This window comes from Lampetra fluviatilis, chromosome 7 (genome assembly GCF_964198595.1).
Source record: "Lampetra fluviatilis chromosome 7, kcLamFluv1.1, whole genome shotgun sequence".
NCBI lineage: Eukaryota > Metazoa > Chordata > Hyperoartia > Petromyzontiformes > Petromyzontidae > Lampetra > Lampetra fluviatilis.
Window position 1 is genome coordinate 17804548 of NC_136281.1, and position 72089 is coordinate 17876636.

The 72089-nt window shown below is 51.1% G+C and overlaps 2 long non-coding RNA genes across 2 annotated transcripts; both read left to right on the plus strand.

The window, feature by feature from the left end:
* Positions 1–2960: 2960 nt before the first annotated feature.
* LOC144933320 (uncharacterized) lies at positions 2961–35450 on the plus strand. The gene is made up of 3 exons (XR_013637014.1): positions 2961–3005; positions 34898–35080; positions 35299–35450. It is a non-coding gene; the product is annotated as an uncharacterized LOC144933320 (long non-coding RNA).
* Positions 35451–37055: 1605 nt separating this feature from the next.
* Positions 37056–43139, plus strand: LOC144933321 (uncharacterized). Its single transcript, XR_013637015.1, has 3 exons — positions 37056–37084; positions 42645–42722; positions 42927–43139. It is a non-coding gene; the product is annotated as an uncharacterized LOC144933321 (long non-coding RNA).
* Positions 43140–72089: the final 28950 nt, after the last annotated feature.

A 72089-nucleotide genomic window follows, 5' to 3' on the forward strand; every position in this document is an offset into this window, starting at 1 on the left:
ACGACATCATGGGACCTCCTTTGCCAATACCAAAACATGAGAATAGGGTTTTCCCCTTTTTTCTGGCAACAAAACAGGTGTTAAGATGTTAAAACACCAAAATTGTGGTTAATGCAGACACAATTCCTTGTAAAAGGTTTCAGTTTGGTGTATTAACATCTTAACACCTGTTTTGTTGCCAGAAAAAAAGAACCTATATTTTTTTTTTTAAACTAGTTTACAGCTCAATATCCTGCTAGATGAAGTTTTACCCACACCATTTCAATCATGGAGGTTGTTTAACCATACTTCACCACATTGGTCAATGCAGGTTGGTGAAGGGTTAGGGGCTCTTGGATGGGTTCATACATCACCTGCCACTGGCCAGGAATTGAACTCGGGTGTGTGGGTTCATAGCGTCGTGCGCGACATCCTCAGCACCATGGCTTCCTCCTCCGTCGTTTATACGATCGTCTCCGAAATCGTTTCTTTCGATGCTTCATTGCAAAACACTAGCTTGCACAAACATCTCGCAAGATTGGTGTCCACAGCGCAAGGGACAGCCACGTGCCTCCGCCAGGTCCCGTGAGGGGACGGCTGCGTAGGGATTCCATAGAGTCTGTGGACGTGCAAGCGACGTGAGCGAACTGGCGTCGGTTCCAGATTGTGTCCCCCCCCCCCAACGCTAAATCCACACCGCTCGACGCGTCTCGGCTTTCTCCTTCCTGCTCAAATGGGGATTCCCAGCCGACGTTCACTGACCGAGCCACGATGTTTGCGAGGATTTGGCTACAATTATTGTTTGGACGCAAAGTTGCGATGTTGGCGCCTGCTCTATTTTGGATTTTTTTTCGCGGAGCGTTTCGCCATTGTATATATTTATATTGCATAGAAAGAAAATCACGACAGATTCATAGCTGTACACTTCACCACGGACGTACACACGCTGGCAAGCCGCCGCAAAGGAGCCTTCGCTTTGCCCCTATAAATCCGTGAATGAATCAATCAATTAATAGCGGCGCGCGGCGGTGCCAGGGCCTCTTCGAAGCCGGGAGAGGAACAAAAGGAGTTAGCGATTGAGCTCGCCGTGCTTGATGGCGCCGGAACAGCTGGTAATAACCCGTGCGTCAGCGCGGTGTCGCGTGCTACGTGGCACGCCACACCGCGCCAACCGTCGCCCCCGCGCGCCGTCCTCCTGCGGCGGCGGCAGGGAGTGTGCTCCCCATCTGTCCGGAGCGCGCTCGCGGCCGCGACGCCGCGCGCTGCCTGCTCGATGGCGCCTGCCAGCGACGCCGCGCGCGGGAGCTGGGGGGATACCCGGCAGAGGTAGATCCCACAGGCAGCAATGTGCCCGGAGGATATGGGGCGGGGGGCTTGTAGGGCGGATGGGAGGTGTGGGGACGCGAGTTTGTGCCGAGTGTGGGAGGGCCTGACTGGAATTGAGCCGAGGATTGCCATCTTCATCTTATTAGATTGTCGTTACCTACTATATATATACTCGACGAGGTTGGATAAATGAGATTGCGGGGAGATGGAGTGGGATGCAGAGTTAGTGCGAATGTTTAATTGGAGGAAAAGAATTTGATTAGGGATTTTGGAAACATTTCAACATAATTCTCAAGTATTGCTCCTGATATCCTTAACGAAAAAAAAAATTAGGCAAGTTGGCAACAGCGTGCATTGGACCCAGGCCGTCTGCCGCGGTGGGCACGCGTGTGCCCTTTTGAGTTGGCAACCAAGCGAGCGCTCGGAAGATGATTGTACCACTTGAGCCAGGCGTGAGGTTCCATCCCCGGTTACTCGGTACCGAGAGAGCTCGGACACACAAACGCTGCGCTCGGCACGAGTTGTGCGGTGGACTCACTCAAGAGTCGCTTCAAGTCCATCACTGATCGTGGCAGCGCTCCGAAGATCTGCAGGTCCACATTGTGCAGCTTGAACAACGGAGCCGCGCTCCGGTTAGCACAGTTGGCTACGTACGGTGCGAAATAAGTTCAAAACACGTACATACATACGCGTATTTCAGAAGAAATATGGTATCGCATGGCCTTTGCAAATCATTATCTCTGAAATTACAGTGACATGGGCAAACATTTTGTGCAAATTATTTTCCAGACAAGTGTTCCTACTCGTGGCATTGGGGCGGCTGCTATATAGTTATTTTCTCATTTGCTAACACATTATTATTATTGATGCCGTGTTGCTAATTCTTAATTAAAACTCGTATCTGATGTAGATGCCTTTGCCTGGTCTCCTGAGTACTTTGATAACAACAATAATAATACTTTTAAACCACTTGCATTCATAAGGATTCTTTTGACAATGACCCTAATCTCATGGCGTGGCTCAAGGACATATTGGGATGTGCATCTACAAAGAGCCGTCACCAAATGGCTGTGAATTATCACGAACTTCACCTGGCTTGTGGCCACCTGCTTTACACACCTGCTTTACACACCTGGTTTACACGTCTGGCGATGGATGCAAGTTTACATTCAAAGTCAGTTGGCGTAGAACATGGAATGCCATTCTCATCGCTAGTTTCCATTTTATGGAAACAAGTTGTGTGTGCATGATAGTACATAATGATCAAGTTTTACATTCATGTTAATGAGCAAACGATCAATTAATGGGGCAAGTGAAAGCTGAATTAATGATCTAATTATTCCGTTTTAATTTGGTTGTGTAAGATGTAGCACAGGCCCTATGCACAAAGTAGCAGACTGTAGCCAAACTACAGCGATCAGCTCTCGACAGGAAGTGTGCGCTCAATCTGTGTGTGTTACTCCTCCAGATAAATGCACATTATGGCTGTAAAAATGCTTCGAGTCTTTCAGCAATATCGATTCTTCAGCTCAAGCAAAATGTTACATGGCACACGCACGAACGCGTGTTTCCCCCCCACCCGTACACGTCGTAGGGAATGGGTTCGCGTCCTGGAAGGAGCCCGCGTGACACGGAGCAGGGGAGCTCGGGGCGCGCACACCGCTGGCTGGAACATTGCCCCGTCGGTGCCCAGACCAGAGGTGACAGTGGCCCGGGGAGGGAGGCCGGCGTCCTGCAGTGGATGGACCATGGCTGCTGGTTGCTGATGGTGGTGGCGGTGGTGACGATGATGCCGTGGTCACGCCGATAAAGAGGGAAGTGACGGTCACCGCTTTGCATGAGAAAATAATCATTGTTGAATGGAATTTTGCAAACCCTGCATCGCGACAATAGTGTACTTGAAACCAAAAGAGACAGGGGATTAATTTCTACATCCCGAACGCTTGGTATAACGATCCCATTAATATATAACGCAGTCTATATATACGAAATTACAAATCAAACATACACTCAAAATATAGCAACATATTCGCGGCGGCTTGCTAAGATAACAACAAGAAATTACAGCGCCGCAAGGGGTGTTTATCTACAAGGAGCTCCGGTTCTTAACACAGTGGACAATGTCAAAATTGACACTTCAGCTATGAATGGCATTCAACAATTCACCACTATAGGGATACAGTCATCATATTTACATTGTATTAATAGGGTTTAGAAGCTATTTGCAACTTTTTGAGATTTAAATCCCAACTAACTGATCCGAGCCAATAACCCCCATGGCTGAAACATCATGCGGTGACGCCCCCCCCTCCCCCACTGCGTGCGGCACAGGCGTGGGTGATTAAGGCCGTTACCGACACGTTACCGACACGTGTGTGTGTGCTGCTGTCTCTCCGTGGCACAATTTCCTCCGTCCAAAATACGAACACAGGGCTGTCGAGAGGAGGGCCGTGAGTCTCCGTGAGACCCTTCTTTGATAAGTTCATAACTGGTTTTCAATTTTTGTTTCAATAATTAGTTTGCCATCATTGATTTTAGATGTTACATAAAAAATACAACACGATACAAAATAAGCCACAATTGTTTTTTTCATTAATGTATTAAACAAAATCACCTCTCACCATTTCCACCACACCTCTCGCTTACCTTATACATTGAAAGCTAAATTAAATGTTTAGTTTGTTGTCCTTCCCCCGCACCTCCGTTTAGCACGGTTGGCTACGTATGCTGCAAAAGAAGTTCAAGCGCCACACCACCTGCACCACCATCACTTCACCACACCACCTCATCCAGGTCCACCTACCTCCCCACCTCCGCCTTCCCACAGCCAAGGCACCCACACATTTACGTCTGACAAATGCGGCAGCAGAGTCAATATTCGCCGAATATATTTTACCGTCACCATCGTAATGGATTCTGGCGGACACACCTGCTCGTACTCCGGCTCGGGAGATCCTGCGATTCCCTGGGACGGAACGCACCATACCCGAGCCCAGTCCGGATCCATAATCAGCGAGAGAGGAAATCGGAATCTCTCTCCTCCGCGCGAGCTCGGCGGAGTCGGAAGGAATCGTTGACACAGCTGCGTGGGCAGGTGCTTGCTGTTTACTCGGGAGCTTTAGAATCGGTGTAGGGGAGCCGCCTGTAGGATTTGAACCTCTCTCCCTGGAAGTCGCCTGTTGGTTACCAACCGTAAACACTTGATTTTCACTCGCTCGCGAAACAGGCAGGATTTCTATGGAGCGGGGCCCGCGTGGATAGACTCAGGATATGTATTTATATAAAACACACACACAGACGTAAATATACAGAGTAAGTATTTAAATTAGCCGAGAACACTGAGATATGGACACTTTTTGGCCAGGATGACCAGGGCTCCGATGAACAGGAAAATAATTAACGAATGGAGGAGTGCGGCAAAATAACGCCAATACCGGCCGAATATAAAAATAGAGAATATGTCAACACGTGCGGTCTAATTAACTTAGGAAATATACACAGCTTGTACGTGGAAATATGCGAGTGTTATGAATACGCGGGTTTAACGCGAAGAATCCCTCCGCCCCGAACAGAGTCTCGCTTGTTCTGCTCCGTTCACCAATTTCTAAAGCGCATTGTCCGCATGCGCGGCCAGGTGCTCACGGTCATGGCGGGGCCTGCGGGTGCCGCTCTGAGGCTGCGGCCGCCCGGATCCTGTGGTCTGCACCCCTGGCCAGAGACCGGAGGAGGTGATGGGTGCCTGGTGATGGGTGCCTGGTGATGGGTGGACGAGCTGATGGGTAGAGTCACAGGAATATTGATGAATTGATGAGTTGATGGATGGATGAATGTATGGAACAGATGTGTGGCTGAATGGATGATGAATGGAAGGATGGCAATGTTAGATTTATGGATGAACCGATGAGCTCACGGAAAGATGCGAAGTGCATGATGTCGCGTGTTTTAAAGATGTCTCATGGGTGTTTGGATGGATGTGTTGATGGAGATATGTTGGATGGATATGTTGGATGGATGGAAGGATGTTTTGTGTGAGGTAATGGTTAATGAAGTTGATGCTCGAGATGTGTTTGTGTGCATGCGTGGCTTCACACGTGTGCAGTGACATAGAGTCGGTCACGTAGCAGCAAAGCGCTGGCTGCTGGTAGGGAAGGGGATCTGCAGCTCACAGCAGCCCTGACTGACAGCAGATCACGTGATAGACCCGGGATGGGTGTAGGGGAAAGGTTACGGAAGGGGCACATCGAGAACCCGCTAGTAGGTTCCAGAAGGGGGGCGTGGCCGGGGGCGGAGCCAGGCCGCGCTGACAGTAAAAGAGGGGCCCCGGGAGGGGACCTCGGGGCTGTCGTGTGGAGTGGGGGGGGGGGGTCCCCGGGGGGGATCCCCGTCGTGCTGCTGGAGTCTTCTTCACCATCTCGGCGTCACCAGTCAGGCGGTCTGCCAGCTGTGCTGACTGGGAGCCGTAGCTACCAAGTGTGTCGCCTCCTACTCGTGGTGTCTTTCAGTCAGTCACTACACATGGCCATTGTTCTAGACACGTTGATGGCAGAGAGGAGGAGTAGGTTATTTATAGAGAATTTATGGAAAGATAAAATGAAACTCTGTGGTAGTCGTCATTACGCATGCAAACATCCAAATTTAAAAGGCTATAAACAGAACAGTGTGTAACTATACAGGATGTGAATAAAATATTAATTTCACTTTAAATAAACACAATGAAATCGAATACCTCTGACTCTTTAGGAACAAAAATGCAATGACTGCGATATTATTTGCGCAGTTGTTTGCATTCGTAGAGCACCAACGTTAGATTGGTCATGACGTCTCACAGTCCAAGTAGCGTCACGCCTGGTACGGGCATTGTACTTGTACTGCCCGATATGGGCATTGTACTTGTACTGCCCGATATGGGCATTGTACTTGTACTGCCCGATACGGGTATTTTTATTGCACCGCCCCTTTGCGTCGGGCGCACACGACATCCAACGAGGTGTCAGCTCTCCACTTCTAGCGAAATCTGGCAAAACAAGCCTCCATGACAGCAGCTTCATGTTGCACTCAGAATCTCGGAATAAATTCCTCTCGTATCTCAACGCCGCGGGCGAGTGTCGTGCTAGCGAGCGCAGGGCATTGCCTTTGCGCCGCACCAAAGTGCCGCCTCCCCGATTGCCACTCTGCGCGATGCGTTGGGACGATTCCCGTTGTTGTTGTCGTCACTGACTGAACAGTTACAACAGGTCGAGGAGTTCTAGCGGTGTGCTTATTCCTTCGCTTACAAACTGGTCCCCTCTGCTACCTCCAGCTTCCAAACTTAATGGGAACCTGTGTGACTATGAACGCGTGTGACTATGTTAACTTACAAGGTACGGTTGATCTGTCAGAAATAGTAAGGAATTCGAATATTTTTCTAAATTGATTGCATTTAGCCAGATGAACGAGATAAGACCGACTGAGAAATACTCTCTGCCTGTGCGGGAAGGAGTGGTGGTGCCGTGATTGGCGCCCCGCACTTTAATTCTTGGCAACCACGGTTGGAGTCTCTGCTATCGCCGCGTCAGTGGCGAGTGACTTCCTGAACCGGTTCTGAGATTGCCCTTTGCCAACCCGCACTGGCCGGCGTGGTGAAGTATGGTCACGCAATCCATCATCGAGTCGCCAGCTGGCCAGGGTTGGGCAAAACGTAGTACACTTTTCACCAAGGCAGCGAGAGAAAACAGACTAAGTGTCTCTTTAAGAATCACGGTTAAAAGACAAACAACATGTATATTGTGAAAATAAGAAAAACATTTTTAAACGTATACGTCACGTGCGACCATACTTCATCACTCTGGTCAGCGTGGTCGAGTGAAGGGTGTCGCGCTTCGGGTTAACGTGTCCGGCTTGTGAGACGGGGTCGACGACGATGATGATGATTGTGGGGGGGGGGGGGGGTCGCCCGAAACCGGTTCTGGCATCGCTCGCGGCCTTCAGCGTGACCAGGCATCAAACTCGGGTTGCCATCCTCGTGCGCTAACCATTGTACCACCACTCCACTAGCGGTGCTTCATCTGACCCAAAATGTTTTCACGCATCTGATCACAATCGGGTTTGTAGACACGTCGTTACATAAAGGTACAAAACAACCCACGGAAATTGAAAAGAGGTACATTTAAGAGAAGTTTTTTTTGTCATTCTCATGCCCAAAAAGCTCGACTTTGGTGAGAGTAAAGCCACATCACGTGGGCCGCGTCCGAGGGCGCGAGGCCACATCAATGGGCGGCTGTTTGCGTGCATTCCTGTGCGATGTAAATAGATAGCCCGGCACGGTACCTTTTCTGCTCATGCGAGGCAGGCAAAGATAACTGAGATCACTCTCAGGAGATTTTACAACCGGGAGCTCCTTCTGCAATAACAGAAGGCAGTGGCGTGCACCTTACTGCCCCCACCATTGGAACCCAGGCCGTCCCTGGGAGAGACCCTGTCTGTCTGTAAGCCTGCTGAGCCGTAGCGCCTCGCCACCACCGCTCTTATGTTGTATCGACTTATATAACGCCTTAATCCAAGACCGCTTTACAACAATTGTACAATTGTACGTAAGACGATAGTGGTAAAAATAAAGAATGGGGTTATTCAAAATGGTGGTGTAGTTATGGTGACAGGAGGGCAGGTGGGAGTGGTTAAGGAGGAGTTGGGGTAGTGATGGGGGTTGGGGTAGTGATAGGGGTTGGGGTAGTGATGGGGGTTGGGGTAGTGATGGGGGTTGGGGTAGTGATGGGGGTTGGGGTAGTGATAGGGGTTGGGGTAGTGATGGGGGTTGGGGTAGTGATGGGGGTTGGAATAGTGATGGGGGTTGGGATAGTGATGGGGGTTGGGATAGTGACGGGGGTTGGGGTAGTGGTGGGGGTTGGGGTAGTGGTGGGGGTTGGAGTCGTGATGGGGGTTGGGATAGTGACGGGGGTTGGGGTAGTGATGGGGGTTGGGATAGTGATGGGGGTTGGGGTAGTGATGGGGGTTGGGGTAGTGATGGGGGTTGGGGTAGTGATGGGGGTTGGGGTAGTGATGGGGGTTGGGGTAGTGATGGGGGTTGGGGTAGTGATGGGGGTTGGGGTAGTGATGGGGGTTGGGGTGTGATGGGGGTTGGGGTAGTGATGGGGGTTGGAGTAGTGATGGGGGTTGGGGTAGTGATGGGGGTTGGGATAGTGACGGGGGTTGGGGTAGTGATGGGGGTTGGGATAGTGATGGGGGTTGGGGTAGTGATGGGGGTTGGAATAGTGATGGGGGTTGGGATAGTGATGGGGGTTGGGATAGTGACGGGGGTTGGGGTAGTGATGGGGGTTGGGGTAGTGGTGGGGGTTGGGGTAGTGGTGGGGGTTGGGGTAGTGGTGGGGGTTGGAGTCGTGATGGGGGTTGGGATAGTGACGGGGGTTGGGGTAGTGATGGGGGTTGGGATAGTGATGGGGGTTGGGGTAGTGATGGGGGTTGGGGTAGTGATGGGGGTTGGGGTAGTGATGGGGGTTGGGGTAGTGATGGGGGTTGGGGTAGTGATGGGGGTTGGGGTAGTGATGGGGGTTGGGGTAGTGATGGGGGTTGGGGTGTGATGGGGGTTGGGGTAGTGATGGGGGTTGGAGTAGTGATGGGGGTTGGGGTAGTGATGGGGGTTGGGATAGTGACGGGGGTTGGGGTAGTGATGGGGGTTGGGATAGTGATGGGGGTTGGGGTAGTGATGGGGGTTGGGGTAGTGGTGGGGGTTGGAGTAGTGATGGGGGTTGGGATAGTGATGGGGGTTGGGATAGTGACGGGGGTTGGGGTAGTGATGGGGGTTGGGATAGTGATGGGGGTTGGGGAAGTGATGGGGGTTGGGGTAGTGATGGGGGTTGGGGTAGTGATGGGGGTTGGGATAGTGACGGGGGTTGGGGTAGTGATGGGGGTTGGGATAGTGATGGGGGTTGGGGTAGTGATGGGGGTTGGGGTAGTGATGGGGGTTGGGGTAGTGATGGGGGTTGGGGTAGTGATGGGGGTTGGGGTAGTGATGGGGGTTGGGGTAGTGATGGGGGTTGGGGTGTGATGGGGGTTGGGGTAGTGATGGGGGTTGGAGTAGTGATGGGGGTTGGGGTAGTGATGGGGGTTGGGATAGTGACGGGGGTTGGGGTAGTGATGGGGGTTGGGGTAGTGATAGGGGTTGGGGTAGTGATAGGGGTTGGGGTAGTGATGGGGGTTGGGGTAGTGATGGGGGTTGGGGTAGTGATGGGGGTTGGGGTAGTGATGGGGGTTGGGGTAGTGATGGGGGTTAGGGTAGTGATGGGGGTTAGGGTAGTGATGGGGGTTGGGGTAGTGATGGGGGTTGGGGTAGTGATCGGGGTTGGGGTAGTGATGGGGGTTGGGGTAGTGATGGGGGTTGGGGTAGTGATGGGGGTTAGGGTAGTGATGGGGGTTAGGGTAGTGATGGGGGTTGGTGTAGTGATGGGGGTTGGGGTAGTGATGGGGGTTGGGGTAGTGATGGGGGTTGGGGTAGTGATGGGGGTTAGGGTAGTGATGGGGGTTGGGGTAGTGATGGGGGTTGGGGTAGTGATGGGGGTTAGGGTAGTGATGGGGGTTGGGGTAGTGATGGGGGTTGGGGTAGTGATGGGGGTTGGGGTAGTGATGGGGGTTGGGGTAGTGATGGGGGTTGGGGGTAGTGATGGGGGTTGGGGTAGTGATGGGGGTTGGGGTAGTGATGGGGGTTAGGGTAGTGATGGGGGTTGGGGTAGTGATGGGGGTTGGGGTAGTGATGGGGGTTGGGGTAGTGATGGGGGTTGGGGTAGTGATGGGGGTTAGGGTAGTGATGGGGGTTGGGGTAGTGATGGGGGTTGGGGTAGTGATGGGGGTTGGGGTAGTGATGGGGGTTGGGGTAGTGATGGGGGTTGGGGGTAGTGATGGGGGTTGGGGTAGTGATGGGGGTTGGGGTAGTGATGGGGGTTAGGGTAGTGATGGGGGTTGGGGTAGTGATGGGGGTTGGGGTAGTGATGGGGGTTGGGGTAGTGATGGGGGTTGGGGTAGTGATGGGGGTTAGGGTAGTGATGGGGGTTGGGGTAGTGATGGGGGTTGGGGTAGTGATGGGGGTTGGGGTAGTGATGGGGGTTGGGGTAGTGATGGGGGTTGGGGGTAGTGATGGGGGTTGGGGTAGTGATGGGGGTTGGGGTAGTGATGGGGGTTAGGGTAGTGATGGGGGTTGGGGTAGTGATGGGGGTTGGGGTAGTGATGGGGGTTGGGGTAGTGATGGGGGTTGGGGTAGTGATGGGGGTTGGGGTAGTGATGGGGGTTGGGGTAGTGATGGGGGTTGGGGTAGGCATGGTCGCTGTTGGGGAGTGGGGGCAAGGAGTAGCAGGAGCTGGGAGAAGAGATTGGGGTTGTTTGAGGGAGGAAATTGATGCAGCAGGTTAGTGAAGGTTAGTGAAGGTTCGCGAAGGTTAGTGAAGGTCAGTGAAGGTTAGTGAAGGTTCGTGAAGGTGATTATTTCACTGGTGGAGGTAGCGCCTGGCTTTTCCCAGCAACGGAAATGACCGAAGTGCACGAAAATGAGCGTGGCTCCCGCTCCGTTCTTTCGGTCAACATTTCTGAGACGTTGTTGAGTGCTCCTTTATTCTCGTCCCTCGTGTTGTTTTTGTCACGTGGTCTTGCTATTGTCACGTGGTCTTGTTATTGTCGTGTCGTTCTTGTCACGTGGGCTCGTCGCTTTGTCGGGCCGCCCTCTCCACGTGCAGACCGCCGCACCGAGTCGCGCTGCCACGTGTTCGCCGCCGAACGTCGAGCGGAGTAAATTAAAGCCACGTGACCGTCGCTGTGTTCCCACGATTGCTTTCAATTTGCACTGGCAACATAGCTCGATTGTACTTGGCTTTTAGAATACACGGTTAGGAATAATCCAGATATTATGTCAGTGCTGAACGTATAATTAGGTTTTATTATACTTTGTCCGCTGAATTTAATAGCGTTCATAATTTACTTTGATTTACGTTTTACTCTTGGAGTTTTCACAATCCTCTTCCGGAACATGGATGGCAACGTGTGGATTTGTGGCGTTACAGAATACCGCAGTAGATAGACCATGGTTACTGCTGATGAGAATGAGTTCAGGTGGAATTCAGTGATAATGCTGGTTAAGTAAATGCACAACAACCTCGACAAAAAGAGGTTTGGACAATGTTTGAATTATACATAGAGGGTGCAAAAAGTCAAAGTCAAGATGATATCTTGCTCCAGCGAGCAAAGAGACGGTGGTCGGCTCCTATTTACAACCTTAAGCCAGTCGTGTAAATTCCTCATTCTCATGATGAGGGCGAATATATCCATAGGACAACCACTGTTGACTTCCCCCGAAGAGTGGTATTATTATATCGACCCTGGGGGGATGATGGGCCGAGTCAACCCAACCAGGACATGAATAGGATTTGAACTCACAACCTTGATACTGCGATCCGCTCGCTCTACCACAGACCCACCCTCAAATACAAAGGGGACACCAAGGGATGCCATCGACAGCTGACGGTGGCGATAGAACGGAACGTGCCTCCCGTGTGCTGTGCGCGCCGCTGCAGAGAAGGAAAGGGAACAGCCGCTGAAGTGAAACACTGCCACGTCTCGTGCTTTTGGCAGTGACGATCATGAAAGCCAACATCGGCGTTTCAAATGAAGCCTGCTGCGCTGCCGCTTGAGGATGGCACACTTTGTTGTGGACACGATTGGGATTGTGGGGGCTTGCTGTGCGCTGCTGGGCCGATGCGTGCCCACCTGCCCGAGGCCAATGCGTGTCCGCCTGTGCAGGGCTGTGCTGGGCTTGGCTGAACGAGCTGCAGTATTTTGGGGCCCTTCATCGCTAACGAGGTGCCAGAAAGGACAGACGATGACGGTAATGGTGACGATGCTGTGCTGGCCCGTGCTTTGCTGGACCTGAGCTGAGGCTGAAGGGGTTAGTTAAGTCAGGGCCAGGCTATGCTAGTGTAATAAAGGACTCTTCCACTGTGTCTATCTCCGTTGTCCTTTATTCGGGTTCTTACAACTTGTCCCACACGGCCCTCGCTCAGAGCCTCCCCGCTTAGCAGCTCGACAGCTGCCGTCGCTCCCGTAGCCTTTCTCCACTCCGATGCAGCTCCGCTGCAGGTTCCCTTGTGCAGTCCTTCAGCTGCTCTCACTGCAGCTCCACCGCTGCTCCCCGTTCCTCCCGTGCCCGGTCACCCTGGCCGACGGTGCCGAGTCTCACCGCGTGGCGATCTCGCCACTCTCCACTCTCCACCCTGCGTGGCCTCACCCTGTCTCTATTCCCATACTCTCCTCTCGTCTCTTCCGGTTCTCTCCCTTATGAGCTTACCCCTCTCTCTCACGTGACCTAACCCCTCCCCCCGTGACGTCATATCCGCGAGGCCGTTTACGCCCGCATTACACTAGGGTGAGCTGTGTTGAACTGGGCTATGCTGGGTTAGACTATGCTAGTTTTAGCTGTGTTGGGCTGGGCTATGCTGGGTTAGACTATGCTAGTTTTAGTTGTGTTGGGCTGGGCTCTGCTGGGTTAGACTATGATAGTTTTAGCTGTGTCAGGCTGGGCTCTGCTGGGTTAGACTATGATAGTTTTAGCTGTGTTGGGCTGGGTTCTGCTGGGTTAGACTATGATAGTTTTAGCTGTGTTGAGCTGGGCTATGCTGGGTTAGACTATGCTAGTTTTAGCTGTGTTGAGCTGGGCTATGCTGGGTTAGACTATGATAGTTTTAGCTGTGTTGGGCTGGGCTATGCTGGGTTAGACTATGCTAGTTTTAGCTTTGTCGTGCTGGGCTATCCTGAGTTAGACTATGCTAGTTTTAGCTGTGTTGAACTGGGCTATGCTGGGTTAGACTATGGTAGTTTGAGCTGTGTTGAACTGCGCTATGCTGGGTTAGACTATGCTGGTTTTAGCTGTGTTGGGCTGGGCTATGCTGGGTTAGACTATGCTAGTTTTAGCTGTGTCGGGCTGGGTTCTGCTGGGTTAGACTATGCTAGTTTTAGCTGTGTCGGGCTGGGTTCTGCTGGGTTAGACTATGCTAGTTTTAGCTGTGTTGGGCTGGGCTATGCTGGGTTAGACTATGATAGTTTATGCTCTGTTGGGCTGGGCTATGCTGGGTTAGACTATGCTAGTTTTAGCTGTGTTGGGCTGGGCTACGCTGGGTTAGACTATGCGAGTTTTAGCTGTGTTGGGCTGGGCTATGCTGGGTTAGACTATGCTAGTTTTAGCTGTGTTGGGCTGGGCTATGCTGGGTTAGACTATGCTAGTTTTAGCTGTGTTGGGCTGGGCTACGCTGGGTTAGACTATGCGAGTTTTAGCTGTGTTGGGCTGGACTATGCTGGGTTAGACTATGCTAGTTTTAGCTGTGTTGGGCTGGGCTCTGCTGGGTTAGATTATGCTAGTTTTAGCTGTGTTGGGCTGGGCTATGCTGGGTTAGACTATGCTAGTTTTAGCTGTGTTGGGCTGGGCTCTGCTGGGTTAGATTATGCTAGTTTTAGCTGTGTTGAGCTGGGCTACGCTGGGTTAGACTATGCTAGTTTTAGCTGTGTTGGGCTGGGCTATGCTGGGTTAGACTATGGTAGTTTTAGCTTTGTTGGGCTGGGCTATACTGGGTTAGACTATGCTAGTTTTAGCTGTGTTGGGCTGGGCTACGCTGGGTTAGACTATGCTAGTTTTAGCTGTGTGGGGCTGGGCTATGCTGGGTTAGACTATGCTAGTTTTAGCTGTGTTGGGCTGGGCTATCCTGGGTTAGACTATGATAGTTTTAGCTGTGTTGGGCTGGGCTCTGATAGTTTTAGCTGTGTTGGGCTGGGCTCTGCTAGTTTTAGCCATGTTGGGCTGGGCTCTGCTGGGCTGAGCGGTGTCGCGAGCGGGGAAGGGGGGCTGGGTTTGGCGACCAGCGATGGGGCGGCGTGGGAGAGGCTGCAGGTTTTGATTAAATTAACGCAGTGGCGAGGCTGACAAATCTAATCGGCGCGGGCGACGCGCCGGAGTGAGGCGCGACATACGGGCGTCCCTCCCCGGGTCCCTCCCGGCTCAGCGCGGAGCGGGGCCCGTGCCTCGTCTCCCCGCGCCGGGAGCCTCATCAATCCTGCCTTAGCCGCGCGTGACAGCGCTCGCCACCGCGCCTAATAAGCAGAGCGCGCGTCTGCTGGCGCAGCCCGCTCCGCCAGCCCACGTCGCCAGCGTGCGCAACTCGTCGCGAATTTGGGGGAGGGAAATTTCAATGGTTTTTGTTGTTGTGTGTAATGTTTATTTCACGTTTTCTGACTGATTTTTTTACAAATGGCAACAACGTACTGATTGTCGCAGTCCTCGGCTATCTGGGTGGAGGCCTCGGCGTCTCAACGGCGTCCCCTCGGGGTCCCCACGGCCCCTCGGGGTCCCCTCGGCGTCCCCACGGGGTCCCCTCGGCGTCCCCTCGGCGTCCCCTCGGCGTCCCCTCGGGGTCCCCTCGGGGTCCCCTCGGCGTCCCCACGGGGTCCCCTCGGGTTCCCCTCGGGGTCCCCTCGCCAGGCACCGCCTTCCTCAGTGGGCCTCGTCGTCCTTTTAATTCCACTGAATTTATAGGAATTATTTGACTTGTTTCAAGAAAAGTTGTTTATGAAAATTGTACACAATTCACCGCGTACTAATTTTTATTGGTTAATGTTTTATTAATTATATTTCTCTTTCTATGTTCACTTTATTCTGTATCGTGTAAATAATATTAAATTACAGATGTTCACATCAGATTAATTTTAATTTAGCATTTTTATTATCTGTTGCATATTTTATTACTCAAATACTTTTTTGTGTAAGTTTTGATAAAGCCTACAGTTTAGTGTTTGTGTACAGTATTAGTGTTTGTTATACTTACCTATTTTAATTATATATTAATATTGCTATGGTTTTTCTCAATATTTTACCATATTACGCAAGACTGCCGCCATGTACCCTACTTTGGCACATTCACTCTCACTCGAACTCATGTCGCCTTGTGTAGCCACACAGAAATGTAAGTCACAGATCTCCCATTCAGTATGATAGATGGTAGGGACGAGTGCTGTTAGCGAGCACCTATCAAGGATGAAACGGCACACAGTGGTTTGACTGTGACCAAATCCACCCTTAGTCTCTGATTTGGTCTTACACTACTCCAGGTATTAATGTTTACAATTTATGCACCGATAATGCAGCATGCATGTGCAACAATGACATCACACTCATCGTCGCTTATCTGTAAATGCATTCATTGTAGGAGTGTGCAATATCCACTCATGTCCTGGTCAAACATCAAAATGTCTGGGCGGTGCTCATCTCCATCAGTGGCTCAGAGCCAGCAGTGGAAATTCCACATTGTCATGGCGGGCGTCATTCTCCTGCGTTTTGCGAGTGCTTGGTTACCGAGCGTAGTCTCGCGCCTGGTGAAGAGCCGACGCGTTTGGTGACACGACGGATCTGTGTATGATCCTGTACCGTACTCCATGTAGGTTCCGTGCTAGATGTGTTGAGCAGGGGCACAGCTGCCGAGGGTGCAGGAGGTGCCACTGCACCGAGGCCCACAGCCAGGGACGAGGCGTGGTGCACGCGCGTGACAAGCAGCCTGGGCCGGCACCACCACAGGTTGATCAGCCACCGCCGCCGCCGCTGCTGTTGCAGCGCTCGTGTCTCTCGCTGGGGAGACTCGCATGTAGCCAACTTGTCGGTCCGCGGAGGCAAAAAACGACACAAGTTGCAGCGCTCGAGGGGCCGTCTCTACGATCAGCCAGAGCCGCGGCCACACGGGGCGTCTTGAGTGACACCCTGGGCCGCATTAGCGCAGTTAAATTGCCGGCTATGCAGGACCCACGATGTGGCCATGAAGCCCTCTCCCTGCCTCTGGGAGTGCCACACGTATTATTTTCTTGTCATTGTTGTTGTTTATGGCTGCTCGACCGATTGCACTGTCCTTAACCACATCTAGTTATATCGTAACAGTTTGCATGTTGGATACCTATTTAGACCATTTTACAACAGAGAGGTGGCTGTGGGTGGATGTGGTGGCCACAATGCTGAGCCAGCGCTGCTGAGAACCTGGGTTCCAGTCCAGGTTAAAGCCACATGTGATTAAACCAGGTTCTCAAGTGTCGCGAGTTGATGGGCTCAGCCCCATCAACAATGACTGCTGAGATAAAAACGCCATCGTATTCAAATTTGACTTTTACTTAATTTGACTCAATACCAGCTTCGAGAATAAACACGTTATTATTGCGACTGTCACTGACAGACAGCGATTTCATAGCAGGGTGTGTTTGGGCACGTGCGAGACCTATTGCATAGAGATAAATATGATGTCTATGTAGAGATAAACATTCAATCTTGCATAGGCCATCTCCGAGAATGGCTACGCAAGAGATCTCTGTACAGATACGTTATGAAAACCCCTTTGTGGCCTTTTTAGCTCTTGGCGTGGCTTTAAAAAGCCAACGTTTTTGGAAAAAATGCACAGCCTACTTGCTGTACCGCTTCGCGCAGGACACTTAAGAGCCCAGGTTGGACATGTGATGCGTACAATGATCTATTGCCGTCCGCCAACCCAACCTTCTCAAATGCTCGGGAGTGCCATAACCACCACACTGACAAAAAAACGAATAACAAATCCTGTGATACGCAAATGAAATGAAGTGCAAATTACAATGTTCAAACCGTTGGTTAAACGCTCTGGTTTTCTACGTTTGGCACTGGCTCTGTAACAATTCATCGATGAATACGATAGAGTGTTGTGCTCTCGAAACACGCATGCACGTGTGCGCGTTAGAGTCGATTTTGTTCGAGTAAGGCAACTCAAAACTTTAAGCTCATGGAACAGATGACACAGAACAAATGAGACAGACGGTCCAAATGAGATCGTTTCAACGCGACAAGAATGAATTTAACGTTTACCTAGAATCGTGACAGTTCACAAAGCAATGGGTGAGTGCATATATTGTGCTATGGGCCCCAGGACCTGAGTTCGATTCCCAACCACGTCCAACATATCAGTGGTGAGTAATATATCATCTGGTCTCAGACCTCCATATATTGACTCAGCCTGAAATATGAGTACCAGAGTGCCCAGGGGTCAACATTACCACGTGGGAAACAAATGCAGCCAGGCGTGGTTAAAGCCACATCAACATCTCGTGCACCATTCCCCCCTTAATAGGTGCTCGCTAACATCAATGCCTAAGGAGAGATGGTGGGAGACTGTCAGGACAGACGTTGGGGTCGCGTGACGATTGCGCAGCAGCGGGACCCTGGCGCAAAGCGGAACGCGTTGGCGGCAGCAGTAGCAGCAGCAGCAGCAGTGGCGGCGGCTTTGGCCACGATGACGTCGCGATCTTGAACACCACTTGCCCCAACAGTCTGTGAGACTACACGGCACGGCGGGTGTTTGTCTTTGTGTGCGCGCTGGGTGGGCGAGTGGGGAGTGTGACGCGCGAGCGATGCGTGCGGGGGTGGATTCAAACCAGCGAACCGCCGCCGCCACTCGTGAACATCCTCGAACACCGCCAGCGCACCCCCCACCGACTGGGAATGAGTTCTCAACTTGAGCTTACAGCTGCTGCTGCTGCTGCCGCTGCATCGTGCGGGGCCGCCACAGCCGCAGCCGGCGCGGTGTCGCAGCGCCGCGGCTTAAGTCGCCGGCTCTAATTAGCGCACGCAGCACCCATTTATTGGGGTACTTTGTTGATGCGCTCGGAATTAATGTGTCCGATGATGCAGAGTGGCGACCGCCGCCTCCGCTCCACGTTCGGCGCAACGACGACGACATTAGCATTCCGCCTGTGGCCAGTCAGATCATCCAGGTACTAATATCTTAATCCTTCCTCGCCCCAGTTTAATATTAATAAGCCGCTGCCTACAGACCGTGTGCCGGTGTCATGTTGAAGGATTTGAAGAAACAACACTAATTTATTAACGACAGCCTCGAAAAATACTGTCATTAACTGGGCTCGACAGACCATCGAAAACCAGACAGCGCACGAGTGCGCAGGCCTGGCTGATAATTTTTCACGCGCGCCGGCCGCTTGCATCGCTTCTATGTAAATTCCACACCACGCTCACACACACACAGACACACATACATACATACACACTGGTGCCATGCGTATCTCCGCACACGTACGCCTGACAGAGCTGCCGCTACCACCGCCGCCTTTTTTTTCATCAGAGATCGCTCACGAAATCCGACAGAAGCCCGGAATGGTTCCGCCGCGTCTCGGGTAGCGATGAATCACTCCGCGCTGCTGCCTGGTACGGGGCCCGTGCCCAGAGCCACGAGTGCTCTCTGCGCCACCGGCGCGCGCTCGCGTCGTAGCAGCGGGGTCGGCCACGAACACAAAACAAAGGGGAGCGCCTGGCTTTCCAAGGCCTCGCGTACCCGCAGAAGAGCGCGTGGCTCGCAGCGCACGCCAATTGCGGGGACGCACAATGGGCGGCGAGAGCGTCTCCCGTGCCCATCGCGTTATTTACCAGAATCGCATTGTCTGAGGACGGCGTGAGGAATTTAACCCCCCCCCCACCACCACCACCCCGCCGTTCGGTGGAAGATCACTGCGCAGCCTCAAGTGGAGCCGAGCGGCTCTCGGCTCGGGCGCATTTCATTTGTCGAGTGCGTGGGCGAAGGGACGACGGAGGAGTGGGGCCCAGGGTGACGCACGCGCGGCGCGACGGTTATGGCGAAAGCAGCGGCAGCGTGGGCGAGGCTGGAAGAGCTGGGGGGGAGCCGTGCCGGGGAAGATGCGCGACAGATCGGCCAACGGTGTGTGGCTCAGATTGTTTTTTTACGCATTTGCCGAGCATGAGGCCCAGAGGCCCAATATGCCAAGCGGTCAGGAACAAACAGCAGAAGCATCAAAGATGTAGCAGATATGAGTATAACATATATCTTGAATTGATCAAGGCTATTATGTCGAGATTGGAAAGAGAGACGATCATGATGATTATGATGATTATGATAATAGGAAGGAATTCCAAAGTGGAGCAGTGGAAGGGAAGAATCAGAACGAGAAGTGAGGTGACCTGCAGTGTGGTGGTTGTTGCTGAACAAAGCGTGGAAGAGGCAGCCAGAGTCAGCCTAAGGACATGAACACATTTGGTGACTGCTGAGTTTTTTCAATATTCACCGGGTAGCCTTGAAGATACTGTTGTAGCCTGACATCGTGTGGCCCGCACCGCACCCGTCCACTTTTGTCTCTACACTGCACGAGGTAATCACTTAAAGCTGAGTCGACATAGAGGATGCACGGGGCCGTTCATACATTCGCCGCTGATGTTGGTCACGAGTTAACTCTGGTTGACCCTTACTGGCACACGAGCACACACACAACACCCGTTGTGCTTTACGAGCATGCAGCATTCATCAGCGCAACGCCGATTACGGTGACTGCCGCTCCCAGTGAAGGTAACCGACGGGCGCAGGCTCGGTGCCCTGTAAGTTACGGCTCTCTCTGCGCAACGTAGCCCGCACACCTGGGGAACGAAGCCCGCACACCTGGGGAACGAAGCCCGCACATCTGGGAAACGAAGCCCGTACACCTAGACAACGTAGTCTGCACACCTGGGGAATGAAGCCCGCACACCTGGGGAACGTCGCCTGCACACCTGGGGAACGAAGCCCGTACACATGTGCGGCGTTCGACGCTACAGAGCAGGAGTCTCCAATCGTCCTGACGATTCGAGCCACGTGCCAATATCTTCGCGCGGCCCAGGGCCGCAAGATCCACACACGTTCTGTGGGGTACTCGAATGGCCCCAGCCGGTCCACGCCACGCTCCCTGCCTCGGCTGTGGTGGCGATTTCAATTCCGAAATCTGCGGCAGCGCCCCGGGGGAACTCGCGTCTGGATGCGCTGCTCGTGGCGAGGGTCCTCGGCCCGCCCACGCTTCCGCAGATCGTTGCTGCTGTTTCAAATGAATTTTACTCTGAGAAGTGATTCCCTGCACAAATGGACATCGAGGTATTGGTGCTCATCTAATTTATTTTCATAAATCCGAGCAAGTGGTGGCAATTCAACATTCCTATGGTAGGGGCAGGATTATCCGCAGGACAACCACTGTAGACTTCCCCAACAAGTTGCACAACTGTTATTCACCCCAGAGGGATGATGGGTTGGGTCGACCCGGGGTATGCCCCCATGGACCCGCTGCGCCTACTCCCCCAATAGCCACATTCGTGGTGGGCTGTAGTACGGTGCATGCAGCAGCTCCACGTTTGAATGCACACGCCCAACACTCCAAACAATAGTCCACGTATCCACAAGCAGCACCCTCCCAATAACGAGCCATGAGACTCGCGTCGAAGCGCTGCGAGGTAGCTAAAGGCACGATGTTTACGATTCGCGTGCCCCCGTTCGCACGTGGCGCGCTCGCGAGCCTCTCACGGCCACGCTTTTATTTTGGGAAGCCCTCCTGCTGCCTGCGAGACACGGTGTGCGTGAGGTGTCGCGGAATGGGAGGAACCGCCATCCTCCATCTCCCCCTTCTCACCATCCCAGAGTTTTCACTTTCCAGGCCCAAACTGTGAGGGCGATGATGCTGGGAGCGTTGGGAACCCGCGTGTCAATTGACACTGGCACCGCAGCCATAAAACTGTCAAAACGCGGACCTTTCATTCAGCAAGATGCGCGCCGCGCACAGAGGAAGGGGGTGCACTTACCCGATTGAAGACGGCTCGGCTCAAGACTCCTCTTCTTATTATTATTATTATTATTCAGGGGAGACAGGTGTATACGCGCACACCGCGCACTCGCTTAGGCACACGCACGGTCGCGACATTGCGTTTACACTATCCGCGTGTGAGGGTGCGGAGTACAGCATGTGTCGGGCGAGTGAATATCGTGGTATCACACGGCGCCGAGCGCAATGCGAGACCACGAGAATGTCAAATATCCTCACCGTGCAGGACACCCGGCTACAACGTGGTGGCTGCTGCTGCTGCTGCTGGTGTCACTGCCCGCAGCAGCAGCAGCGAGGGTCGCCACCCAGGGGAGGGTCCCTCAGCGGCAGGGCCCAGGAGGCAGCGGTGGGCTGCAGCGATTGAGAAGGCCGCGGCTAGGAGCTGGCCACTGAGGGGGGGGGCCCAGCGGGGCACTAGGAGCGCTCTCTCGCATGGATGTTGTCGACTGGGAGGGCGCCCAGGCAGAGGAGGGCCTCGGAGAGGCCCAAAGGAGGCCGCAAGCACCTCGAGAGGTCGTGCCGCGTCTGGGAGGTACAATGCCGAGCTTCGTTCTCGACGCAGCTCCACTCGGGTTAAACGATGGTGCCCATAGCTCTACCAGTGGGGGTCACCAGGGAAAGACGTGACGGGTGCATTCCATGGGCAAAGCGCTAAAGAGCGCTTTTTATTGAATGGCCTGTTAGCCCAGAGTGCATCGTGATCCAGAGTACTCGCGGTTTGAGAAGCTGCCTCGCTGAGCATGTTGTGGGCATAGTCCCAGATCATTTTAAGATTTGATCTGTAGCGAATGTCCGCCACCTACCGCTCAACGAGCTGTGCGATTTTATCCGCCATTTTAGAAAGCGCTCTCCTAACGCATCGTTCAATAAGAGCCAACTTCCACCTTGGCGTGCCACGGCAGAGCGCTCTGCCCGTTTCAAGGATACCGGGGAACATGTTGAACGTCGAGTGGTGGCTGAACGGAGGTTGTGGCTGCTGATTTGAGGCAGGAGGGAGGTAACAGACAAGGGGGAGCGCAAGAAGGTTGATCGCTTGAGGGCAGGGATGGGTGGGATGGGGGATGGTGCTTTGAGGCTATTCTGAGCGATCTTTAGGCCCCCGTGGCAGCCACGGTGGTGGTGGTCCCATGAGCCCAGCTGTGACACACACAAACACACACACACACACCTACGTGAGTGTGTGTCCTGTGGACTGGACACACGCACACACATCTACGTGAGTGTGTGTGTCCTGTGGACTGGACCTCGAGTGGGTCGCTACGGATTGATTCGCTCTGGGTTTTGAGGAGGTCACACTGGGCTACTGATAGCTCCTCGTGTGACTAATGGAGTCATTTGTAATAGTGGAGATCATCCACTGTGATTTCTACATCAGCTGGGCATTAACGATGCACGGTGACGGCCAACGTCCACTCGCCCAGTTTTACATATGCATGAGGCGCATGCACGCACGCGCGCGCACAGGCACGCACGCACGCACGGGGTAATGCTTCTAATGCATCAAACTCCGCTCCTGCGTAAATACACCAAACGTTGCCTTCGCCGCGGCTCGGTTTAATTCCGTCGCTAAGCCAAGCAGCCCCTTATCCTGCGCTCGCTGGAGCCCTGTGACATTCATTGATGGCCAGGCTGTGCAAATTGTACAGGTGTGCGAGTCGTTTGTGAGACCGTCACTCGCTTGATGGCCTCATGCAAATGTCGTTACAATTGCGGCGTGTTCCGGCCATTTAGCCACAAGCCGCAATTTTAAACTTGATTTCCTAAAATGCAGCTCCTATTATGTGCTTTGGGTTAAGCGGGCTAAGATTATGGGGATTTAAATTCTAGATTTACAGAGAGGGCTTTTTCTTGTCTTAGGATGCTGTGATTTTCAATGCGATCACGTGATTTATCCTGGGAGTGATTTTTTTTTTGTAACATGGCCCAGTTAATAATATCTAAATATGAGCGTTCGTCCTTAACATACTATTGCCGAATGTAGTTTGTTATGAGGCGTCGGCCTCCCATTTCACTCCAGTGTGAGTTAGCATCCCAGGTCGACCGCCTTTGGAACGGCTTCATTGTCTCTTGTCCCAATCTCCTAAAACCTTTCCCAATTCAAGAAATGTGTTCCACTCTTATCGGTATAAACGTTCATGCTGTTCTTTGTTACTGGCCACTTGACGGTTGTGCTCAACAACCGTGTTTTAAAAAATAATATATTCTACTCTTGACTTAAAGCTTTCCTGACTGCAGGAATTCATATTTTATTCTTGCCAATGTTGGCACCAGCAATACGTTGAGGAGCTAAACGCCAATGTCCAGGTCTGTTGGTCACGACGAGAGGGCTTCAGCAGAGAGTTGGTGTCGTTTTGCTGAAGAGTTAAATCGACGCTGAAATCTATCTCCATTTCCTGAAAGACGAAGCTTAATTTGATAGCTTTGCCATAATCGTCAAGCTTCAACAATCCACTGCTGGATGAAGGCCTCCTCGAGTCGCATCAATCTCTCACGTTTCTGTAATGTGACAGTCCATGGAACACCTGCAGACGAGCCGATCTCTCTGCTGCGTCTCCGCCGTGAACGGCCTATCGGGCGCATTCACCCCTTTGGCTGCCACTCCACCGTCAGTCTCGACTGCTCGTCATCGTTCCTCCTCGCGACGCGTCCTGCCCATACCCACCAACCGTTCTGAGCAGGAACTGCAATGTGTCTAACTTGTGATTGTTTTCTCATCCATGTGTTCCTCTCTCAGTCTCAAACAATGTCCTTGGATGCCTGTCGTTTGTCGGCGCAGCCTCTTCACGTGGCAGTGAAGCCGACGAAGCCGTTATTGGCACACCCAAGCCAATATTGTAAATCCTGCGGGTGTGAGAAAACGCCTGCCGGTTGACTGGCTCTCATCGTGGCAATGTGGAATTTCCACCACTGGCCCAGGGCTGCCAACAGGGACGAGCGCTTGTCCAAGACTGGATTGAGGAGGGGGCCGCTTTACCTGGCGAGTGGAAGCGTTATCGTTTCGTTTGAAGGGAGGTTCTTCTGAGACAACACAAGGATAAAGGCGGCTTTACAGTTGATGTACAACACTTTTTTTGCACATATATCCTAAGGAAATCCGTTTTAAAGGCAATAATTAATATTTTTTTAGCACCCTAGTGTTAAAATACTTTTAATTAAAATCACATTATTGCATCCATTACAATCGACGCGGTTCATAATGATATGGGCCGTGATTTGAGATGTGTAAGCGTCACCTGCCGACACAGATATGCCCGCCTCTCATTTTGCGAGTGGCACCTCAGGGTTCAGCTTGAACGAGCGGGGGCTGCTGTGTGTGGGTCCGTGCGTGGGGAGCGTTAGCGGAGCGGCGAGCGCGCTCTGCTACAAAGCCGGCGAGCCGAGTTCAAGTCCCGCTTACGGCCAACACCGGTGACGATCATCTTGACCGGTCCCGGGCCTCTGCTGGGTCGACTCAGCTCCGGGGAGAGGTGCGGCAGGGCGTGATGCTGGCCACCCACCCCCTCGTGCGCCATTCCGGATTCATAGGTACTCGCTAACAGTAATAGCCCCAACAGCCTCTAGGTCGACTCAGCCTTAAATAAAATCACGATGCGGTGTATAGACATCATCACTCGGAGACAACGCAGTCAAGCATCGTTCTTTCCTCGTGTGTCATCCCTTCCCTTAATTCATGCTCACCAACAGAATTTACCCATACAATATCGTCCCTTCCCATATCTGTACCTCCACGTCAAATATGTAAGCAATGTTTTTACACATCCCATCAGACACGTGGCCTTCTGGGAGTGCATAATATCAGCAGCATTGGGTCAACACAAGCAAAACTCCGCGAACGATGCTCACTGTAAAACGAGAGCCTACACCAGCCAACGCAACAACAAAAAACCACACACATTGTGCAGAATCCCACGAAACATATGCCAGGAAAGCGTCCAATACGTTTGTAATTAAATCGGGATTGGTGTTGCTTTGCGCTGGCATCGCTACCTTTATTGCGCCGCTCAGATGCGTCGATGCATGTGGCACCCGGTCTGGCTTCTGTTCCTCATCGCGCCGCGCGCCGTGCGCGAGAGAGACGGGGCGGGGGGCGGGAGGCGGCGTTCTCTCTTGCGGGATGGTTTATAACTACTACACGCCAAAGGTACAATTGCTTGACGCTTCCAATAACGAACTTTACAGGGTTGTTGAATAAACACGCTATATTTTGCACAAGGCTGGAGGTTTTAAAAACATGCAAATGCTGTCGTGTGAATTTGTGCGTCACGAAAAGTCCTGCTCGAGATTCAGACGGCTTGTGTCACAACCACTGCGTTGTCAGTATGCATCTTGTGTTATGAAATCTTAAGTTTAAATGTTCATTCATATCAATGTGTGTGTATGCCCTAATAGGTGATCGCAAACAGCATATTCTCTGACAGCCTGTAAAGCTGATTTTTGTGTTTGCGCTGTAAGCTAAAGTGCGCCCATGGTCATTAAACGTGTCTCATTATTATAAGTCCTGAGCCAGTGGTAACATCCATATTCCTATGGCCAGGGCCCAGTACATTCGCGCAACAACCACTGTAGTTGTAGCTGACCAGATGATGCGCCTTCTTCCCGCCCCGGAGTGGCGATATCAGTGCGCGCGTGCGCACGCTGACGGCGGGCGACGTCGTCGTTCATGCTCGTTGCGTTCACGCGGCGACGTCGCTCAAGGCGCCCGCGTGTCACTGCGGCCACGAGGCAACTCGCCAGCGCCCCCAGAAAGCCTCGGCAGCCCCGCGGGGCGCACTGGCGCCGGGCGCGGAGCGCGCGAGGGGGAGTGCTCACGCGGCAGAGGCGCTGCTCCTCTGCTGCAGCGAGGCGGTGCTATCCCAGAGTCGGCCCGGCCCAGCGCTTGTCACCGAGAGCGAACGGCGTGCGTGGGCGGCGGCGCCATATGGAACTCGTGTTGCGGTTCCTGCAGCTCCGGAGAGACTCCACCGCCCTCTCCGCTCTCCGCCATCGCTGCTCGTTCTCTCTGCGTCTCTTCCTTCGTCCGCTAGACAAGGCCTTGGGGATGTTGGAGCGTTAAGAAGGGAATACGTAGAAGGGGCTGGTCTGGCCGGCGCCACGCCTGTCCGTCTTTGTTTTCACAGCTCTGATGTTTTACACACTGCACCAAGTACCAATTTAGTGCTGAGTCGACTTAAAGGAGGCCTAGGACCAGTTCAGATATCACTCGCCATCACTGTTAGCGTTGGACAGGAATCGAACCCAGAATGCCACGTTCATAGTGATACGTGTACAAAGACAGCCACACATACGTGTACTCACACAAGTGTAAGAGCAACAACAGCTGCCATTCGACACTAAGTCGTGGCATAATGAGTTATAATATTAACATGCAATAATAATACCACCACAGCACCTGTGGAAAGTGAGAATTCTCACCGGCAGAGGACAAAGGACAGACTCCGGTGTTACGGGTAAACTGACTGAGATGACAACCAGTACACACACACGTGCACGCAGACACCCACACAGGTACACACATACACGTGCACGCAGACACCCACACAGGTACACACACACACACGTGCACGCAGACACCCACACAGGTACACACACACACGTGCACGCAGACACCCACACAGGTACACACACACACGTGCACGCAGACACCCACACAGGTACACACATACACGTGCACGCAGACACCCACACAGGTACACACACACGTGCACGCAGACACCCACACAGGTACACACACACACGTGCACGCAGACACCCACACAGGTACACACACACACGTGCACGCAGACACCCACACAGGTACACACACACACGTGCACGCAGACACCCACACAGGTACACACACACACGTGCACGCAGACACCCACACAGGTACACACACACACGTGCACGCAGACACCCACACAGGTACACACATACACGTGCACGCAGACACCCACACAGGTACACACACACACGTGCACGCAGACACCCACACAGGTACACACACACACGTGCACGCAGACACCCACACAGGTACACACACACACGTGCACGCAGACACCCACACAGGTACACACACACACGTGCACGCAGACACCCACACAGGTACACACACACGTGCACGCAGACACCCACACAGGTACACACACACACGTGCACGCAGACACCCACACAGGTACACACACACGTGCACGCAGACACCCACACAGGTACACACACACACGTGCACGCAGACACCCACACAGGTACACACACACGTGCACGCAGACACCCACACAGGTACACACACACACGTGCACGCAGACACCCACACAGGTACACACATACACGTGCACGCAGACACCCACACAGGTACACACACACACGTGCACGCAGACACCCACACAGGTACACACACACACGTGCACGCAGACACCCACACAGGTACACACACACACGTGCACGCAGACACCCACACAGGTACACACACACACGTGCACGCAGACACCCACACAGGTACACACACACACGTGCACGCAGACACCCACACAGGTACACACACACACGTGCACGCAGACACCCACACAGGTACACACACACACGTGCACGCAGACACCCACACAGGTACACACACACACGTGCACGCAGACACCCACACAGGTACACACACACACGTGCACGCAGACACCCACACAGGTACACACACACACGTGCACGCAGACACCCACACAGGTACACACACACACGTGCACGCAGACACCCACACAGGTACACACACACACGTGCACGCAGACACCCACACAGGTACACACACACACGTGCACGCAGACACCCACACAGGTACACACACACACGTGCACGCAGACACCCACACAGGTACACACACACACGTGCACGCAGACACCCACACAGGTACACACACACACGTGCACGCAGACACCCACACAGGTACACACACACACGTGCACGCAGACACCCACACAGGTACACACACACACGTGCACGCAGACACCCACACAGGTACACACACACACGTGCACGCAGACACCCACACAGGTACACACACACACGTGCACGCAGACACCCACACAGGTACACACACACGTGCACGCAGACACCCACACAGGTACACACACACGTGCACGCAGACACCCACACAGGTACACACACACACGTGCACGCAGACACCCACACAGGTACACACACACACGTGCACGCAGACACCCACACAGGTACACACACACACGTGCACGCAGACACCCACACAGGTACACACACACGTGCACGCAGACACCCACACAGGTACACACACACGTGCACGCAGACACCCACACAGGTACACACACACACGTGCACGCAGACACCCACACAGGTACACACACACACGTGCACGCAGACACCCACACAGGTACACACACACACGTGCACGCAGACACCCACACAGGTACACACACACGTGCACGCAGACACCCACACAGGTACACACACACACGTGCACGCAGACACCCACACAGGTACACACACACGTGCACGCAGACACCCACACAGGTACACACACACGTGCACGCAGACACCCACACAGGTACACACACACACGTGCACGCAGACACCCACACAGGTACACACACACACGTGCACGCAGACACCCACACAGGTACACACACACACGTGCACGCAGACACCCACACAGGTACACACACACACGTGCACGCAGACACCCACACAGGTACACACACACACGTGCACGCAGACACCCACACAGGTACACACACACACGTGCACGCAGACACCCACACAGGTACACACACACACGTGCACGCAGACACCCACACAGGTACACACACACACGTGCACGCAGACACCCACACAGGTACACACACACACGTGCACGCAGACACCCACACAGGTACACACACACACGTGCACGCAGACACCCACACAGGTACACACACACACGTGCACGCAGACACCCACACAGGTACACACACACACGTGCACGCAGACACCCACACAGGTACACACACACACGTGCACGCAGACACCCACACAGGTACACACACACACGTGCACGCAGACACCCACACAGGTACACACACACACGTGCACGCAGACACCCACACAGGTACACACACACACGTGCACGCAGACACCCACACAGGTACACACACACACGTGCACGCAGACACCCACACAGGTACACACACACACGTGCACACGCACGGAGGCTGCTCCCCGTGAGGTCCGGGTGCTGCCTGTGGCTGCACGTGCTGTGGGATGCGCCGTCACGGCGTGGTCAGGGGTGGTGGTGGTGTGTGGAACGCCTGCAATCAAGTGGCTGCGATGTAGGGTTGGCGGATCGCATGGGGATGTGTATCATGTGTGTGATGCGCCCACCTGCGGAGCAGAAAGGTTATTGTGAGAGGCAGTATAGCAAGTAGGTTCCTGATCTATCATCGCGGAGCCTGCCGATTTGTGTGCATTTTGTCAGAAGTACTCAACAAAGAAGAATTACTCAAATAACATTTTCTGCAAAAATTAAAAAAATGTTATCTTCCTTATGAGCTTCAGAGCTTTTCTGGGAAAACACGAAATATACATGGTGCAGTGGTTGTTATTATTATTACGATTGCTATTCTTATAAATGGCTTCACAGGTGCCAAGCAAAGGCACCGTGATGCATAAAAGGTGGTGAATGGCGAGTAACCACAGACTTCCTTAATTTATTTGTGAAAATCGTCGCTGGTCAGAACGGATGCCTGAAGCCGTTGATCATTTGTGCTTTTACTGCCCAAGTAATGAGAGCGCACGCAGCGGCAGCGCCGGGGGGAGGCTTCAGCGTCAATTAAGGGAAGCGCACCAGGGCCCCTGAAAGACCTCGAGCGACGGCGCGGCCTGGCGCGCGTGGTGCTCGCCTCGCAACACGCGGAGCCGCGGCCGCCGTGCTGCCGAGAAGCACGAGTCCGTCCTGCCTTGGAGAGAGGAAAGCGCAGGGTTGTAATTTGGCGCTCGCTTTGGAATCGGAACGCCTCTTCGATTCTCGAAGAAGAGCCGAGTGTCGCGATCGTCGAGTTGGGCACATTTTGGACCAGTGGCAAGCGGGTCTCTTTGTCGCGTTGAAGGCTGTGAAAAGGCCTGGGAGGTACTGTCACAATGTTTTACTTTGTAATAATGCCTCTAAGTAAGTTATCAATGGACGTGTTGTTTGATATTGACGCGTTTAGCGGAATGGGGAAAAATAAATCTGCAGAAATGTGAATGCTGTATAATTCATCTCGGCAAATCATAGATGCTTATCTTTCCATTATGTAAAACAAAACCTGTATTCACGGATAATGATTTCCTCTTACTTGCGTAGCTACCAAAACATAGACGTGGCTTTGTGTTGTTTTTTTCACTGGAGAAATTAGCACAAATGTTTTATCTTTTGCACACAGAGATGTGCAGCCCTGCCAGACGCCCCTTTACACGCATCTTTGATCGTTCACTTCACTTTGGCAAAATCCTAGGCCGTGATCACGGCTTAACATTCATTTGCGAATGTTTCAGGGTCGCTGGCAGACGAGAGGAGGCACATGATTAGTAGGCACGTGATTAGTAGCCACAGCGACACTGAGAGGTAATACTGGACATGGTGTGACGGGTGGAATCATTGTTTTACAGGTCACTGATTCGGACACACGCGGCTAAAATTAAGCGTTGGCCGAAACTATTTTAACTACTAGCTTTACGAGTGATACTGCTCAGTGGTCTTTAACGTCTACTTCTATGAGGTTTCGGTGGTTTCTGCAGCATTACCAAAGCATGAAATGCAAAGTGCTGGCTGGGTGTTATAGGACAGCCCATTTTGTCTTGGGAAAAAAGGAGTTCCTTGATTTGACACCACAATGTTTTAACAGCTTGTCTGTTATGTTGATAGCAAATGTGTGTATTAGTCTGTATGATGTGCTAAACAGAAAGAAAAAGACTCGTGCTAAAATACAATCGCGCAGCCAATGACGAGTCTAATTTAGCCGGAGCAAGCTTCTCCCAGCGTACGCACTGCAGTGGTGTTCATCTGTCGGCATTCGTTGCGCGTGGCGGAATTCATCGTGGGGGCCTGTGTCTCGCTGGCGATCGCTGTGAAGTCCGGATACCTCGCGGATCCTTCTCGTTTGCAATCACTCATCCGATTCGTGCACGCGCGGATCACTCGGTGCACGAGTTTGGCCAATTCCCATTCCTCGTGCCGCGTGTCGAACACCGCACACTGCCGCAGACCCCCCGCTCTCCACGAGTCCGGTGCGATCATCGCGGTACTCCGACTCCTCCTCCTCCCTCCTCGTTCCCTCGTGGCGTTCCGCTTTTCTAGCGGCCAAACCGGGTTGTGCGATTGAACCCCGCGGCACCAATCTGTGCGGCGTGGACCGCCGCTGGAATGAAGTGGCTGCCGTAAGGAGTTTGCTCTGCAAACGAAGCGCTTGTTATTTGCGAGGCGCGTGCTCGTTGGTGCGCAGATCTCGTTGCTGGCGGTGTATGCATATGAACATATGGACGTTTGTGTGCCCCTGCTCGTACATGCATGAGCGTATGTTTGTGTCTGCACATGCCTCGACTCCGGGCCTTTTTCCCTCTCTCTCTCTCACACTTTTTTCTTCTTCCCGGCGTGGTTGTTTATGCCGGAGCGAGTCACGGTGCATGCGTTGCCGTCTGTCTCAGGATTGATGGAGCCACTAACACGTGAAGAATTCGTGCCTCAGCCAAACAGGAGTGTAGCACACCAATTGCTTACCTCTTAGCTATTTGGTGTAATTTCTTTCTTTTAACTAGGCAGAGAAAATGCAGGGATGCTCAAAAACGACGGTGCTGCACATTTATTGACGTTTACAAGCCTCTCACTGTGGGGCAGAGAGGGGTGTTGCCGTTTTAACGAATGGTTTTGGCGCCTCGGTATTGCACAGCGTTGATGAAACAACACGAGCGTTGCCGGTGAGATTTGGAAGGGATTTTATTATTTTAGTGGTTATTTGTATGCGGCGATGGGAGAAGTATTGATCGGCCCATTTTTCGGAACCTAAAAATTCCTCCGGATAGTCTCCCGTAAACACTTTCTCAATCCATGCGGTGTCGAGGCGGATGTCATTCAATTAGCAATACGACTTGAAAGTGAATTGAACTGCTCTGAATGGGCTTCTGGACGACGCTTCTCAGATTGTATTTTCTAAGGAAAAAGTAAATTTTCGGGGAAGCTCGGCAGTGGTTGGTGCCGAGTGCGGGTGACGACCCCCCCCTCCCCCCGCGCTCTCCTCCATTGCCACGTGACGCCGCTCCACGCGGCGCTTTGTGCGGCCGCTAGGGCCGCTGCTGCCCGGCGGCGGCTCAGGGCCCACTCGGGGCCCTCCACATCCTCAACTCGCTAAATGCTTCACGATTTTAGGAATTCAAAGCGACGCAGCGGACGCAGCCAGAAGTCGCGCGCTCGAAATTCCAGTTCTAGACGACGGAGAATAAATTTCCATTGGGTTCCAAACGAAGGCTATTAAAACGAAGAGACACCCATCAGACCGCGTGTAACTTATCCTTCGTAATTAAACTGTGAAGTTTTTTTTTTTTAACCGTGAAACCCACAGGATTCCAGAACTTATTGAAGCACATTCATTTTCTACGGAGACTACTAAAATATACAGCTCACGTGATAGGGTACTGCTGGGTCTCGGTTACATATTGATAAGAATACGCGGCTGACCTGTGACCTGTTGCAGAGGCTCACGGTTCGAATCCAGCGACCACCCTGATTAATATGGCCAGTGTAATCACCACCACCACAACAATAACAATACTCATTATAATACTACTATGCACTACCGGCTTCACAGTGGATGTTAAAAATCACGTGACGTCATTCATGACAAAGATTCCGCACAAATTAGTCAACGGGAATCGACATATTCTTTGGATCTTTCCGTAAAGTCACGTAGATAGAAAAATCATAAAATGAATTAAATAATAAAAATATCACGACGCTCCGATCGCAACACAAGCAATCGTCATCAGGTGAAAATACAGCGGTAGAGCTGCTGAGGCAGGGTGTTCTGTAGGTGTGAGATGGGTGTAGCCCAAGGGTAAGTGGGCGGGGCTAGAGATGGAATTTGCGTGTAAATGTAAGATCGGAGAGCTGAGCTACCAATGCAATGGCCACCTCCACAGCACACAGTCACCCACACACAGTCACCCACCCACAGCCACCCACACAGCAGTCATCTCACGCTGTTGTGAGAGCCTGGCAGGACCCTCCTGAACGAGAGTCATTGGACTCAGTGAGGTTTTCCTGGGTCAACAAGTAGAATATTAATACATTTTAACGGTAAAAATAATTCATCGTAATAATAAACTATTACATGAAAATGATAAAACACGAGGAATGTTATTGTTGCACGCCTGCCCACGTTCTAGATTTTTGTTATGATGGGTGTGATTCCAAAATAAGTTACAGCCTCAATTTCTCGAAATGCCAATTCTTTATGGCGTGCAGAGGTCGGATAAGAAGAGGCGATGAGGCAGATGTTCTTATCCGTTCCGTGCGTCGTCACACACTCTCGCCCGTTCTAATTAAAGGAATTCACGTATTAATTGATTTAATGTTGATTTATTTCTTCCTCCGAGTGAACCTGTAAAGCCCCGTGCCATCCTGGACACTGCTCCGGGCTTTGCTGCTCATCAGTTCTGAGCATTAAGTGAGATTTAAATTGCTCGAGTTTAAACAGGAGCAGCTCAGTGGCTTCAAGGGGTGGGACATTTGATGTAGTATTATTATAAAAGCTCTTTGTCTTTATTTTCCTCGCCCCTCTGAAGCAGATTGCCTATTTAGATGTTTTATTTTGATTTCCTTTAAGAGCACAAATCCACAGTTGCGCATTAACATCAACCTTGGGATCTCGATCAAATGAGGCTGTTGCTGTTCTCATCAAACGACGGCGCTGTTAGCAAATGAACAGCGCCAGCCACATTATTTCTCTGTGATATTCGCAACATTTCAGTCTTTTTTTATGCCGATGATGGGCACACATATAGAACATTTGGGAGGCTTTTTATAAATTCAAGGTGATTTTATACTAAATATTAACAATAATTTTACCCATGAATGAAGAACAAAACGAAAAGCAGCTTAATTTTTGTTTAGCCGGTCATGAAAATTCACCAGAAACAAATACTCTCTGAAAAATTTGAACGAAATTAATAATTATGTTGGAATTGCTCCCCATAGACAAGCGAGGAGGTTGCACTTCCGACCAGGCCTCGATGGATCATATTGCACAAATCAAACAAGAAACGGAAAACATTCAGGGACAACTTAAATGTTCGTCCGTGCCAACCAGTGCGTGGGCGAACGTGTTTAATACGCGTGTATATCGGTGCGTTGAACCAAGAACAACGGCGATTGTTCCGTGAGAGAAGCGAACACGCAAATTCCGCTGCCGCGCATTCCTATTTGTGAATGTGCTTTGACCGTCACCGTCTGGATGTGCGACTTTGTGGCGCGCCGAGATTCACAATCCCGCCTCGCACCCCCTGGCACACGCGACATCGCCCGCTCGCCGCCCGTGCGAATTGGGCGCGCTGGGAATCCAGCGGAGAGGGAAAGATGACGTGAAATGTAGCGTCCTCTTCGCTAACAAACACCGGCACACGCATCATTCATCACCGCAGCCTTAGCCTGCTGGGGCGGCTTTTATAAAGAAACAATCGGAAAAGCGATGAGATTTTCTCATTTTCACACAGGGGTGGCTCATAGGGGGGTGGTTCAGGCAGGGGGGTTCGGGTTGAGAGATGCAAGTGGGAGGGAAGGGGGTTGCCCAGCAGTTGAGACATAATCCACAAGAATCGACTTTAAAATAAAAAGGCTTATTTTCATGTTTCTCAGTTAATCTCCTTCCCGACCATTGCATTCCTCGACAATACACTTCGCGCGTGTCCCGTCTTGTGCTCGATTTCGCAGCGGTTGATGCCAACGGTGTGGAGGAGCGTCGGGGAGGCGGCGTCGGGCTCCTCCTCGCCCAGAACAGCAGGGCAACAACGAGGCCTCTCCGCAAACACGACTTGCAGGACACACCACGCCGCCGCCGTCACGCTGAGCCGCATGCGCGGATGACGGTGCCACGGGAGGTGCGAGCCGAAATAGGTACAGTGCAATAAGGCGACACATCTGCGGTTTGTTTATTTTGACGTCGACGCTCGGGCATTGCGCGGATACCTTCAGAGTCACGGCACGAATTACTCGGCGGGAGCCTTGCGAGAGTGAGAGAACGCTAACGAGACTCAATCACCGCTGAGACAAAGAGAAGTTGACATTGTTTCACGTATTTATCATTCGTCTGTGTACTGCGCACGCAAACACAGGTGTCGTTCACGGTCTTTCCACGCACCTCTGCAAGGATCGTGAGTGTAATCAAACACTGTACAACGGACGTCACGCATCGGAGGGCCTGACGGCCATCTCGGTGATGGCCACTCGGTTGTTGGAGGTTCGCAGCATGGAAGCGGTTGTCCGTGCGGAGTGGTGCATGCGAGGAATGTGTCACAAAACGTGCTTGCCGAAGAGCCCTGCGAAGTGTTGTTCAATCGCGCTTCTCAGCCCCTCAGCAACAGGCATCTCCAATGGCCAGGCCAGATCTGACTTGCACTCATAAGCGAGCCGATGTGCGTCTGCCGCTGTGGTTGGCTTTGATTCTCGCTGCTGTGTCGCACAGATTCCTCGGCGCTTTCATTTGCTGCTCCCTTAGTCGCGCCGTGTGACTAATAGGAAAATGCGATGAATCCTACGTTTGCTTCACAGGGAAATCTTTTTTTCTTAATGTCATTCTTAAAGCCCCCTCTAAAAATAATCTGCACTTTATGCTTGAAAAGCAAATAGTTTCATTTTTATGGCCACATCAGTATCCTTAATTATTGTATTGCGTGCATGAATTCACGGCCGTGAAACAAGCAGACCAATTTATACAGATAATCACTCCAAACACAATATTTCACAGGACAATATTGCTGGAAAAAAAACAAGGTTCACAAATATTACAGAATGAATCAATTGGTCTAGGGCTTACAACACCTTTTTGGAGTAGAATAGTACATGTTTAAATATAAAGGAAATTAAACCGGATTCTTGCTCTTATTAAAATAAGAACGTGAACACATTTAATAAGGCCCATGCATGTTCATAAGTTACACATAAATGCAACGAGATCCCCACTCGCTCGCCGCAGCCTAATCTCTCCTCCACATCGCATGCAGATCCCTGAAAGGATAGCCGCGCGCCCAATAATTTTCATCTCCGAGCTTACTATTATTAAAATAACTGTAATGCCATTAAATCACCTATCCAGCTTAGGAACTTGAAATGTTAGACACAGGAGATGGGTGGGAGGTAGGGGGAGAAGGTGGGGTGGGCAGCGGGGAAAAAGAATAAAAAAGGATTTTAAAAAAGAAATTACAAGTGGAAAATTTCCCTGTCCTGAAGTAATATAATCAGCGTGAGAAGGTCATCCAGCCGGTGTGGCTCCTCTTGAATGGTCAATTATTGCATGTCCCCTGGACGGGCGTTCATCAGAGAGTTGGTTTGGGCAGTGGCTTGGCAATTATTGCTGCCGCCGATGAGCCCTCGCCCTACTGCTGAGGCCCTGAGCAGCGCGGTAATTTCACATTCACCGGTGACCGCGCGGCATCCGCTCTTACGCCTCGTTTTGGAGCGGAGCGCAGTGCGGGGTTGCTTTGTAGATTCTAATGCTACACTTTTCAGGTGATCAGAGACATTGTTTTTTTATATATATATATACCTCTCCCGTGCTGTACGTTTGCAGATTTATCACGCACAAGCAGCCTGATTAGTAAACAAAAGCTGCTCGAACGGCGAAAGATTTGCAGGCTCTGCACTTGCAACTCTGAGCCATTCGTGACAAATGTCTCCGCAGCAAATTTTTTTTTTTTTTAAACAGACAGATAATTTTGGTTGATAACGAGAGCTAAACCATAGGATGCACGCAAAAATGTAATACCGTTATTAAATATGTAATCCTGGATTTGAAATGTGCTTTATAAGGATCCTTGTCCTTTTGGTGACTGGGACACGGAAGATGGGACAGAGAGGAAAATCTGCCGAGCCTTGCTGCTCGAGAGACGTCTCCCCGGTGAGGTGTGTCCTTTCGGCGCTGCTGTGGAGCGCTGCCACAACTGGTTTCCATTGTATAAAGGCACGCGTCACTGTGGGCTCTTCACATGAATAAATACGCGTTTAAAATTAAGCAAAAAAGTGCACAGCGTTTTTGCGAGCTGATTATTACTAGGTTGTTTTGCTCAATCATTTGTATTTGTTTGCAGTTGTTTATGAAATCAGCACAGTCATTTATTCCTCAGCATATATCACCGCACTGTAACCCTCACTTGTAAACGTTGGCTATTGTCACTTTAGCATCGGAATATTGTCTTTGTCTTGTGAAGCAGCGTTCTTTCACAATCAGCCATCGAAGAGCTCCAACCCAATGGCTGCACTCGTTCTTCTTCTGCGTGGATATGGATTGCGTAGCTGCTACGTCTCCCCCATCGTACGGCTTCACTCTGATGGGGGCTGTTCATCTTGTCTAAAGTTCTAACCCGCTTTTAACGGGCGCCCCAGGTTCAAGAGCATGCTTGTTGCGAAGGGGACGAGTGGTCTTCAGGTTTCTTAGACCCAAAAACAGTTTAACATTTTTTTTTTACATTTCAGAACACCAGAATACCAGTTCTGAAAACGGGCCCATCCCGGTCAAGCCAGCACATTTGTTTAGCTTTTGCTGAGGCTGAAAATGTGCACGAACAAGTGGCAGGTGACGCGTTGGCGATCAATTCACGGAGGATGCTGAGAACTGGTTTTAGGCTACATCACAGCCCGGTGGCTCCGTGAGCGATGCCTTCCAGTTGTGCCGCTCATACTTATTTAAAATCATCCGTTAGTGCAAAAATAATACATTTTCCTTGGCAAAGTATCAAATTTTCTTTCAAGGGATAATTTTCATCCCTGCAATTTTCTTTTCTTATAACGATGTACTTTGGCAGTACATAAAGTGTCATCGTAAAAGGCATCTGAATGTTTTTTTACTTTGTAGATTTTCAAGAAATACACAAAAGGCCCTTTGTGTCAAATGGAACGTAATGGCCACGTCCAGCCAGAAGTCTGGAGCAATGTCCCGCATTATTTTTAGAGCCAATTATGACCCCGTTGGAACTATGAAAGTGCCTTGAGCAAGCATTAAGCCTGATTTTAATCTCAAGGGAGGGGCTTTTCCTCATCACATGTTGTAGAAAATAAGTGGTACTTGGTCGGGAAGTTTTTGTGTGTGTCAAAAATCAGGCGGAAAGATTCCGCGTGTGATTTGTTTTTAATGTTTGCAGCGCCGCCTCTCCACACGCTGCCACTTCCTTCCCAACGTCACCGTGGTGCAGATGCCTCCACTTCATGCGAGCAAGTGGCAGTCACAGATGCATGCGTAATGATCAACTTCATGTTCCTCAAAATTAGTGCCCCTTGTTTGCTCATGAATAAAAACGAGGATTAAGAATGCACCTGCGCAGGCCCGCTATTAGCTGGAACGCTTTCAAATCGTGGGCTGGATGCCTCTCCCAGGTGGAATGGAGCCATATTGACTGCTATTGGCAGTTGTATTTATTCTTTTTTTTTTGGTAATGCCACTGTGCTAGGAGGATCGTTTCACTGAACCCAGGGTCCCATTCCTCCAGAGAATGGTGGTGACAAACAGGAACACAGCATTCAGCCAAGTGCTTAATGCACCCCATCCGCTGCTCCTCACCACTGTAAGATCAGTGATCAAAATCCTGTGTCTGCTAATTATGCGGGGATTACCTAAGTGCATTGTCTGCAATAAAGAGGGCATTAAAACCCCTATGATCATTCACAAGTGTCGGCCGCTGAATGCCCACTGGGAATTGAAGAAGAAAATTTGAACCGGACAGCTGCTCCAAAATCTGGATGTCTGATAACCCCGCTCTCTTTCACACGCGGACTGCCACTGCATTGGGCTGCGATTGCTGCTGTAGTAGCAGCAGCAGCAGCCGCAGCGATAACGATGGTGCTCCTGAAGGGTGGAGTGTGGGGCCAGTGAAGTGGGTGGTGGGGGGTGAGTTGGGAGGGAGGGTGGGGGCGGTGTTCGGCACAGTCGCTCACAGCGACCCGAGCACTGCTCTGCCGCGTGCGGCAGGACGTCTTAGCGCGTGAGAAATGGGCCGTTTCAGAGAGGGATCGATAAACAATCGCAAGGGCCTGGGGATGTGAGTCACCGGCGTCTCCCCGGAGACTCCCCTTAACAGAGTCTTTCTGGCAGTAACAGCCCCCACTTACGAGCGGACGGCAGACCACGCAGACAGCGCACAAAAACGCCATGATCGCTGCCAAATTGTGGCGGTTACTGCAAGCGCCGTGCCGTATTATTGTGTTCACTCAATACACACAAACCCCGAAGAGGGACGAGTGGGGGGGGGCACAGAGGTTGTAAATACGGCTGTGGGTTTCCCTCTCCCCCTCCCCACACTCGCCACACTCGCTCCAATCCCATCTCCAGGCCCTCTTCCTCCCCACGTCCCTCCCTGTGCCGGCCCCCTCGACAATCCAAGAGACCTGCCTGCTGCGTTTTGCATGGGTGGTTGATTTGCGCTCTCAAATCTTTATCACTTATTTAAAGAGAAAGGGTATGGTCCGTAATGTCAGCACGAACATATTACAGGTCCTGTCGGATGTGCATTAGCCATTTTCACGTTGCCACGCAGTAGATTTCCCGCGCTGTTGGCACACAAAAAAGGCACTTTTCTGGCTCGGAGTAATTATTTAGAAAACGATCTTATCGCTTTACGCCCACACCGCGAGATTTATTTAAATGAATACAAATATGTGTGTGCATTATACTTGCGTGTATATGTATAATTTGGTCAAATGTAATTTTGTGGCACCGTAATTTTATTTTTGTGAAATAGTAGACTTATTTTAAAATGTGCATTTCTCCGTAAACGCAGGAAAAAAATATTTGGGGGTTGAAATGAATGTGATGAAGTGTAGATTCAAGATTAATTGATGGATACAAGACCTGAGCTGATCTGTACTTTTGTTTGGCTTAAAATCCATCTCTACCAATGCTGGTTGATTGCATTAAACGAGTTAGAGATTACAGCTCTATAGCGATCCTGTCTGTAATCACACATAACAGCGATAATAATAATAATTGGCAACTCATTATCCATCAACTGCCGGATGAAGGTCATGGGAGTTGTTGAATAACAACAGTGGTGGTGGTGGTGGTGGCCAGGACCAGTTCATATTTCGCTCGGTGCTGATGTTAGCCGTGGTCAGGGATCAAACTCAGGTGGGTAGGTTCCTAGCCGAGTGCACCAACCGCTGTAGGCACCACTCCACCCAGTCCTGTAAGACAAATCACGTGATGGGTTTTTGTTTCAGGTTACCGCTGTGTCGAATGCGTTTTGAATCCCGGTGACATTGCTGAGGCCGCTGTTGATGTTGCGCTGTTTATACATTGGAGTGAGCTGCTGACCCTGGCTCGATCCTGGCTTGTTCACTTTTTAGAGTAAAACTCCAGCACATGTATGTGTGTATGTTGAACTTCTTTCGCACCGGAAGTAGCCAACCGTGCTAATCGGAGGTGCTGGGAAAGACAACGAACGAAACACAAAAAAAACGTTATAAAGAAATGAGCGTCTTGGCTCATCTCCACTTGCGGTGCTGAACCAGCGATTTCGATTCCATATTTCTATGGCAGGGACCAGGCCATCATACTACAAAGCACTCTTGACTTTCACCAAATGGGCATTCAACAGAGTGGTATTAAAAAGGCATTAGGCACAGTATTTATGTAGTATGAGGTTAATATGCGTTGATGTATGAGAGATGAGTGTAGATTTTTAAAAAATATGATTTGGGAATTTAATATTATTTTAAAGTAATTTAGTATTTTTAATTTTCGGAATTTTGGACCATTTTTAAATGTGTAATAATTCAACACGACTTCGCACGAACAAAAGTGATATCATCGGATGCCACGTGACACCAGTTTCGACGGGAAAAGCGCAACAGTGACGTAGCACCTGATTTCCGGTGACGTCACACTTTCATCTGAAATGTATCTGGACGCCATGTTTCGGATGAAATAGATCATCTGGAACTCAACCCGAAGTGATGTGTACGTGTGGAGAATTCGTTCTAGGGCGCTCCACCAATTTCAGTGAAGAACATTTCATGTATGGTGATGAAGTTAAATTACAAAAAAAACGATGGCCTTTGATTCATTAATGTGGCTTATTGCTCCAGAATTGATTATTCGCTTTGTCATTTACAATAGCCCCCTGCGCATTTGTAGACACCAGGTACTCAAATGAATACCTGGATTTGAGTACCTGAAACATCGCAACAAGTGTGACAGCACCACGCCCAGCACCACGCCCAGGCCCAGGCGTGCTGCTGGCAACCCACGCCTCGTGTGCCGTGCCGGCCTTCATAGGTGCTGCTCGCTAACAGCACTTGCCCCAACAGTCTGTGAAGGCTATATGAAGCATCTTTGTCTTTGCGGTAGGGAGGTATGTGTGTAGGTGTGAGAGACGGAGAGAGCGCGCGAGAGGGTTGTGTGATTGAGTGGAGAGTATGGTCGAGAGTCTTAATTTCAAATGTAGCTGTGAGGAGGTGATATCATAGGCTATATGGGGGATCTTGCACTGTGGTTCTTCGTGTGGTAAGTGCTGAGATTGATGTTTTATTACTTTATTTCAAAATTATACAGTAATTTGTTAATTATGTAAGATGACAATTGCTTGTGTTGCGATCGAAACCTCGTGATGTTTTTTTTTAATTATTTTTTCTATCTACGTGGCTTTACCGAAAGACCCAAAGAATAAGTTGTTCAAGATTGGACATCTTTTGAGGCTAAAACGTATGTCAGCTTTAACATGGGAGTGAGTCAATAGGAACACGATGATTGTTTAAAGAGTGTTCGCTTACGGAGCAATTTTCGCGGAACGTATCTCTCCACTTAAGACAGAAACGCGTTAATTGTGTGGACATTTCCCTGCCCCGGATATCCACATTTCTTCATAAATCCAGGGAAACAGTCCCTTGCTCAATGCAATGGCTGCTTTATTTGTAGAGTATTAATATCGCGTAAATATAAATGCGTCGTTAAACCCGCCACAACCCAACACAGCCAATTAGTAAGGTTTGTCACGTAAGCAAAACATGCCAATTCGTTACGAGTACAGCACACCGGCGCATTGGAGAGCAAACCCACAACATTTACAATTCGAGTACGACGTTTCGCCAGTAATTACAACTAGCATCATCAGGCGACAGCCAGAGTTTTGGTCGCAAAAGCCTACATGTTGAACATTCTTGTATATGCACTACTTAATAAATAACTCAATTGGGATCACTTGTGGCAATCACCACCCCTTTCTGGCAGCTTAATGTGCTTGCAAGTCAGGTGCGCGGAGTCACTTTGTGCTGCACAGAGACACCTGCCACTGGGGGTGCCTTTTAAATGAGATGAGATGTCACGTGTAAAGTGGTGCGCTGAGATTCCCTGGCGTAAAGGGGGCTCTGTAAAATAATAATGTATTATTGTACATTTGTGCATACATCTGTTTGAGAAGAATCAGTCTGCTTTATAAATAACCCTTGTTTGTGTTGTTTTCTGTGCCTCCTGTAGATATTCACGCCTCTGCGTTACGATGCTCTATCAATCTGCGGTGCTGTATGTGTCTGCCTGGATGGTACCCGTGCCAGAGTGAGTGCTGGAGGCAGGTGGTGAAGGCAAACGTCAAATTTGCATTTCACGCAAAAGGCTTAGAGCCCACAAGGGATCGTGGAACCAACCATGACTTGTGGCCCCCCTATGTCATTTTGCACACGGTGTTAATGTAACGTGTGCGTCGTCCGTCTACGTGCATGGCTTTGTATGCGTATTTATTGTACTCGTGAATTGTCACAGACCACAACGCACGTCATCGTTATCGTCAACGCCGCCTTGTGTCGCGACACTCCAGTGATGGCCGCGACTTGAGAGCGACGAGTTCCGTGTGGATACGTCGGTACCTGCACTGTGAACCCAAGCCACCTGAGTTCGAGTCCCGCTTACTGCTCGCTTCAGTGGCGAGTACGAAGCGGTCTTGGAGGGCCCTGCTTCACCAGCCTGCACTGCTCGGTTGTTATTTGCGCAGATTTCTATTGGTGTATTGTTTTAATGTCTGAAGTTACTGCTTTTGTCATTGTGTTGACCTGGGTCACCTAGCCCTGATCCAGGTAAGACTACCCTGGTCTCTTGAGTTCTCACCGCTTACTGTATACAAAATAAAGTTGATCAGTATGGTGAAGTATGGACAATATAACCCCCATGACCAACGAGGTTTGGGGAGGTCTACATCCAGCAGTGGACTAATGATAGGCTGAAAATTATGTAAACACATATATATAAAACTCCAAGCCTACTGGAGCAGTATAAATATATATATAGCAACGTCATATTTACACAGTAACGCATTCACGCTGATGACATAGGAACGCATGTCATTACGTAATTAGAATACGATACTCACATTAAAAATAAGATAATGGTAGATGACATTTACTGGGCAGAGTGAACATTCGCAGGATACGGTTTATTATATCTCGAGCACTCCGATTTCCTCCCACGTGTGTAAACACTGATTAACGGAGTTGGCCAAACATCCCAATCGAAGGCCACAGGGCTCCGGTTATGTTGCTGGCTCCGGGTCTGGCTGCCTTGCCACGTGTCTGTGCGTCACCGTGCCTCTCAATCGTTTTTACTGTCCCTGACTTGTGACTGAAAACCCAACGTCACAATTTCTATTTTATCTTTCAAATGGTCAATGCGTTGAGTCACCGTGTCGTGTGGCTGTAGACACCACCTCATCCACAAACAGCCGACAGCACTCAGTCAAGTCTCATTAGTGAAACAATGATCCCTTGTTATAGCCTTGCCTTGCCAGCGACATGTAATAACTCGGCATTGTGCCATTTAAAAAAAAATAATAATGAATACGCGTGTTTAAATGTGGGGGATGGGGGCGAGGGAGCAGAGGACGGCCGGCACACACACACGTTTACACACACACGTGTCACACACACGTGTACACACGTGTACAAACACGTGTACACACACAGGTATGAAATGCATGGTTGTGTGGGTGAAGCGGATGGCATGTCCTTTCTTTGGCAAAATTAGTGTAATTAAGGACACTTTGTTAGCAGGCAGGCCTCCCCATTATGCGTCAGGTTTTCCAAATGGGCTCTCGCATTGTGTAACGGGAACAATACAACGTCACATTGACAGCCCGATTGCAGCAGAAGCCCGCGATGTAAAGTCGTGATGTTTAAATATAAAGTTGTGTCAAACATTCCACGCACACAACTGCTGAAAGACTTGACAATGACCTGTTCAGCGAGTTCTTAATGCAGGTCATTTATCGGCTAATTTATTACTGCAAATAACTCATTAATGACAGTGTTTTCTTTTTCTTCTGAGACAAAGAGACGACGCCACTGTCAGGTTGCGGTGGGCACTCGGGCCTGAAGTGCGTGCAGAACGTGAACGCGAGGCGTCGTGTGTGCTCATCGATGTCCCTGATGTTCTCGACAATGACGTTGCTGGTTTTGTGTTGTGAATTATCGAGTTTCGTGGCGAATTTGTACCCACATCTAACACCGAAAGTCATTGCCTATAAATATCTGGCAGTTCACCGGCATTGGTTCAAGGCCTGCTTACGAGACGCTGAAAATAAGAACGAGTCTCGAGTTGTGAACCAGCGCTGCTGACATGTCGCACTCCCCGGAGGCCGACGGGATGTGTACAGGTCTGAGAAGGGGCGCGTTATTGTCCGATGATGATCATTTTTTGCAGAATGTGAGAGACTGCTTTGTGGCGTTGTTCTCACACTCGGAGGTGGATGAACAGGATTGAGAGAGTGGCACGCACGTGCTGAGTGGAGGATGCCTTCGTGCCAGGGACCACCGAGTGGCGGGTGCTGAGTGGCCGGGGGGGGTGTCGAGGCCTATGCTAGGAATGCTGAGCGAGAGCAAGGCTCTGGTTGCCTCGTGAGCCATGGATGAATGTGCATGTCTAATCGTCAACGCAGAGTACGACTCGGCCTATCATCACTCTGGGCTTGATGAAAAAAATAAGTACCACTTTGTGGGGAAGTCAAAAGTGGTTATCCTGTGGGGAGACTCGCCCCTGTCATAGGAATGAGGAATTTCCACCCCTGGCTCTGCAGGGCTGTCAACAGGGAATGCACACCGATGCCTCAAAGCTAGTTTGAGTAGCATGAACTCTGTTTTTTGTCGTGTGGCATGTTACCCTTTTCAGATATCTTCGTGATATTTTTTCAGCGGCTTAGATTTATTGACAAAATATGTGTTGGCAATTTAAAAATAAAACCTGGATATTGCTGAAGTTTAATATATAAATACCGTACAGTACTTACAATCACTGTACATGGTACTGTTAGGTAAAGTAATCTGTGCATTTATTCACAGGAATTAGATGTTTAATTGTTTCACTAAACATGTTTTATAAAGCATGACACTTGTGGGAATACCCTTAGGTACATCATTCGTGTTGTTTCTTCGCTATCGGAATGATGACGAGGCCAACCGAAGTCACTCAACGCAATCTTGCCGTGGCCCTGCCTGCCGTGGTGAGTCGGGGGCATCTGCACCTGGTGCCTCACGTTACACAACGACGACAACAACAACAACGACAACAACAACAACAGCAGATGCCCTCGCTTGTGGCAGAGTGTTCAGCGCACTCTGCCGCGAGCCCCCCGTGTCCTGAGTCGAATCCCTTGTCACCGCTTACATCGGTAACCTGCACTCACCAATGTGGTGAAGTATGGTCAAACAAACCCCGGTAATTGATATCGCCGGGGGAGGCAATCATTCACCATTGGAATGACAAATATCTGAGAATCATAATAATTAATATTTTATATATCACTTGATTTGGTCTTCAGATATCGCTCGATACATTTGCTCTTCACCCGTCTGGAAGAGCGACAATGCCTGCTTCACGAATCTCGCACTAAGATACTGCTGGGAATTCGGAACATTTGTGCGTATCATTTAATATCCTGTGTGCCGCAGTTCGGGATAATTTTATGCAAACAACAGCCCTGTGTTAGTCGACTGCTAGATGAAGGCGTCCACGACTGGCGTGGCACGGGGAATGCTTGACCATACTTCACCACAAAGGGGTTATTGTGGATTGGTGAAGGGACGCCCAGGACTAGTTTGGATATCACTCGCCGGCGATGCCAAACTTTGCCAGGTCGGTGAGTTCGTAGTGCACTGCGCTAACCGCTACGCCACCACCTCACACAATTTGTTTTACTGCCTCTAAAAATAAAGTGCTCTTCTTGGCCGAGTCTACATTTCCCCTTGAAGTTGTGAATTTCCAGTGTTAATTGCTGTTACATAGCCAACTGAATATGATCTGCTGGTCCCATGGTGAACGGTTGTGGTATTGAAACTCCGATTGTAGAGGAGGGGGGTACACTCCGGAGTGCACACGCCGATATACCGTACCAACCCGTGTTATAAAAAAATAAGACGTGAACTTGATTTTCCTTGGGAACCTTTAAAGTTGTACGCGTAAGTCATTTTGTTATTGTATTTTTATATTATGGATCAGCAGCAGCCATGATCTCTCCACTGCTGGATTAAGGCCTCTTCAATGCCATTGCCATCCCTCACGGTCACACGATCTAAGACATGAACTTAGCTCCTGCACACGAACTGATTTCATCGCTCCGTCTCCAAGGCGGCCGTATTCTCAGGTGCTTTGGCTGCCACTCCACAGTTAGCACCGGCTAGCACCGGCTATCATCACCATCACTCAAATCGACGTGTCCTGGCCAAGCCCACTTGTCTTCAAAGGCAATGCGATGTCTCTTACTTGTGTTTGTTCTCTCGTCCATATGTTCCAATTTCTGTGTCTCAGTGTCATTCTCCACACTGTGGATATCAGAGGAGAGAAAAACAGAGCCCCTGTCACTTTGTCTTACCTCAAACACATACATACAGTCTGGTCATAACACACAGTCTGGTCAAAACAAGCATGCAGTATGGTCATAACAAACATACACAAATAAACGCTGCGATGCTGTGAAGGCAGGCGGCCGTGATTGTAGCGACGACTGATTAATAGAATCGGAGGCAGACGGCCAGATCCATTTGGAGTTCTTTGCAAAAAAAACATGTTCTACCGAATACAATTTTCAGTCATTTAAAAGTGTTTTTATGGCCCGAATAAATTACTGTAATACCATTAATAGACTCGTGCCTCCATCATGCACTCGATAAGGTTACTTTGGTGATTCCAAATTGATTATTTGGAATAATTGATTGTTTATCCTCAGTGTGCCTGGCCTGCAAGGACTGTTCACAAGAGCCCGGCTATCAATTTGCACGAAGCCATTATTGTAATAAGTGACACGCACGCATGCACGCTAAGAGAGAGGGAGAGATAATGGCCAATTCAAATGTTTCATTTAAAGCCCCAAACCTTACGAGGAGCCATCAAAAAGTTTTAGGAATGGGCTTTTAATCGTACGCACTGGCTTGCAGTTATGAATGTATTGTCACATGCCATCACCTCTCGTTTTCTGTAATATAGTGCAGTAATTAAACGCATAAGAAATTGATTGAGGATTAAGCCCACAATAATGCGAGCGAATATGTTTCGTGAAAACATGATTTTAATATCTCAGCCTCAAAATGATCACCTGACTCCCAGAGGATCCCCAGAGCTGCTGCTGCTGCTGCTGTGTGACTGACCACGTGCCGCAAGACAAGGCCACTCCTATACAAGTTCTACGGCGGCGTCTCATGCAGCCACGTCTCAAGATGCTTGACGAAAACGTGAGCCAAGTGTATTTACTTTAACATCGAGAGAGAGAGGCGGTCGGTCAATGGCAGAGGAAAAAAATATGGTTGGGGCCGGGATTTGTAGAGGGGCAGGGGGCTGACAGCACGGAAGGCAGGGGAGTCCCACACTGGTCGTGGAGAGGGGCAGCAGAGCAGCATGAGCGACCTCTCATTGAGACAAAGGTTGAATGTTGCAAATCGTATAAATCTCATTTGAGAATCTTAAGGTGAAGGTCCCTGTGTTACCGCTTCTTACCCTGAGAATTGATTTGCCCTCCAATGACTATTATGTCCTATTAAGAAACTGCCAATCAAAGTATAATTGACCCATGGAGTTAGATTTGTTTCCACGCACATTATTTCCGGATGGAGACTTTGCGTTGAATGAGAAATGAGAAGAAAAAGACGTGGCCTGGTGGCAGATCTTGGGTGGCAGGGGGGCAAAAGGGTCCAGACATTCCTTAAATTTACCAGAAACAAAATCTAAGTTCTTGAATGAATGTGGTGCCCGGTTTGAAACGCTTGAAATATCAGAACCACCACCACCTTGGGAAGCTTCCAGGTCCACCTCTGATGTGACGTAACCCGGACGGCAAAACCATCACTTGCCACAACTTTCGATTGAAAGGCTCCAAATCGGAAGCTTTGCGAATTTATATCCTGGTTTCAGGTTGACTCAGACAATCATCTCTCCGTGGTAGGTAAAATTATACCACTTTGTGGTGGAAATTCCACTACTGGCTGCCAGGGCTATAAGTAGCAGAAGAGCGTCACCTCAATGGGCATGAGAGCAAGAAACCACGTTGAGCATTTTTGCCGAAAATATTGTGAAGTTAGCGTAATTCACAAGAGTAGGCCAAAGTACACGTAAATTCCTCGTATGGAATCTACATCGCAATCATCGCTCCTTACTGCAAATAAAACGTGTCAGGACCCTCCTGAAAAAAGTAATGGCACTCGGTGAGACCTCCCTGAGGAAACGAGCAGAAATAATGAAAATAATGAATATAAACCAAAAATGAGCGCTGTGAACAAATCTTCTCTTTCTAGTTTCTAGATTTTCTGTTGGCCGCCACAATCTCACGCAGTGGAGTGGGGGAGAAGAGAAACAATGGAACACTTCATTTACATGTTTTTTTTTTTGCCCTGACGTGCTTTCAAAAAGCCGATGCACAAAGAAACATTTAATATACACGTGAAGTGTCGCTCATATAAGCTATCATATTTGACCAGTTCAATCACACACACTTTTTTTAATTATATATTTAAGGTTTTGCTTAAGATAAGCCATTTAATCTTTGACAAACGCTGGGCGTTTATGGCTCAGTTTCATCAAGGGCATTTTTGTATTTAAAAAGGGTATTATAGCTCCCACTGTACAGCCACTGGTCTGGTTATGGGTCTGTCATTAATCCCCGCATTAGCATATACTCAGTGTATCGGGGTTTTCGATGGGAGTGAGGAAATAGCCGCCGCCGTTTGTAATCATTGCCAAGTGATTCTGAAAGACGCAGACCCGCCGCTGTTTAGCAGAGGACGTCCCATAATAAAAAAAAAGAATGCCGCGTCACTTGACCTCCAGTTAAATTGGGTGAAGCAAATAATGTGACTAAAGAACGTGACGCGCTTGTACGCAGACGCGCCTTCAAGTATTAACGCGTCTTCGGGAGCTACTCGGCACTCTGATCGTGTGTTGATGTTTTAATGCGCAACACTTATTGATGGAATAATTGCGCATTACTCTCCCTTCTTTGCTTCATTAAATGCAACGATCGTTTCCTTGAGCCGCCGAGATCTAATACTCGGAGGATTCGGTGCCTCAAAGCTGCACCAAACACAAATGCACAGACACGCTTGCAGTTCACTTCAAACCTCCTGCATAGAGAGCAGCACTCTTTTATCAACTCTTGTCATTTTAGACTTTTTATTTTTATGATTATTTAATTATTACAGCGCTGTGTAAGCTGCTGCTTTTATCTTCGGCGACGTAATAAGAATGCGGCGAGGTTGGGCAGCATTTGTTTTCATTTCGCAGCCGTCCAGGAGCGTGCCAACGAAAGATTTTTCAAGCTGCTGGCGTCAGGGTGAGGAGTTGGGAAGGGGGGGGGGCGGTGGGGAGTGGATTACGTTGGTAAGTAAAGAGCACAGCTGGAGAAAGGATGAGAGAGAAGGGCGAAAGGTTGGCCCAGAAGTTGAGGCAGGGCTGTGGTGAATTTCTGGGAGCTCGGATGAAACACTCAATCAGCAGGCTGGGAATTAAACCCTTCCCTACTGGACCATTAATTGGACACCAGCGGAAGGAATCGCCCTGTCAAAAAATTATCTTAATTCCAGCAAATGTCAGCGATTCCTCTTTGAAATTAACTGCGGCCCTGATGCATACACACGCTCTTAAACCCCCGAGTCGCCATGGGAAAATGCAATTAAGATGAATAATTTTGAAATGAAACTTTCAGCGCCTTCTTTTGAAAAGCATTCCTGAAAGTCTTCCATTGTAGAGGGGGGGGGGAATGAGCAGGTCTGGCACATTGCTATGCTCTTTGAAATTACCCAAACCTGCTCCCTCCTCGTTGAGCGGTCAGCACAACGAGGAGGCGCCAGCCTTGAGAAGGACACCTTGACAGCAACATTATCGTCATGGCCGCCCGCATCAACATCGCTCGGACTGCACACCACCGCTTCAGCACGGTCATTTAGTCACGAAAAGATATGCACTCACGTGCTCATTTATCATCCTGTTATAGCCTTCGGGTCAGACGTGTCAATCATAGGATGCATCGTGTCCGACAACATTTAGTTCCCTCTGTTAAGCAAAGACGTCCGGTAAAGTCACGTAGGTAAAAATATAATAATAGAAATAATAATAGAAATAACATAATAAATCACGACATTTCTACTATTATTTCTATTATTGTATGATTTTTATTATTTTATTATTTATTTTTACTTACGTGACTTTACCGAAAAAACCTAAGAGTATGAATCCTTGCAGTCACGAAAGCTTCAAATCTAGAACAAAGACGTCCACTTTACTATAGACTCCGATCGTGAAACTCTCAGCTTCTTTAATGTTTAATTGAACTAGTATCCAGGCCTATAAATGGGATGGCGAGCTACTTGATGGGAGTCACTCGGTCCGTACTTTAAGCGGGGAAAGTGCAATCCTGCAATTGCGTGCTTGCTTTCTCACACCGCTGCTGGTGGAAGGCCCTCCACAAGAAGCGGGAGCTCTGGAGGGTGTAAGATGCCTTCCAGCGTCTCGCCAATAACGCGGTGCCATGGGCATCATGATATTAGGTGCAACGATCTCCATTCACAGTCTCACAGCGAGCAGTGCACTGCCTTGTGGCAGAGAAGAGCCCTGAAAGATGATGTCACAGAACTGATTCTGTCTGCCTTTGTAAACTAAGTCAAAGGGGCAGCCCTACAATTGCTCGGCCACTGCTGGCGGAAGAGCCTCCACTCGAGTGTAGTTGGTCTCCTCTTCCGCATTAATCAGACGTTTTGTAAGAGGTGGGAAGGCCCACACTTGACCCCACCACACGTGACCCCACCACACGCGACCTGCTGCCGTGGGCCCTGTTACACCGCTGAGTGGACAGAGTCGGTGGGGGGATTTTAGAACCAGCTCCCTCGCTGTACTTTACATGTACATATACTTTTATTTAACATATATTATGCAAGGCAGTTTATATCTTTCAACATTTTGTCTGAATGGCCTTCTGGGCATTATTTTCACTTCTCTTCACTGTTGAAGGCCAAAAGGCTGACATTTTTAGTTTTTCTCCGAGTAAAAGAAAGGAATTGCTGTTTTTTTGTGACCAAACATTGTATTTAATCTTTTTCATTTCTCAAGCAATCATTTATTTCACTATACACGTAAACTTAGAGCACATTGGATGTGCAAAAACAAAACGTCACCGGTCGCCATTGAAACAGTGGGAAAACGTGTCTGGTCGATGTGGAAGAGTAGACCAAATACCCTCTCGAGTGCGCTGTAGTGGAGGCCCCTCTTCCAGCAGTGGTGTGAGCAATTCCAGGTCCGCACATTTACGTAGACACGGCTTCAGCACGGACATACGCACGTGTATGTTTGCGTGTGCAGTGCAAGAACATTTCTCAGTGAAAAGCAGGAGGCAGGACATGAGTTATTGCCAATCAAGGCTCTTAGTTCAGCCCATTGTTGGTTGGCAGCTGTGCTCTGCTGTTCTGTTGCCGTAAAATTGAAGCTGCTTTTGACTCAGCAGCAGCCGCGTTGCGAGGGGAGGCGGGCACGGGGGCCGGGGGGGAGGGCGAAGAAACTCGTCTGCAGCTTTGAGTCGCACGGCCCCAGCGCCACGGGAAGGACGTCGTGCTGCACCGTATCCCAGCCGGGGGGTTCACAGACCATTAGGGGTCACAACGACTGTCAATGTCAGGGAGAATTGGGGAAGCAAGGCATGATCGAGGGGTCCGTCGGGACCAGCGTTGGCGGTTGGTGCAAAAGACTCGGCACTTGATGTTTGGGTTCCCTCTGGGCCCATCGCGGCCAATCGGTCCCCTGGCAGACCTGGCAGCAAAGCGCGACGGCGTGGCCCGCGGGGGGGGGAGGCTAACGGTGTGGCCGCTTCGTCGTCGACGACGACCACAGAGAGAGGGAGAAGCCGCTCGACGCCCAGCGGCGCGGTAATTAAAAGGTCGAGTCCCCTTTACGAGATGCAACAATTGCATCGTGCGTCGCAGACCTGTCAAGGCCCGCCTAGATGGTGTCACGAGCGACACTCTGCCAACTGTGACAGTTTGACGACGTCGATTCGGCGTGCACGCCGCCTTCCCCCGTGCCGCCCCCCCCCCCCCCCCCCCCACGTGCGGGAGGCCCGAAGGCCTCATGAAGGGTTTGCGGGGCTCCGTGGGAGACACGCGGAGGCCCGGCGACCTTTGGAGCGTTCGCGCCATTTGCTCGAAAATCCGTCGGTGATGTAAGCGGGCCAAAAATGTCAGCGAGTACAGGTGCCGTCCGGCCTGGGGTTTATTACGCCGCTTATTATATTACACGTCGGGGCCCCTCGCGGTGGGTGGCCCCTCTCAGACGAGCCGCTCGGCCCGGCGCATGCCCTGCCCGCACGCGCATTGCTCCTATTTGGATACCCCTGCGTTGCTTCGTCCACTGAGCGAGAGGGGTGGAGTGGTGGCACAGTAGTTAGCGCATCGCGCTGTGAACCGGAAAACCCGGGTTCAATTCCCGGTGGTGCCTAACATCGGTGACGATATCTGCAACACTCAGCCTCCCGAACACAATTGCACCAACATGCACTGACGAGCGAGGTGAAGTATGGCCAAGCAACGGCATGGGGAGGCCTTCATCCAGCAGCAGATTGTCAAAGGGCATCATCGTCATTGTTCATCTTTACAATTAATGGACATTTAGAGATGTGAGCACTGAGGGATGGGTTCCACAACTAAAATCCTGCTAAATGCTGCAAACAAAAAGGTGTTACACGGCATCTTCAGATGCGATGTCAGGTCAACGGTATCATCACAGAAGTGTTGAGCGTATCATTTGTGCGCACGGGGTCCCGCATGCGGACACTTCACGGTTCCTGTATTCGCACTTAAGCAAAAAAATGCTCAGCTGGGCTTCTTTATCGAGGCCAAGATTTTTATGGGGTTTTTTTATTTGAAGGAATTTTTCATTTCCTTTCCATAAAAAAGTATTTTCCAGTAACATTTCCTTGACCGTACAGTCTTTCTCAATATATATACCCTGAATAATAATGACATTACATTTTCAACTGTTAAGTCATCGTGAGGTTATTTAGTTATTTTCTTGTCGGACAGAATGTATCAGAGAGATTTATTTATGAAGGATACTAATTATAATCGCGGATGATAATGTCTTACGTGGCTAATTTTTTATTCATTGCCCATCTACCAACTCAGCATCGCTGCATCGCTGGCTTCCTTACCCATGAGCTTACGTTTCAAAAACAGCTTTCATTTAGGCGCCTTTCCGTGCCAACTTTTACCCCTTTTAAAATCATCTCGTATTAGCGATGCGCTTTTGTGAGATTAAACACAAACCCGTCGCGATTCTCAGGTGGGCGTGTGTCTGCTGCGTCGCCGCTGTGGGCAGGTGCACACGAGGAGGCGACGATCTCGTCTCTGGAATTCCACGCGTCTCGTCACGGATCATTTGGCCATGACTCTGCACGCAGCGGCCTCCACTTGACAAAGGTGCCACAGCCTCTTTGACGTTGATGAGGGAGCGTAGCTGGTTGATTCCGTGCGCAAGGAACACGCGTGTGCCTGGAACACGCGTGTGCCTGGAACACGCGTGCGCCTGGAACACGCGTGCGCCTGGAACACGCGCGTGGGTTGCGCAGTGTTGGGACGAGAGAGTGGCGGAGAAAGCCCCTCCGTCGTGTTACATCAGTGTGCCGCGTGATCTGCGTTTGAGGCAGGATTGCAGCCCTATTGCGTATACATTTTTAATGAATTGCAATTAACTGTAATATTTATCATTGCGGAGTGAGTTCAACTGAGTCGCAGACGCACTCTTTGGAGGCAACACATTTATTAACACCAACACACGGGGTAACTGCCCCTTAACAAGATAACAACCTGTGGTGGTGACGACCAGGATAACTGCACTAATTACACCGTAACTAACTACAACAGACCGGACCACAGCTTGGGTCCAGGTCCACGTGTTGGAGACTCTGTAAAACGTAGAACGTAGATTATTCAGGATGAACAACAGCAGCTGGTCCCTCTGGGAGACCCGGCTTCTATCCTCCGTGGCGGGGCTGGCTCCGCCCTTAGCCACGCCCACCTTCTAGAATCCTCGAGCACAGATCGCGGCCCTGACACGTGACCACCTGGGGGCCCTGTGTAGACTTTACCGGTCACGTGTCCTCTGGGGTCAACCAGAGTGCCATGGCCCTTAGTAACCCCATTCCCATGGCCGGGACCCTGGCACCCTATCCTATAGGGGTCGGCACTGCACGCAGAGCGCGGTGCCACTCAGTACTGTCGGACGGCGCTCACCGAGCCCCTCCAGGGCCGGTACTGCACCCACACCACGTGGCGCCCGCGATGTCACCACACCGCACGCCGTGCCTCTAGGGCCGGCATTACACAGTGGCGTCCCGCGGTGTCACTGCAGTTGTGATGACGTTAACACGAGAAGTATTTGTATGACAATTCACATGCGTGTCCAACCAGGACAGGTGGCTCAACAGCAGAGCGAGCAGGCACATAATCTCAGGTTGCGAGTTCACATCCTGGTTGAGGTTGACTCAGCCCATCATCCCCCCGAGGTTGATAAACTGAATATTACTTTGTAAGGAAGTCAACAGTGTTAGTGTTCCCTTTGGAGAGACTCGCCCCCGCCATAGGAATGTGCCATTTCCTCGACTGGCTCGGGACTCGACAACAGAGTGGTTCAAAATGACAATCGTGTTTGGGGGAGAGTGCAGTGGAACTATATGAACCTGGCGACCCAAGTTTGATTACCGAAGACGGCAAACATCAGCGGCGTGTGATACCTCAATGCACTCTTAACCAAACCGCACTGACCGCCGTGGGGAAGTATGGTCAAACGCACACCCCGTGACCATCACGACACGGAGGCCTTCATTCTCCAGCAGATCGGCAATGACTGACAATTGTTATTTCAAGAGAATGTACAGTTAGTCATTTGATTTCACGATAATACATCACATATATGAAAAACATGGTTTTTTTTCATGCGTTTACAGCCAAGTAGAAGTTTCGGCGATGTGAATTTCAGGTCTCGGCAATACTGCTTTCATTTAGAGTCCCTTTGTTTGATAATCCAGTGGTAGGGTGTTGTCCAGTTGTGGCGGATCACAGCAACCGTACAGTTCATACAAAAGATCGCAAAACATCCTCAAATGCTCGGCACCTAATTGATTCAGTGTTGCCTGCAGCCCAGCCTCAAGTAATTGCGTGATTATGTTTAAGTCGCAGCCTTAATAAATGTAGAACACGCGTAACTGCCACCCAGTCGTGGCGCGGCGCGTTACCACTGAGGCTATGACCCGGATGCTTGTCGGCTCTAAACCGCGTGTGTCATAAACCAAATCCCAAACTTGAAATTTACCCGCAACCAAATTTCTGAAAATAAAATTGAGTAACGCTGCCTGCCTTGTATACAAGTCGCAGCAGGAGACCCCTAAGTTGAGCTGTGGGAGTTCAACAATTGGCCATGCCGCAGCAAGGGAATAATTGGCATGCAGATGACAAGATCGTGTACGTGTCTGTCTGTGTGTTTGTGTGTGTGTTTGTGTCTGTGTGTTCGTGTGTGTGCGGTTAGCACGCTGCGCGACGAACCCGGTGACCCGAGTTTGATTCTCACTCACGGCCAAAATCTGTCACGAACATCTGAACTGGTCCTCCTCTCGGTTAACTCGGCCTTAAAAGAGTGTGCAAACATCCGTTTTGGCAAGACAGAGGTGGTCTGGCGTGGTGCTGGCCACACCACCTGGTCATGCCACGTCCCAGCCTTCAATGGTGCTCAATAACGGCGCTCGCCCCAACAGTCAATGAAGGCTGTATGGAGGATCTTTGTCTTTGCGGTGATTACTAATCTGCACTGTGCCACTGGTGACTCAGGCTCAGTTCCATGCCAGGCACAGCGCCCGTGGAATTTGAATCTGAACGCGGCGTGGGTCTCCGAGGTAGGTAGATATGATCACCGCCAGCACTGGGCAGACTCGGCCAACATGCCTGCTTCCCCTGCACCGTCGTCTGTGTCGGGCCCTCCAGGAGAACGAGCGCTCTTTACGTGACCACGTGTAGTGGAGATGTCTCAGAGCGCCGAGCTGCTGAGCTGCTGAGCCGTGGGTTCCGGTGTTGCTTTCACTCGCCATTATTACACCAAGTGCAGTTGACTGATGGGCTCAGCCAGGTTGCCGAGGATGGCTCAAATAAACCATCACATTACATGTGGTTCTGCACGTAATTTGACGAAATTCCAACTGTGCGATTAAAAATGATCATCTCGATTATCACGTGACAAATATTACTGGCGGTCGCAGAGCGGGGCAGGACAAGTGCTTTCCCACCACCATGTTACACCGGGGCCCGGCGAAGGGATTTCAGAGATAGTTCTGTGATACCTTCTTCTGTGGGCTGTAGCCGAACACGAAGGGTCGCACTTCTCTGCGAGAGATGCGAATGGAAACTTCGTCTCTTGAGACAACGCTGGTAGCACAATCGGGATACAGTTGGGCAAAACATTAACATTGTTATTCTAGAGGGTGCTCATTTACAGAACTTTGGCAAAAGTGTATTCACTGTAAATGGAGTCGTTCTGCCGAGTCCAGGATGTGCTTTTCTGAAGGCAAGCAGGCTCGGACCTGTTGGCTTCGCGTGGTTGCTGACGAGCGTGCGATTTACATTTGAAGCTCAACAGGGAAGGAGCCCCCGCGGGCTCCACGGCGGGGAGCTGCGTCTCAGCCGGCAGCATCCCAAGGCGCTACTGATGTCTGTTGTGCCGTGCGAGGTGTCATCTTTCGGATGGGACATTATACCGAGGGCCTTGCCTACTCTGCAGATGTAATTTATAGTTCCCGCAGTGCTCTTTGAAAAGAGCAAGGGTTATAATCCCAATTGTGCCTGATTGAAATCTCACTCCTTATAAGACTGCTGTCCGGGCGTCTGGGTCGAATTTCCGTTTACTTTGCTGGTGTGCGTCACGTGCCACGGTAGAACGTTGAGCACTCAGCCACACGTCGAGTTAAAATCGGCTGTTTCGTCGCGTCGTGCTTCCGTGCGTGTGGCAATTGGTTATTTTCTGGGAAATGCAACTGGAACGTTCCGAGTTTTATATATATATATCGGCTAATGGGGGAAAAACTAAATGTACAAATGACAACACTTGAAACAATACAAAGGAGACCGCAAACAAATTGAAACAAACACCACCACTTGTCGAATTAAACTGCGACTGAATTATGACAATTCATCGAATCGCCGTGGGTGTGAATCGCTTCAAGCTTGCAAGACCATTATTATTCAAATGTGTGTCAAACTACACTGTCATTGCGAGCAACTTCTGGCACACAACATTCATATTTAACCTCGCAATTGCCTACGACACAAGTGTTCTCTGTGTGTGTGTGTAATTACGCGACCGTGTCCTGTAGGCCTGCAGTTAAGCCAGGCTATAAAGTTCCCCGGTTTTTTTTTCAAAATGATCAATTGCTCGCTTGGGGGGAGGGGGGTGGCAAGCAGGCGACTCGGCAGACACACCGTCGGTGGGCTCTTTCTTTTGTTCACATCGCTCGCCTAAACTTTCAAATACGGCAATTAAGTGAATATTGAACAAACACGCACGCGCACGCAAAACCGCAGCTATTAAAATATATATATATGCGCTGTCGACTGCTTTCCGTGTCATGCACACCGTGACACGGACAGAGAGCGGGTCTCGTTTTTCCTCTCAATTAGAGTGCCCCCCACCCTGCCCCCGCAACCAGCAGTCCTCCCTCCCCCTCACTCTCCCCCTGCCCTCTTTCCATGTTTTGCTTGGAGCGATGCCAGTCAAGGCAGAGCGGGGCTGGCTGGCTGGAGTGGAGGGAGGGAGGGAAGGATTAAGAAGCGCAGAGTGTGCCAGGTGAGTCTGCCAGTGCCGCGAGAAGGCCGACAAAGGCGGTGCGCGTGTTTCATCTCACGGTCCTCGCGCGGTGGAAAGGGCGGCGCTGCTGCTGCTGCTGCTGTCCCTTGCCACCCGCCCGCCTCGGCGCGGCAAGACATTTGCAGCTTTCTAATTGGCGGCCCGTGGAACGGTTGGCGACTGCGCGCGGACTGCCGCTGCTTGATTGAGTCGGTGACGGTGATGGCACGAATGCCTGTACGCACACGCGCGCACAAACGCGTGCGCGCGCGCGCACACGTGCACACACGTGCACACACGCGCGAACTCACGAACGCACGTGCACACAGAAACGTTTACAAGCCACAGACACTTCTCCAGCAGAGGCGAGGTTCAGTGAGTGTGTCCTGATGGGCTCTTCTCCTGCACACGTCAAGCACGCACGGCGCAATTACAGCCGGTCAAACTCGCCAAGAGATGAAACGTAACTTATTGATGGCAGATTGTAGTTTCCTTATTTATCCAAGAAAGCAACACTGAGTCTTGGGATTCTTTTTCAGGAGGGTCTTGCATTCGGGTTTTATTGGAAGATGTTTTCAGCGAATGAGTGATGGGTGGTATTTATACAAGTGGGAGGAAACCGGAGAAAACGCACGTGTGTGAGGGAGCAACACTGTATCCCCGTACAGATGGAAACAGCGATGCGTGAACTTGCTGTACCGCCTCCTCCTGGCCAACCAGGGCGCGGCTGCTCCTCGCCGTCCCACGGGCAGGCAGTCTCACGCCATCCGTGCGGCGACCCACCAACCCCTCTGGACAACGAGCAGACAGACGTGTCCACTGCGGGCAGGGAGCCTGTGGCCGCGTGGCGCTGCCGAGTGTGGGGCGTGCACGCAGCAAACGCGGGCGGGCGGGCGAGCGGGCGTGGGAGGAAACGCGGGGAGAATTGCTGGAGGAGGTACAGACAAGGATTGAGCTGCACGGTGAGAGCTGGCGAGAGAGAGAATGGAGAAAGAGCATAAGCGAGGAAGAGGGCTTTGGTAAAATGCATGGCTGGGCAGAGAGCCAGGCACACCAAGGGAGTGGGGTCGGGTCTGGAATCACGAAAACACGTTCCTTTGATGGAAACGATCGCATTGGAGTCAAACACGATAAATCCACTCCAGGCTCTGGCTGACACGTTGAAATGCTTTAGCGGCTGCTTGCCCAGGTCTGCTGCACCCCCCCCCACCCACCTCTTCTTACAGCCCCCCCCCCCCTTCCCCCACATCTCACCCCAATCCCCCCTGGTTTCTGCCCGATGATCGGAGAGTTATTCACATCCCAACACCCCAGCAAGACTTGGTCATATGTACAGACACACGCTTGAGCACACAAAGGGCACCCATTCACCCCGCGCAGGCTGAGGGAGAGTGCTGTGAGTGAGCACCGACTGGATCGGACCTGGCACGCGGTGCGGCCCGGTCCTGCGCCGCGCCGCGGTTGCCCAGCGTGGGCATTCACGCGCCGTGCAAAGTACGTCATTGAAGCCGAGTCAACCTCGGGAGAGGAAATCATTTGACAATGATGCACAAGAGTCAGGGATTTAACTAGAAGCCGTGCACTAAGCACGAGGCGCGTGGTGTTAGCAAGCACCTATTAAGGCCGACAAAATGCACAACGTAGTGATGTGGACATCACCGCTCTCGGTTGTATTTGTCCCCCAGCGCTGATGTTTTAACATGCAAAACGAATTTATTTTACGCCGAGTCGGTGTCAGGGAGAGCCAGGACTGATGTTAGCCGTGGCCGGGATTCAAACTTAGGCGGCTGGCTTCATAGCACGGTGCGTAAACTGCTCCGCACTGCGTCATCCTATTCTTCTTGGTCACGGTAAACTGCAGAGAAACTTCTTGTTTCTGTTCGGCTGCAAGTTCTAGGAACTCAACTCGACCCTTCCTCGCACACTTGCAGCGTCCAATTTTTTTACATCGCTTCCCATCTATTAGTTTAATTACAGAAGTGCACAGGAAAGATTTCGATTTGTTACCGGACCGATCGCTGTGAGTTTCCAGCGGGGCTTGCGACTCGGAGCGAACGTGGCAGCCGCCGTCCCACGCCCGGTGCGATGGCTTTTGTCGGCGCTTGCGAGGCACCAAATTAGACAATCTCACAGATTCAATTAAATCACCCGCTAATTGACACCGACGGCCGTTTCTGGGCAGCGATTGGACGCATGGACAGCAGTGGCGGCGAGCGGAGGCCGACTCGCGCTTGCTGGTGCCACGACAGCGCGCACAGCGACACTGACGCACAGCATCGCCGGTGCACAGCGACACTGATGCACAGCGCACGCACGCCAAGCACAGCGAGAGAACTGAGTGACACAAGCAGCACAGCCATCAGCTCGCTCTAACACCGCGGCTTTTCTTGAGCGTTCGATCGGTTATCATCGTTCTCTCTGCCCTCTCTGTTCACTATGAAGGAGGGCCAGTGCCCGAACCGTCATCTATTCCACGTTTTCTTTTTAGGCCACAGTGTTATGACGAACGTGTCGAGTTTTTGTTATTTGTGCTTACGCACCGCTGTCAACGCAGCAGCGTCGCCATATAATTTGTTCAATAACCCTACGCTCTGTATTTAAAAGCACAAAACTGTGTTGATGTGCCCTTCCTCCGAGTGCCAAGAGGCATTTTTACATTTAGATTTTGTTTGTACCATTTTCAAAAATGGCTTTGCTGTCAACGCCACTGCCCAATGTTTTCTTTGCTAAACAGAAACCGCATCTCAGCGGACTGTTGCTTAGCTATAAATAAAGCGATCGCTTGATTGATTGAACAGGCTTTTTGGAAAATGCTGCATATAGATTTGATTTGTTTTGCTCAGTCTTGGCAACATAATTCGTCGTATCCAGAGCCGAATCACTCGAACCAAACTCTGGCCGTCCCGGTAATCGCCCGTCCATTACGCTATTCCCCACGCGGCTCTGCCAGTTTCTCAGAGACCTCGACTCTGACCCGGTGGTCACCTACGAGGCGATTCCACCTCCGACTCTGACCCGGTGGTCACCCACGAGGCGGTTGTTGTTGTTTTACTTGCATCCCCCTGGGATTGTTGCACACAGCGTTGGTGTACGGTGTTTTTTCTGCAATTTTTTGCTGTCTTTTCTTGGATTTTCTGTTTGCACTTAGTCACATATTCACTTTAAGATGTTTTTTGTTCATGTTTTTGTTTTTTGTTTGTTGCGGTTGCACCCGATTCAAGAGCCGAATGGCTCACAGGGCTATACCTAATAAATGAGCTTGAACTTGAACTTGATTCCACCCCCGACTCTGACCCGGTGGTCACCCACGAGGCGTTTCCGCTTCCAATGTCGCCGCGCGCCTCTGAATTGTGACGCCGCTCGCTGCTGCCGAGGCGGCGCTCCGCGGTGCAGCCCCTGGCCGCCGCCGCCGCCGCGTGTGGATAGAGGCGCCGAGCGTTCTCTCTCTCGCTTTTAAGTGGCCATTGCCTTTTTGTTTTGTTTTATACCAACGTCAGACCCCCCCCCCCCTCCAAGCCCCCCACGCAACTCGCACCTCAGTTTTTTACGGCCTCTTGTCTTTCTCACGGAGTTTATGAAGCATTAAAACACGACATCAGTACGCATTAGGATGAGTGTAATGTATGTTCGAGGCGAAATGAAAGAGCACGCCAGCGGAACGGCCCGCCTCGGATAAAATATCATTTTTAATAAGGGTTGTCTGCTAATGTCAGACCAGGAGGGAGAGAAGGAGGGAGAGGGAGAGAGTCGCTGGCTGTGTTTGCTGTGTACGTTTGGTGAATAGCTCAACAGCAAAGTGGATAATGAGACTACAAGGAGAAATGTACTCATTGTGCAGCTTGGAGCTTAGCGGAGGCCACGGGCAGAGGAGCAACGGCACCGAGGGTCGCTGTGACTTCACGTGGGGACAGCGGGCGGGCACGCGCGCCCTTAGCGTGGGCATCGTGGAGGGCCACAATCACCAATGAGCTCTTCCACGTTTCGCGAACATTCGGCTTCCTGCCCAACAGTCCCTGCGGCGGGAGAACATCCCGCACCAAGTTGTTTCGCCAGTCACCTCGAGCAGCTCGTGCTCACTCCTGGGAGACATTGAGATTCTGTGTTTGGGAAAAGCTCCATTTATTTCGTGCTGGGAGACGGAGCGGCTTGCGTGCACACGTGGGACACAAACGCAGCGCGGCCGCCCATCCGCGAGTTTCCAGAGAGCGGCTACCGCTCCGTCGAGGCGTCTCCCCCCTGCGGTTGTATCCTCACGTCCGCGAGCGAGCAGAGTGGCAGGGGAACGGGGCGGCGATGTGGCCTGGGCACATGAGGAACGCATTACCCCAAGAGCAATTGCAGTTTCTTGCGAGGAAACCAAAACATAAAAATGAAGGGCAGTGGCCTGATTAAAAAGGAAAATAACTTAGAGCCAGAGCGTGCGGAAATGAAAAGGTATGTGGGGGGGGGGGGGGGATCGAGGGGACATAAAATGCAACGTCCGACCTAATGGAAGCAGTGGTAGACGTGGCACGGACAAGGGTGAGCCCTCACAGACAGACTGATGCACGGATGGACCGACGGATGGACGGAGGTTTCGACAGAAAACCAAAACAAATAAAGGAATTATGCATAGCAATAGAAGAGATCAGAAATGGGAAGGAAACATGTGGCTGGAGATGGTTGGGTCGCTTGTGGGTGGGAGGGAGAGAAGCAAACAAAAGTGATAGCTGAAGGATGGGGGAAATGTGACGGAGCGAGAGAGGAATCCAGTGAGGTGAGGAGGATGTGAAAGGGGGAGGGAGATTGGAGTCTGTGCATATGAAAGTGCGTAGCCAATCCGATGGTGACATGCACAATGCAAATCATGCGCATGCGGACGGCCGATGGCCTCATAAACCTCATAAACCACGCTCCGGCCGGGAATGGAGCGAACGGGGGCGGGGGGGGGAGCGCTGCGCGTGGGGAAGGTGGCAGCGGAGGGGGCAGTCGTGGGGCTAAGAGGGGGTGGAGGCATGGCGGAAAGAGAGGATTGAGGAGTTGGAGGGGCTGGTGGTGGGCGGGGGGAAGAGAGGGTGGACTTCATTATTCATCGGCTTTTGCATTAACGAAGATTGCATCAGAATTTACCGATGGAGTCGGCGAGCCGGGCGCGCCGCGCACACCAGACTGCCCCGTCACAAGACTGACAGAATAAATTACGCGACATGCGCACGTGCGTTACATTGTCACTAATGCGAGAGGCTCCCTGCCATATCTCGCGTGTTAACGCCAGCATCGCGTTACCTCGGGGTCTTGTACTACATCTGTAGCGTCGCATCGCGCGAGCCTGCGCACCGAAAACACCGCCGGCTCCGCGCTCGCAGCCGTGACGACGGCGGCCTCCTCGCGAAATGGGAAATTGCATCAATAGCCCCACCGCCCCCCCCCCACACACTTGGATGCATTTGTATTTATTTTATTTTATTTCTAGCGCGTGCCTCCTTTTTACATGTCCACACACACACACACCGCCCCGATGTGCTTTGTTTTAGCAGAGCGCTAACGCGTGCGCCTGCGTCTCCGGCCTTGTTACCGTCGGATGATTTTGCCTTCTGATGAAAACACGAGGTCCTGCTCGTGTAGGTTCACCACTCACAGCCGCGCGTGTCAGCGGAAGGGTTTTTTTGCCACGAAAAAAATATATTTACATTCGCCTCCGATAAATCTCGGCGTTGGATTCAGAGTAAAAATCGTGCCGTCAGAACCGATAGAATCCTTTGAGCGGTGCCAAACCGTCGCAAGCTCAACACGCGCCCGAGATCGATTCTTGCCACGGCTCACATCAGTGTCGAGCGATGTCCGGACCGGTCCTTCCCGCCAGCCCAGCCTTAGCCCAGGCCACCAGCTCGCGCCGGCCAGCGTGGCGAAGCACGCGTGACGCCGCCGTCAAACCCCGACCGACACTGCAGCAGTGTGATGTCCGCCGATGCGACGTCTCTTGCACTGGCAGATCGCAGAGCGTGGCTGAGATCTCGGCTGCGTCAGTGGGACCTGTTGGTCAACCCACTGAGGACGAATGAGCAGCGTGCTCTCAAACAACGTGGAGTCCTCTTTTATTTAAATTGTGTGAAAATAAATTGCCGTGAGATGGAACGTGCCGACCGTGCCGGGCTCCAGCGTGTCGATGGACGCGCGCGTAGCAAATGCGCAGTGACGAGCCGTTCACAATGTCAACGTCGGTAGATATACCCGCAGCGTTTTAAACTGTCTGCGCGTCTCCTTTTTACCCAGATGATGTATATGGGGTTCTACACTCATTTCTGAAACTTGACAAACGTGTGTCATTGGTTCGTGTTGGTGTGTATCCCAAGCAAAGCGCAAGTACAGGTGGTTTTGAGTTACACGCACCTCCTGTGTGTCAATGAGTGTGCACTATAACAGCACTTGCCCCAACAGTCTCTTAAGGCTATGGGGGACATCCTTGTCTTTGTATATGAGTGAGGGGGAGTTTGTGTGATATTGTGTGTTTTAATGAGTGCGCGAGTGTGTGTATTTGAGTATATTTGTGCGAGTCAGTGTGTGTGGTTATGACGGTGTAAGTGGGTAGCAGGCATGTAGTGTTGTGCGCACCGCGCTGCCAACCCCGCGATCGGAGATGAACATCGATCCTGGACCTCATCTAGGTCAACTTAGCCTTAAATGAGTACCAGGTGCAGTGTGTAAACTTCTCCAATTGGGGATACGAAGTCGGGCAGGCGGGCACGGTGCTGGCCACCCACCCCGGCAGGTGGCAACGCGGCCGCCCTGTGGAGCTCCTCCCGTCCTTGGCATGGCCACAGTGAGGCCGCTTCCCTCCTCCCCGCGTCCGCCCTGACAGCTCACTCCCCCCGCTGTCGACCTCGGTGCAAATGGATTCCACCCACGGCCGTGAGTGCGGCATGGCACGGCCGTGAGCTATCAGAGCAGGAGGCTTGTTTACAAAACACGGGGCAGGCATATGCACTCCATCCTCCCTGCTGGCCTCGATGCTCCGCTCGCTGCCTGCGTCCCTCCCTCCCTCGCTCGCTCGCTCGCTCGCACAAAATGGATGTAAACTGTCAGCGCCGAATCGAAATCGCGAGGGCACTTTTGTGATTTTTACCCGCGGTGTGTAGCGACGTGCTGGTCTGTCGTGAAACCGCCAGCATTCGCGAGCCTCGGTGTCTGTGCAGCCGCAGCCTGACATCCCAGCGGCGTGAACAACTGGGGAACGCGGCAGAGAAAGGCGTTGAGATTTGTTAAATAATCACAAAGCTGCATTGTGCAACAATGCGAACGTGAATCAAGATCAAATGACGATCTGTGACGGCTTCCGTGCGACGCAGGCTGCTCGTGTGTCTGCGCGTGCCGAGCGCCGGGTCATTTTCCCGAGCCCCGCGTGCGAGCGGCACGTTGTCAAGGTCATACGACGTGACAATGATGCACCGAGCGGAGGTCAAGGCCGAGAAAACAAAGCGTTTCCGTGACGCCAATCGCAACCTGTGATGTCTTCTCTTGCGGGTTGACTCACGATTTGCCACTCTGAAAGCTTCCTGCCCAAGTGGCAAGCGTGACACGTTATGTTTCTACTTCGATGAACACAGTCTATGTGCAGCACTTTTTGTTCATCCACTGCTGGATGAGGGCTTCCCCACGCCATGCGGTTCAATGGGTTCATTTGACCTGACGTCACCACCCTCGTCAGCGTGGCCTCGTAAATGCCAGGAGCAAAAGTGTAGGAGCATAGCAGTGCAGTCCAGCAGTGGATTTGGCTGCAAGGCCCTCTGCGTACCAGCGTGCAGCACAGCCTCCCTGCGGCCTGGTCTACACAGCACGGCGGCGGTGGTAACTGTCCAGGCGCTGGGTAGGCTCAACTCTGCTTAGTTTATGACATCTGGCGAGATTGGGAGATCTGCCGAGTGGATTGATCATAGAGAGCTTGGAGCCGATAAGCGTTTCAAATTGCCGAGTACTTCGAAAAGTCGCGTGTCAGCTCTGCAGCGCTCAACTAGCCCTCGCGGATCGCCCATCTAGGGCGACGAGGCCTTGCTCTCTGCAGGTTTCTATCGCAGAGGAATTTTTTGTTATTTTGAAGTTCGTCAGTTCCACGACCCAGGAACAGATGCATGCAGCCAGTCGTCGTGCCGTGGCCATTCCCTCACCGCTGCTGCGCCTACCTGTTTAGTCCCTGGGGTTTTCCCAGTGGTAGAAACAGGCGTGCGATTCATCCTTGGCGTCGTATGTTCGAGTTTATCCCCTCCTCAAGTCAAATAAAACAACATATGCTACACACCCACACGTCGCCATCAGTGGGGGCTTTGTGACGAAAGTGTTTACTTATCTTACCATATGTTTTTGTCAACAATCAATGAACACAGGTTTTTTTACCGCACGATCACGTTATTTAAATAACCGCTCCAATGTTGAAAAGAAGTATGAAGAAGTGCAAATCTTCTTTTTTTAAATAGCTCACGGCGGGTTAATTATTGCACTGTAATGAATGCGAGGGCTAGGATCATGCTTTTCCTTCCAGATGGGGCTTGGCAATGGAACTCCTCTTGCAAGGAACAGCGCGCGTGTCGCTGTCAAGCGGCAACTTTCATGAACGTCGACTTGTTTGGTGGGTGTCCACTGGGGACACGCCGCTCACGACGTGCAAAGCCTGCACCTATGTCTGTCAGCCTGAGCGCCTCTGGTTGGTAATTCGGTTCAGAGTCACTGAATTCGGTGGGTTTCCTCTGCCTCTGGGAGTCGCGCCGCATGAAACGAAAACGAACGGGCGCGCGCGAGCGTCCCCCTGTAGCGGGTCGCCATCATTGTGCCGCGTACAGGAAGCTCCATGCAGCCAGGGATCGCGCCGTTTAAACATCCCGCTTCTTGGCCTCGTCTCGCGTCCATCGCAGACTCCCTCCAGCGTCGTCGCCCAGCCACCGGCAGCGCTGGTTTTGCTCAATATTACGAAGCCCCGCAGCACTGAGGATGTTCCAAAGGGTTGAGTTCATCTCGCATTTGTTTTAACTGCGGCCTCATAGAGACCATGCTGTCGCTACCATTAGCACAAGTCCTGGGCCAATATAAGCCATGGGATTTTAATAAAACTTTACCAACATGCAGAGATTCTAATGTGAAATATAGATACATGTAATTGATTGTATATATTTTATACAGAGTGTTGGATATTTCAAGCTGTGGGTAGCTAAGTTATTTCAGATTTCAGGATTGGCTCTTGATAACACGGGCGGCCTGACCAGCAGTAAGGCTGCTGGCAAAGTGCACAATGGGATTTATTTTTAGGAGTTACAAAACCAAAGGACTTCCGAAAAATGGTCTCGGACTATGTAATGTAACTTTACCTGAGCTCACAGTCGGTCTTGTGCAGCAGCGCAGAAGATGACAACGAGCCAGCGAACAAGGGAACGAAGCTCTCTCTCTCTCTCTCGCCTGTTGCTGTGTCTGTTATTCGATAATCCTGTGGCCAATGGCACTTCACGTTTGGGTGCTCGGCTCACAATTGGAAGGCGCGGTGGGCTACAATCTCAGTTTGGGTTCAACGTCGTGCCTTGTTCTCCAGCGTCAGTAAATTGAATACTACTTTGTGTAAAGCCAAGCAGGAGTGAAAATATCCAATACCATAGGAATGTGGAATTTCCACAACAAGCTCAGGGTGATCGAGCGAATAGAGCGCGACCTCGCACTCATGAGAGCAGATGCTTTTGTAAAGACGCTTAGATAATTAAAATACAATCACGATACAATGTGGATTCTATCGCTAAGGGCGCCCGCATAGCGGGACGCTGTGCGGAAACGGTGGTCGTGTGTATTTGATAGAGAGAGGTGGCCAGTCACGGGCGGAGGAGAAGAGGAGGCCTCGGGACGAGACTTGAACAGGACCAGGGTGTTTAATTCAACCAGGAGGATGATGACAACTCATAAACATGGGCACCCCCCCTGTCCGCACAGCCCAACTGAGAAGCTTCTCTTCCGCTGGCGACTCGCCGCTTGCGCGCGCACGCAATCTCGCAGTTCCCCATTAATTGATCGGGTTCACAGTGCCTGATCAGTCTAATTGGTGTGCGGTTTGCGGGTGCGTGCGTGTGGCTTTGGCAGAGTCGAGTGACAATTGCTGCCAATGGATCACCCTCCAAATTACATTTCGGATCTGCCCCGGGGGAAGAGGCGACCGTCGCTTGCGGGGCACGCCGTGGCCACGTGGGGTATACATCCACACGCGCTCCAGTTGCTCGTCACCGCTCCGTCCTCGTGAAGAGATACACGGGGGCGACGCGATGGCACGTTTGTCGGCACGCTGCGGCATGAAACCCAATGCCTCGTGCTTGATTCCTGGGCACGGCTAACATCATCAGTGGCGAGTGATGCGTGAACCGTTCCAGGACCTCTCCTCCTCCGTCACTGACCAGTGTGGTGAAGTATGGCAAAACAAACCCCCATCATTATTATGGCTCTAGGTTCATTCATCCAGCAGTGGATTGACAAAGGGGCTTCAAATTATTCAACGGATTTGTATTTAATACAGAAACGCACTCCTATTTAGGCACATCGCTACTTTGTTGCTCGTCATTGAGTTTAGCTTTGCGAGTGCGCTTCTCGTCATTTTGATCAAGGGCCGTCTTCATTAACTTGCCTAGGAAAGCACACGGCACTGAGAGACAGAAAGAGGAGCACGTGGATTGGAGAACACGTGTGACATACATCATCATATTGACTGTTCAGAAACGTGGTTGACCTTGGTCAGTGCGGTGGTCAAGGCTCGTGATGGAGTGGCAGCCAAGGAGCAAACATGCCTGGACGGAGGCCAGTCGTGGAGGTGGAGGCACGTCGGTAGTCGATGGGGGGTTGATTCAGTGAGATGGCAACATGAAGGTCTTTATCCAGCAGCAAATAAATCATGGCTGATTATTGTAATACGTGGAGTAATAAAAAAATAAAAACTTTACAGTCCTTTGTTAATGCACATTTGGATGAAGACCTCCCCATGCCATGACAGTGTTGGTGAAGTATGGTCAAACTACTACAGCGATCAGCATCACATGGTGTGAAGCCTTCATCCAGCAGTGGAATGGGGGAGGCCTGTAATATTATTTATACAAACTTCACTTTCAATTACACACTATGTACCTTTTTTGCAATAATGTGACATTACATTGTTAAACATTTTGATTGCGATGATTTTTTTAAAACAGCCAAATCCTGGATTTAGTTTTGCTTGGGTTTATATATTCTGGCTGTATACATTTGTGTCTTACGCACTTGCAAACTACAATTTATCTAAATGACGACGTAAAAAAGCCCGACACATTATAAACGTGCGCTCAAGAGGATCAGGCAAAGTGAGGTGCGGTGACCAGGTTGTCCAAACATCACGAGCTGTGTTCGCCCGGGCAATGCCCTGTGAACATCTGTTCAGCCGTCGCCAGCCGCACGAGTCCAGAGGAAGCAGCAGGTTCTGTCCTTTTACAGACAGGAGTAAAAAAAAAAAGTAAAAAATAAACCAGGTGTGAGGATGACACTGCACGGTGCAGGGAGAGAGCAGAAGAGTTAATTCTGCGACGGTTTAAAGCTTCAGCCTGTCAGCGTTATTCTGCAGGAATGCCCTCAGCCCCTATCTGCCTCGGAGCCTTTTTCTCGCCGTGGCGGTGCTGGCTTACAGCTAATCCCTGAAAGCCCTGGTAATCTGCGGGCTGGGCCAGACCATGGAGGCGCTTGGATTAGGGCCGTAGGGTTTCTCCGCAAAGGCGATGGAGAATCGAGCTGGGCCGGGCCAAGGAGCCGCGGGCGGTGAGCGACGCGCGTGCCCTTGAAGGCCAGGGTGGGTGGCGGGTTCTGGGAGGCGGGTGGCGGAGCTCCATCTTGCACACGGAGCAAGGAGGTGGGACGCTGGGCACAAGGGGTCGCTCGGGGGTCACCCGGCACGGTCGCTGAGCGGCCCACGTTACGGCGATGGGGAGAGCCCTGGCCGATGCGTGCGAGGGCACTGGGGGGAGCGCTGCTCCCGCCTGCTGCCTCCGGCTTGTGGGCTACCGGCCCGAGTGCCCGGTGTTCATGTTGGTGTTCATGTTGGCGTTCACGTTGGCGTTCACGTCGGTGTTCGAGCGGAACCTGTGGCTGGGAAGACTTGTTCTGCCGTGAGTTGTGTCTGTGTGCGTGCGTGTAGATATAGGCACGTGACTGCGTGTGTGTGTGTATGGGGAGCGGTAGTGTAGCGGTTAGCGCTACGCTGTGCTACGAACCTTGCGAACCGGGTTCGATTCCCGCTCATGGCCAACACCCAGTGACAATTATCTGAACCGGTCCTGGGCCTCCCCTAGGTCGGCTCAGCCTAAAATGAGTACCTGGTGCGGTGTGTAAACATCGCCACTGGGGAGACAAAGGCGGCCGGGCGTGGTGCTGGCCACCCACCCCCTCGTGTGCCGTGCCGGCCTTTATAGGTGTTCGCTAACAGCACTTGCCTCTACAGTCTGTTAAGGCTATACGGGGGATCTTTTTGCGTATGCGGGAGGGTGAGTGTAGTGGTTAGCGGGCTGCGCTACGAACCCTGCCACCCGAGTTCCATTCCCACTCACAGTCAATATCAGTGACGAATATTCTGGGCCTCCCCTAGGTTGAATCCTGTAACTAGAGTATTGTGTAAACATTAGCAATGGGGAGGCAAAGGCAGTCGTCCATGGTGCTGGACACCCACCCGCTTATGTGCCGTGCCATGGTAAGTAGGTGCTCACTAACAGCACATTCCCCAAACGCTAAAAGCTCTCCGGGTATCTTTGTGTGAGTGGTGCTGGTGCTTGGTCTTAGAACAGAAGTCACTCGAACAACACTTGTACAGAAACTCAATATATAATGTCAACATGAAATTTTCCGTAACATTTGATATATTTTTTACAAAGTTATTTCGCTGTAATTGTATTCCATGGTGTGTACCGCGTAAAACAGTGAAATAAGCCCCCTTAAAATCCTGTATGCTGAATATTTTTCGAACAATAATGTTAATATATGAGCTCTATGTCGAGTCTGCTTGTCAGACGTTGTTGCCCATGATTGGTGGGTGCAGTGCACAGGACCAACCCAACCCCCAATTACACCCAGTTCAACACAGGCGGTGGCACAGTGGTTAGTGCACTGCGCTATGAAAATTGGCGTTGAGTGACATCTCAAATGGTCCTAGTCCTCCCTTATCTTCACCTACCCATATTGACCAGTGTGGTGAAGTATGGTCAAACGACACCCACGATGATGGACAGGCAGCGGGGACGTGAATTACTCAGGCGCATTTGGACGACTTTTTAGGGGATGTACCCTCACTCGTTAACCTCTGGTAACAAAAGGGCATCGGGCAGTCGGAAAACATTACAGGTGGCTAATATCGTCTCTTACGCGTCAGCGGCAGTGCTCGAGCCTGCTGGTGGAGTGAAACATTGGGGCATTGGGTCCTGATGGTGGAGTGAAACATTGGGGCATTGGGTCCTGATGGTGGAGTGAAACATTGGGGCATTGGGTCCTGATGGTGGAGTGAAACATTGGGGCATTGGGTCCTGCTGGTGGAGTGAAACATTGGGGCATTGGGTCCTGATGGTGGAGTGAAACATTGGGGCA